The sequence below is a fragment of the Bombina bombina genome, chromosome 7, assembly GCF_027579735.1.
Source record: "Bombina bombina isolate aBomBom1 chromosome 7, aBomBom1.pri, whole genome shotgun sequence".
In the NCBI taxonomy this organism is placed as follows: domain Eukaryota; kingdom Metazoa; phylum Chordata; class Amphibia; order Anura; family Bombinatoridae; genus Bombina; species Bombina bombina.
The window spans coordinates 207,858,733-207,930,821 of NC_069505.1; the positions used below are offsets into that span (position 1 = coordinate 207,858,733).

The 72,089-nt window shown below is 37.1% G+C and overlaps 1 protein-coding gene across 2 annotated transcripts; it reads left to right on the forward strand.

Annotated features, from left to right (window-relative positions):
• Nucleotides 1-17,344: 17,344 nt before the first annotated feature.
• Nucleotides 17,345-56,617, forward strand: LYVE1 (lymphatic vessel endothelial hyaluronan receptor 1). Of its 2 annotated transcripts, XM_053688934.1 has the most exons (6): nt 17,345-17,592; nt 18,279-18,444; nt 19,831-19,970; nt 37,426-37,752; nt 48,666-48,744; nt 53,796-56,617. In XM_053688934.1, exons 1-6 carry the CDS (start codon nt 17,511-17,513, stop codon nt 53,965-53,967), a joined length of 966 nt encoding a protein of 321 aa, XP_053544909.1. In that variant the 5' UTR covers nt 17,345-17,510; the 3' UTR covers nt 53,968-56,617. The 2 variants fall into 2 exon arrangements, with proteins under 2 accessions (XP_053544909.1, XP_053544910.1); XM_053688935.1 differs by lacking the exon at nt 48,666-48,744 and having other exon boundaries at nt 53,796-53,869.
• Nucleotides 56,618-72,089: the final 15,472 nt, after the last annotated feature.

Here is a 72,089-nt window from a genome sequence, read left to right on the forward strand (position 1 = left end):
TTGGGGATCCCTCGACCTTGGCCCATACCTGGGTAGCTTGGTATTGAGACGGGACGCCATGAGATCTATCTCCGGCGTCCCTCACTTGCTGCATATCTCTGCAAACACCTCGTGATGAAGAGACTATTCCCCTGAATAGAAGCATTGCCTGCTGAGAAAATCCGCCTACCAGTTGTTCACACCCAGAATGTGGATTGCTGACAGCAAACATAATCTGAGATACTTCCTTCATTGCCAAGATACTTCTCATTCCCCCCCTGATGGTTGATGTAAACCACTGAGGTTATATTGTCTAATTGGAATCTGATAAACTGGGATGAACACAAAAGTGGCCAAGCCTTCAAGGCCTTGAAGATTGCCCATAGTTCCAAAATATTTATCGGGAGGGAGTCCACAACCCCTGTGCCTTCCTGTCACCCCAAAAAGCTCCCCATACAGATAGGCTTGCGTTCATAGTCACAATCTCCCAGAATGGTCTTAAGAAGCATGTCCCTTGGGACAGATGATCTTGACAGAGCCACCAAGAAAGTGATTCTCTTGACCGGCTGTCTGATATAATCTGTTGAGACAGATCTGAATGAGCGCCATTCCACTGCCTCAGCATGCACAGTTGTAAAGGTCTGAGACAGAACCTGGCAAAAGGAATGATATCCATGCAGGACACCATGAGACCAATCACCCCCATACACTGAGCCACAGAGGGACTCAAGGAGGTCCGGAGGGCAAGACATGCCGAAGTTAGCTTGCAACGTCTCTGGTCTGTTAGAAATATCCTCATGGATATAGAGTCTATTATAGTACCCAGGAATTTCACCCTGGTACTTGGAATAACAGAACTCTTTTCCAAGTTTATCTTCCATCCATGTGATCGAAGAAGACTGAGAAGGGACTCTGAGAATTCTTCTGCAAGATGAAAGGATAGTGCTACTGCAATACCCTGAGTTCTGACAACTGCTAGAAGAGCCCCCAGAACCTTTATAAAGATTCTTGGAGCAGTAGCTAGGCGAAACGGAAGGGCAATGAACTGGAAGTGCTGGTCCAGGAATGCAAACCTCAGGAACTGAAAGTGTTCCCTGTGGATTGGAACATGAAGGTAAGCGTCCTTCAGATCTATAGTGGTCAAAAACTGGCCTTCCTGAATTAAAGGAAGGATGGTCCTTATAGTCTCCATCTTGAAGGAAGGGACACTGAGAAATTTAAGTACTTTAGGTCCAGAATTGGGCAGAAAGTTCCCTCCTTCTTTGGGACCACGAAAAGGTTTGAATAAAACACCAAACCTCTTTCTTCGATAGGCAACGGGACAACAACTCCTAAGGAGGATAGATCCTGAACACACCCTAGAAAGGCATCCCTCTTTTCTGGTCTGGTAGAAGGAATCTGCCCCTTGGCAGATGAGATTTGAAGCCTATCCAGGATCCACGGAACCTGTACTTCCTTGAACCAGGCATGTGAAAAGAGACAGTTTATCCCCTATACGATCCGATCCCGGATCAGGGGCCGCCCCTTCATGCCGATTTGTTTTTGGCGGGCTTCTTATTCTGCTTGGAATTATTCCAGGACTCAGCTTCCAAGTACTCTTGGGTTGCTCGGGCTTGGAGGAAGATTGTTGTCGTTGAGATTTGTCAGAACGAAAGGAATGAAAATTAGAAGAGTGTCGTCCCTTAGACTTGTTCTCCTTATCTTGCGGTAGGAAGGCACCTTTGCCTCCGGTAACCATAGAAATAATGGTGTCCAGGCCTGGACCAAATAAAATCTTTCCCTTGAAGGGAAGAGAAAGGAGTCTGGACTTAAAAGTCATATCCGCAGACCAAGACTTCAACCAGAGCGCCTGGCGGGCTAGGACTGCAAAGCCAGAGGCCTTTGCATTTAGACAAATAATTTGCATGTTCCCATCACAGATAAAAGAATTAGCAATTCTCAGAGCTTTAATTCTGTCTTGAATATCCTCGAGGGGAGACTCCACCTCAATGAGTTGCGACAAAGAGTTGCACCAGTAAGAAGCCGCTCCGGCAACAGTGGAATTATGCAGCCGCCGGTTGAAACAAAAATCCTGTATGTTGAAACATCTTTCTCAGAAAGTTTTCCATTTTCTTATCTCTGGCTCTCTAAATGAAGAACTATCCTCAAGAGGTACAGTAATATGTTTAGCAAGCGTAGAGATAGCACAATCCACCTTAGAAATGGAGCCCCACAAATCTAGTTGAGAGTCAGAGACTGGGAATAACTTTTTAAAAGTAGACGAGTGGGAAAAGGAAGAACCAATTCTTTCCCATTCGTTCAAAGGAACTTTAGGTCCAGAATTGGGCAGAAAGTTCCCTCCTTCTTTGGGACCACGAAAAGGTTTGAATAAAACACCAAACCTCTTTCTTCGATAGGCAACGGGACAACAACTCCTAAGGAGGATAGATCCTGAACACACCCTAGAAAGGCATCCCTCTTTTCTGGTCTGGTAGAAGGAATCTGCCCCTTGGCAGATGAGATTTGAAGCCTATCCAGGATCCACGGAACCTGTACTTCCTTGAACCAGGCATGTGAAAAGAGACAGTTTATCCCCTATACGATCCGATCCCGGATCGGGGGCCGCCCCTTCATGCCGATTTGTTTTTGGCGGGCTTCTTATTCTGCTTGGAATTATTCCAGGACTCAGCTTCCAAGTACTCTTGGGTTGCTCGGGCTTGGAGGAAGATTGTTGTCGTTGAGATTTGTCAGAACGAAAGGAATGAAAATTAGAAGAGTGTCGTCCCTTAGACTTGTTCTCCTTATCTTGCGGTAGGAAGGCACCTTTGCCTCCGGTAACCATAGAAATAATGGTGTCCAGGCCTGGACCAAATAAAATCTTTCCCTTGAAGGGAAGAGAAAGGAGTCTGGACTTAAAAGTCATATCCGCAGACCAAGACTTCAACCAGAGCGCCTGGCGGGCTAGGACCGCAAAGCCAGAGGCCTTTGCATTTAGACAAATAATTTGCATGTTCCCATCACAGATAAAAGAATTAGCAATTCTCAGAGCTTTAATTCTGTCTTGAATATCCTCGAGGGGAGACTCCACCTCAATGAGTTGCGACAAAGAGTTGCACCAGTAAGAAGCCGCTCCGGCAACAGTGGAATTATGCAGCCGCCGGTTGAAACAAAAATCCTGTATGTTGAAACATCTTTCTCAGAAAGTTTTCCATTTTCTTATCTCTGGCTCTCTAAATGAAGAACTATCCTCAAGAGGTACAGTAATATGTTTAGCAAGCGTAGAGATAGCACAATCCACCATAGAAATGGAGCCCCACAAATCTAGTTGAGAGTCAGAGACTGGGAATAACTTTTTAAAAGTAGACGAGGGGGAAAAGGAAGAACCAATTCTTTCCCATTCGTTCAAAGGAACTTTCCTGTCTTCGTAAACTCTGTCTAATTTAGGTATCATAGGATCTTCAGGCAGCGTGGCCTCTGGAACCTCTAACGTAGACAGAACCTCCTTTAATAAAAAACTTAAGTGTTCAATTTTTTATCTAAAGGACGGTTCCACCACAGCAGGAGGCTTAGATGCTAAGGACTTTGACCCAGAAAGTTCACCCTCTGAAGCTACAGAGGTTAACTCATCATCGGATAACTGGGACATAATATCTAAATCCGATAAATATTTAGATGACTCCGGGTCAGGAGAGCTATGTTTAACCTTTCTCTTGCGTTTGTTAGAGCGAGGTAATGCACTGAGGGCTGCAGACACCACTGTTTGTAACTGCACAAAAAGTCCGCAGGAAGAAGGCCCCCTATGGAAGGAGGATTAGATGTGCTACGGGGAACTGCATGTAGAGCTAATAATGTAGCAGGGTAGTAATCTCACAGGACACCGAGTCCTGAGAGGTAGACGGCTCAGAGGGACTAAGAGCCTTAGCAGGCTTGTCTCCCTTAGACTTTATAACGGTGTTAAGGCATGTGGAACATAATTGAGTGGCCGAGAAAACCACAACCTACAAAGGGGCTATCCCAGGGATCTCATTCCAGATACCATCAAATCAGTGGCTGCCATTGAAAGAGATTCATTGTTAAAACCTAGACCCCAGCGAGAGAATAAGAAGAGGTTCATTTTTGTGTCTCAATTCTGCAGACAAAGTCATCAGCTAGGATTATACGCAAACATTGGGGTATTTTACAGAATTGCAACCTTAATATTGAGGAATTTGGTCAGTACCCGATGCCAGCATACAAGCGGAGCAAAAGCTTAAGAGATGTTCTAATTAAGGCTGACGTGGGTCCTGTAAGAGTTCCCCAACAGGGTTATATCACTAAAAAGAGTCATGGGTGCTTTCCATGTTTGGGGTGCATAAATTGTAGTTCTATAATAAAAAGCCCATATGTTGTACACCCTCAGACTGGTCACAAGTTCAAATACAGAGAATATTACACCTGCAATACCAGCTTTGTTGTCTATTTGATTAAATGCCCTTGTGGGCGGGCCTATGTTGGCGAGTCCACTAGAAGGATTGGGGACCGCATTACGGAGCACAAATGCAACATAAGATGCAAAGTAACTACTGCTCCCGTGGCCTATCATTTTTTTACAACAGTGCATCATATTAGTCAGCTTCGGTTCCAGGTTATAGACCACATTAAGATCCCGAGATGGGGTGGCAGTAGAGAACTGCTGTTGAAACAGCGTGAAAACTTTTGGATCTCTAAGTTGGATATCCTGGAGCCGAAGGATATGAATAGGGAGATTAATTGGTCGGTTTTCTACTGACTCATTGTTCCCCCTATTCATTAGTTAAGGTTTTCCCTTCCCCTCTTTGTAAGTCTCTTGCATTTATACTGTTGAGTTTAGGTAATGAGTTTTTCACTCTATATCTACACTATGTTTCTGCACTGACTAGATGGGAATGGGGAATTGCTATTTATATTTCTGCAATTTATCCTTTGGTATACTTTAAATTTTTCTATGTTTTCTCTTTTTTGGGATGATATAACTCTGTACATAAATCAATATGTGTGTGGCTGCCTTTTGTATCATTGAGGCTCTATATCTGTTTTTTATAAACATTGTTTTTTATAAACATTATTTTTAAGTGTTGTATCATTTCACAGTTGTCCAGAAGGGGGCGATATACATGTATGTGATTTTTGTCACTAATGAAAGTGTAAAGGGTTTATTACCTGGCTTAACAACCTATTTAAACAGGTGTGATATGATTGCATTTCATCACATGATTAAGGGGCACTGACCATGAAACGTTGTGGTTTTTATGTCTGATCCTGTATCACAATAAAGATGGGTTTTTTTACTTCAGAGGAGTTTTTCCATTTTCTACATATGATACATTTGTGGAGTGTGGCAGTCACTCTTGGAAATTACCCTCATTGTATTGCTGTGTGCTGGACACTCTCATAATATTGAAAACCACAGCTTCCTCACAATATAAACAGGTATGATTTAGAACAGAAGGAGTACCTTCTAAAATGTCAGTCCTCCATAGCTCAGGTTATACCCACAGAAGGACACAAATAAAAACATTTTTGTTTGTTTTTTAATTATAGAAAACTGCACCTTTATACTCACCACCTCCTAGACCCAGACAGTAGGAAATGAACATAGACCACACCCGGTCACATGGAGTGCAAGAGAGTACTTCCCTTGTTATTACAAGTACAGCAAGTAATAGGAGCTGTGCAACACTTTCAAAAACGAAAGTGAAACATAAAAGTGAAACCTGTTTGTTCCAGCCAAAAACACACAGTCTATCAGCCCAGGAAAAAACCACACAAAGCAGCATGTAAATAATTAATACACCGATTAATTAACCCCAACTGTTCAATAAACCCCCTTCAAAGGATATTAACCCTGGATCCTATCAAGGTATAAAGGAGCCACACTGTGACCCTGTTATAGCATTTTATGTGTAAAAATTTAAACAATCTTACCTCCAGGATCCATGCTGTGGACAGTGTGACAGTCTTATAGCAGAGCTCCTGACATGGACTTGAGTGAGAGAAAGCAGGCAGTGAAACTCATCAACACTGATTGCTTAGGAGCTGTTAGCAGTAGTCTGGATGGTTTCGCCGGAAAAACTTTCCCTTCATCTCCAGACTCTAACTTTCATCAATACTCTCACTGAGAGGTTGACATGACTACTTAAAACTCCAGTCCTATCTCGAAGGGCAGATACCCTTTTTTCAGGACTCTCCGAATCTTCTGACACTTCTCTGCCACCTCCTAATGTGACGAAAGGCAAAGAATGACTGGGGTAATGAGGAAGTGGGAGTGATATTTAAGCCTTTGGCTGGGGTGTCTTTGCCTCCTCCTGGTGGCCAGGTGTTGTATTTCCCAACAGTAAGGAATGAAGCCGTGGACTGTCCCTATCTTAGGAAGGAAATTGGGTTTTATGTCCCTTTAACCAACAATAGGCTAGATTACAAGTGGCCGCTATTGTTAGTGCAAGTTGCAATAAGCAAGACCGCGACTGCACTAACTTCTAGGTATTGCAAGTTGAATGTAAACGAGTTTGCTTGAGTGCAAACTAAATTAATGCAAATCAGGCTTGTGTAAAGGTTTAAAAAAAAAAAAATTGCACCAAACACAGCATAAATACATTAAAATAAAGTGTTACACCCATATATTTTTCATATAAATATTAAAGGGACAGTAAAGTTATAATTAGGCATTCGTGATTTAGACAGAGCATACATTTTTAAACAACTTTCCAATTTACTCCTATTATTTAATTTGCTTCCTTCTTTTGTTATCCTTTGCTGAAAGGTTTATCTAGGTAAGCTCAGGAGCCGCAAAGAACCTAAGTTCTTGCTGCTGATTGGTGGCTGCATATATATATACTGTATATACCGATTGTCATTGGCTCACCCATGTGTTCAGTTAGAAACCAGTAGTGCAATGCTACTCCTTCAACAAATGATACCAAGAGAATGAAGCAAATTAATGAATTAATAGAAGTAAACTGGAAAGTTGTTTAAAATTGTATGTTCTACCTAAATCATGAAAGAAAAATTTTGGGTTTCATGTCCCTTTAATAATATTTTTGACTGGAAAGGGCTATAATGTATAAATATTGCCCTCCACTCATATTGGTGCCCTTGGTAAATATGAGAAGACTGTGACAAATTGCTTTTATTGTTTAAACATTTGATCTTTTGTTCAAAATATACACAAAAATATTCTGCTCTCATGGATAGCAAACAATCGCAAATACAACACAGGTTTATCTAAAAGAAAACAATCTTTATTAAAAATATGTGTGCACAATTATTTACACCCTTATGAATTCATATGAGAAAAATAGATTTGAAGTATATTTCAGTTGATATTTTAAAAAATTTAGTACACCTGGGTGACTAGGAACAGGAAATTGTTCAACCTTGACTTCCTGTTTCACAGTAGTATAAATATAAGGTAACTCATAGGCCAAATTCCCTCATTCATCCCAACGGGTAAGACCAAGGAATATAGTTGTGATGTGAGGCAAAAGAATGCTGAGCTTCAATTGTAAAGTCCTCAAAAGAGATGTGTGTGCTATAAGCAAAAAAAACAAAGCCACTTTGTTTAAAGCATACAAAAGGCTATAATGCCAACGTCATGTATGTTTCACCCTTATCACATGTTCATAGGGGTGAAACGTACATGACGTTGGCATTATAGCCCTGTGTATGCGTTAAGCAAAGTGGCTTTATTTTTTCGCTTATAACACACGCTGTAGATATTTTTTCTTAAAAGCGCACTCCATTGAAGTCTATGGGAAGAAGAAGTTCTGAAGTTACCGCGCATCGAGTTTTGATTATGCACAAACAACTTACTTTCAACGTGTAATATGCAATCTAACCCACCCGCATTAAAAAGGTTACTTTTAGCAGTGTTTTGTGTGCTAGCGAACAAAATTATTTTGCACGCTTGTAATCCAGCCCAATATCATTTCATGATATCTATAATACATAATGTCCTGTCATTTTGTATAGTATATAATTAACATTTTGTACAAGTTTTATGGTTTAAATAGTCATTTAAAAATATATTTTACATAAAACACACAAAAACAGAAAGAAATTCGAAACAGTCATGCAATAAAGGTCGACATGATTATCAAACAATAAAGGCTATTGAAAAAAAAAACTGTTTACTATTTCCACTGTCAAGTCCATCTCAATGAAGAGTATCAGTGGAGTGTATGCTGTATGAAGCCACTAAGAACCGCGATCACTTGAAAACAAATAAAGGAGCTTTCTACATGAAGTATCTTATACTTCATGAATGAAAGTCCCCTTTGTTTCAATAGTCAATCCTAGCATTTCAAAAATACTAGGATTGACTTTCACTTTAATGCAGATGGTGAAACTCCGCCTCTTCATACTGGGTGCAGCCATCTTGGAGCACAGGTATTCTCACATCCTGTGACACAAGCAGTGTGCATATACAGATCAGGAGCTTTACATGTTTTGCAGTGGCTGCTGCTGAGTGTTTAGTTCTTATATTTTTTACGTTAATTTAAAACTACGTTAAAAAGTACAACCATGTAAAGATGACACAGTGAATCATGCCCAGTAACCCAATGCAAAGCATCACTGATCTGTGAGTGTGCACCATTTCTGTCACAAGGTGTTAGGGGGGGGCGGAGCTTCAGCATCTGGGACTTTTAAACTATTAAATTAGGAGAACTGTTTTCAAAATAGCTGCAGGCATATGAGGTAATACAATAACATGAAGGGTGGTAGCCTTTCTTTTGTAGTTGTGCTCAGCAGTTTATAGTCCCTGTGTTACATATCTACAGTATATGGAATAAAAACCTGAAGAGTTCTGTATTCAATGGATGAATAGACCTGAGAATGAATTTTAAAGTGTAAAATGATTATAAAACTAGGTTAATTATTATACTCATATTGTATGTTGTGTCTTATGGACCTTTCTTAAAGGAACAGTGTACTGGAGGTTATTACATTGTTTACAAATAGCTCCTTTCCCTTTATTTCTGCATTGGTGATTTTGCCTGTGGTATCCTTACCTATACTGAAACTATTTATACTTAAAGGGACATGAAACCCAAAAACTTTCTTTAATGATTCAGATAGAGAATAAACAATTTTCTAATTTACTTCTACTATCTAATTTGTTTTATTCTCTTGGTATCATTTGTTAAAGGAGCAGCGATGCACTACTGGTTTCTAACTGAACATATGGGTGAGCCAATCACTATATATATGCAGTCACCAATCAGCAGCTAGAATCTAGGTTATTTGCTGCTTCTGAGCTTACCTAGATAAACCTTTCAGCAAAGGATAACAAGAGAAGGAAGCAAATTAAATAATAGAAGTAAATGGGAAAGTTGTTTAATATTGAATTATTTTTCTGAATACTGAAAGAAAACATTTGGGTTTCATGTCCCTTTAACCCCTTAACGAACAACGGACGTACAGGGTACATCCTACAAAAATTGTCACTTAATGAACAAGGACCTACCCTGTACGTCCTCAGGGGTTTCAAGCGGTGGCAGCGATCCTGATCGCTTCCAGCCGCTTTCATGGTATTGCAGTGATGCCTCGATATTGAGGCATCCTGCAATACCATTTTTTCACCCACTGATGCAGAGAGAGCCACTCTGTGGCCCTCTCTGCATTGGCCAGCGATGCTGATCGTTGGTGGGAGCCATAGCAGGGAGGCGGGTGGGCGGCCCATCATTGGGTAAGATCCGGTTCCTGTCTCAGTAAAGTGCGTGGGAGGCGCGAGCATGTGCAACATTTACTATAATGCCTCACAAAATGTATGGGAAGGAGGGAGAGGGAGGAGGGGATACATTTTGGGCAAAGGATCTGGGAGGGGGGTAGGGTATTAAGGGGGCAGCTACACTACAGAAAAATTCAACAAAGAAAACCAAAATACTAATGGCACTGCACAAATTAACAAAATAGGGTAGCCTATTGTTCTCTGGACTGGTAAATGTACTTTATTTGTATAAATCTATCTGTGATCCAGGTTTATTCTCTTATAGAGTGGCTGAGGTGCTGTGTACTGGTTATTTGAGACAAAGAGTATCAATCCTAGGATTGATGGAATGTACACCTGTATAGCACTCTTTCCCTATTTAACAATGGCAAGAGTTGGACAAGGTATAGTAGTCTAGAATAGGAGGAGTGAGTGGGGATGAGTTAAAATATAACCTTTATTGGTAAATTTTAAAAAAAGGCAACAACAAACACAATCTACATACATACTAAGTTAAAAATTGCAGGATTGGGTCTGATTAAATTATATCTGTTTTTACAGAAAATTCAGGTGGTTGTGATATATATATAGAGAAAAACTTGGATTAATAGTCCAATTTCACGTTGTGGTATTCTCAGTACTTATATGCTGTTAGATATTGGTAACACTAAAGTGGTATCAGTAAAGCTATTGTGCTTCGATATTTACTCTGTTGTGAGTCTGATATTGATACTCAGCTATAAAAGGATAGCAATTGGTTAACTTGATTTTGTTATTGCACTTATTTAGATAGGTATAGTATTATTTCTAACACGTGATTCGTGTAATTAATGTTGTAACAAAGTGCTTGTAAAAAGTTTCAATTGTACCCCATTGTTTAGAAGTTTATTTATATATTAAATGTGTACAATATCTAATTCATAGTTAACTGTATAGAATAGTTATTTGTTACACTTTTGTCTAGTTTCTGCTATAGTTAGCACAGTATTTGTTGTTGGCTGCATGAGCAAGATTTTCTATCAATTGTGCACTTGTTTTGCTAACATTTAATGTTAGATGTAATAACTTTCTTGAATGACTTTTTTATTTTCGGTTTTTATTGCAATATTTCACCTAAGTGACTTGTAATTCTATTATCATCTTTATTCACCTCAGTATTTTTATTGAGATTGTATTGTGTTTATTTCATTTTTAGAGTCATAGCAGTTATATAAATTTGATATGGAGCTGCTGCAGAGTAGCTGCTGCTCGTGAATTTAGCTTGGCTTAGCTTATATTAAAGATAGGCTTGTTGGTATATATTACCGGACTAAATGTTAGACATTTAAAAGTCTAAGTGCTGATCTCAAACTAACAATTTGCGGTATTGTAAATATATTTTGATGCTTCAAATTTCTTAACCGCACGTTTGGATCAACACTGGGCTTCTAATATATGTGCCGGTTCTGTTTTGTAAAGTTAGCGTGGCTTAGCTTATGCTAAAAAATAGGATGCGTAATATTTATTGCTGAATTGCATAATATGCATTTTCCAAAGTTAGATATTACTCTTAAATAATTGATTTGCGGTATTATGTATATATTTATATTCTATATTTCTTAACCGCTTGTTTATAATAAATACTGGGCTCTTGCTGTAACTGCCAGTTCTGTTCCACTATATCAAGTTAACTTGGCTTAGCTTGTAAAAACAGATATAATTTAATCAGACCCAATCCTGCAATTTTTAACTTAGTATGTATGTAGATTGTGTTTGTTGTTGCCTTTTTTTTAAATTTACCAATAAAGGTTATATTTTAACTCATCCCCACTCACTCCTCCTATTCTAGACTACTATACCTTGTCCAACTCTTGCCATTGTTAAATAGGGAAAGAGTGCTATACAGGTGTACATTCCATCAATCCTAGGACTACAGAAAAATTGTTTATTTAATATAAAAAAATAAAAAACACATTTTGGGGGGGCAAAATGACCCAAGATGGTGGCAAATAGGTAGAGGGGGAGGGTTAGAGAGCTGTATGGGGGAGATCAGGGAGGTTGGGGGCTAAATAGGGATCCAACACTGCAGAATCAAGTAGGAGAGGGAAGAGAGCTGTTTGAGGGGGGTCAGGGAGGGATCAGGGAGTGGGATGTGTCAGGTGGGAGGCTGATCATTACACTAAAGCTAAAATTAACCCTACAAGCTACCTAATTAACCCCTTAACTGCTGGGCATAATACAAGTGTGGTGCGCAGTGGCATTTAGCGACCTTCTAATTACCAAAAAGCAACACCAAAGTCATATATATCTGCTATTTCTGAACAAAGAGGATCTCAGAGAAGCATTTACAACCATTTGTGCCATTATTGCACAAGCTGTTTGTAAATAATTTCAATGAGAAACCTAAAGTTTGTGAAAAAGTGAACATTTTTTTTATTTGATCACATTTGGCGGTGAAATGGTGGCATGAAATATACCAAAATGGGCCTAGATCAATAGTTTGGGTTGTGTCAGGTGGGAGGCTGATCTCTACACTAATGCTAAAATTAACCCTTCAAGCTACCTAATTAACCCCTTAACTGCTGGGCATAATACAAGTGTGGTGCGCAGTGGCATTTAGCGACCTTCTAATTACCAAAAAGCAACACCAAAGTCATATATGTCTGCTATTTCTGAACAAAGAGGATCTCAGAGAAGTATTTACAACCATTTGTGCCATAATTGCACAAGCTGTTTGTAAATAATTTCAGTGAGAAACCTAAAGTTTGTGAAAAAGTGAACAATTTTTTTTATTTGATAGCATTTGGCGGTGAAATGGTGGCAGGAAATATACCACAATGGGCCTATATCAATACTTTGGGTTGTTTACTACACTACACTAAAGCTACAATTAACCCTACAAGCTCCCTACACGCTACCTAATTAGCCCCTTCACTGCTGGGGATAATACAAGTGTGGTGCGCAGCGGCATTTAGCGGCCTTCTACTTACCAAAAAGTAATGCCAAAGCCATATATGTCTGCTATTTCTAAACAAAGGGGGTCCCAGAGAAGCATTTACAACCATTTGTGCCATAATTACACAAGCTGTTTGTAAATAATTTCAGTGAGAAACCTAAAGTTTGTGAAAAAGTTAGTAAAAAAGTTAACGATTTTTTTATTTGATCACATTTGGCGGTGAAATGGTGTCATGAAATATACCAAAATGGGCCTAGATCAATAGTTTGGGTTGTCTACTAATATATATATATATTTATATATATATATATATATATATATATATATATATATATATATATATATATATATATATATATATATATACACACATGTCAAGGGATATTCAGGGTGTTTTCTGACTAATATCAGTGTTATGTAACTATTGCTAATTTTGGAAAAAAATGGTTTGGAAATGGCAAAGTGCTACTTGTACTTATTGCCCTATAACCTGCAAAAAAGCAAAGAACATGTAAACATTGGGTATTTCTAAACTCAGGACAAAATTTAGAAACTATTTAGCATGGGTGTGTTTTGGTGGTTGTAGATGTGTAACAGATTTTGGGGGTCAAATTTAGAAAAAGTGTGTTTTTTTCAACTTTTATAGTAAATTATATGATATGATGAAAATAATAGTATCTTAAGAAAGTCCATTTAATGGCGAGAAAAACTGTATATAATATGCGTGGGTACAGTAAATAAGTAAGAGGAAAATTACAGCTAAACACAAACACCACAAAAATTTAAAAATAGCCCTGGTCCTTAAGAGTAAGAAAATTGAAAATGGTCTGGTCACTAAGGGGTTAAGTATTGACTATAAAAAAGGCTATGCAAACATAGCTAGTAGAAGAAATTAAACTTCCAGTAGGGAAAGTAGAGATAAGTGATAAAATGTTCATTTCTAATTGTTCTCTCTAGGGGCCTGATGATTAAAGTTTCTTCTGCTTGGAGATAAAATGTAGAGCAGACTTCACAGGGGCTAAACCCACTTAATGCTCAAAGAAAAAGGGCAGAAATCTCCAGCACTAGGAGATCTCTCACAAGATTCTAAACAGGCAATGTTTGCCATACTTGTCTAAGGGGGGATCTCTGCATTTCTGTATGTTAATGGAGAGACACCCCCAGTGCAATATAGCTCTGCATGGTATGAGAGTTTTGTTACACTTACACTTTGGGCTCCATTTATCATTGTTTGGAGAAATCCGACTTTCAGTTCTCCAAGAAGTTCTCCGCAGCTCGCCCTCTGTGAGGCGCACTTGTGCGCCAATATTTATAAAAAAACTGGTCGTATTATACCGCTGTTTTCCAAAGTCGAGATGCGGCGTGTTAATGATAAATCTCGACTATATTTACCATTCCATCATCGTAAAAAAAGCGCATATTTTTGGTATTTTCCTTTTTTATTACTGGATTCTAATAGCCATTATTTTTAATAATGTTATATAATTGGTTAAAACATTTATATTTGTAATATGAATTGAACAAATTTCTATATTATTATTCTTTTTGTGTTTTTTTTACAAACCACAACCTTTTACTACTATTCCACGTTATTTTTAACAGATGGCTTACATATTACAAAGTCATTTTTTTTGGTTTATCTACTTTACACACCGCATGCAGACGTTTTTCTACTATTCAACGTTATTTTTAACACGTCTTACTTATTACAAAGTCATGTGTTTTTGTTTCTCTACATTACACACCCCATACAGACCTTTTAGGCCTCCATTTATCATGATAAATGGAGCCCTTACTATTATTCCACGTTATTTTAACACGTTTCACATATTACAAAGTCCTTATTTTTTGGTTTATCTACTTTAGACACCCCATACAGACCTTTTACTATTATTCTACGTTATTTTAACACATGTCTTACAAAGTCTTGTTTTTTTGTTTTTTGTTTAGCTATTTTAGACACCCCATGCAGACCTTTAACTATTATTCCTTTTGATTTTCAACACGTCTTTTATCTTTACCAACTAATTTGTTTTTCTCTACCTACTTTACACAACCCCTCTAGACATTTCACTACTATTCTTTTCAAATTAACATCTTACATTGACCTAATCTTACCCTTTCATTGATAAGATGTTTCAATATATTACACATTAACGACAATTGTTTATATTTGTTAAATAATATATGCATTTATTCTGTATATAAAATAAAATAAAAAAAAATGTTGCTAGCACATTCATAAATTTTTTAATAACACATAAAAAACAGAAATAGCAGCCAACAGCAGAAAATATTCCATCTTCTCTCTCACAAAAAATGTAGTAAATGAAATGTTCTCCTCAGTGGATATGGAGAACTTTGGAGGGCGTAATTGTAGGAGAATATTAGGTTCTCCCATGGCGCAAAATAGTGATAAATATGAAATTTGGCGATCTGTTAGTCGATTTGATGAAAATACGACCGAAAAAGCGCTGTTTTAAGCTTCAATCGGCGCACATGTGCGCCTTGGCGAGATAGAATAGAGTGGTCGGATTTTTCGGTCGAAAATCAGTTTTTTTGGTCGGATTTTGTTTTAATACATAGGAGAGAATTTACGCCGGCGTATTTATAGGCGTAAATGTAGGAGAATTGCAATGATAAATGGAGCCCTTTGTGTTTTGTATTTTATATAACTTTTCACTTCCGATTGGGTCCTTTTAGTATTATTACATTTTAGCTTTGCATTTTCTATTTTAATACATTTAGATTTAGATGCAGCAGTGATTTTCCAATGTTATGTTTATATTATTAAAGTCTTTGTTACTTTAACACATTAGGATCATAGTTTTTATATAACTGTATATCTTTTAAAAATGATATTGCACTTTGTATTTGATTATCTGAACTGGAGCACAGGTGAAATAATCAGCTGATCAGTAAACATGGTAACTTTACCTGCTCTCATCCAAGGTAATCCTGAAAACCTGGCCTGTTGGTTAGGCCTGAGGACAGGTTTGAAAAACAGTGCTCTATTGTAAATTAAAACTGACAGCTTCAGAAAGCGGGAGGGACAGGAGAGTTCCCTGGGCTCAATAAGGGAGTTCTCAGGGTAGGTCTGAAGCTCTCTCACAAAACTTTTACAATGCTGTAAGCATTTTATACAAACTGGTCTCACTGAATTATCTTGCCAGCTGTATTGCTGTTGAAGCTTGCTCAATATTCACAAAGCACGTATTTAACTGACAAAAAAGTAATAGATACTAAACTACTGACAAAAAACATGTTAAATTGTAGTGAAAACATTTCAGTTTAATTTGTAATTTATGTAAACTGAGCCTTTATATCAGTCCCAGGTGTTCTCTTGTTAATGTCTCTCTCCCATGTAAATTCTGATATTTATTACTTTTTATGGAAGGCATCTCTCATCTCTCTGGGACTTCCAGGTTCCACGCTTTTCTTACAGAATTTGGTGAGTTCAGCCCCTGTGAAGTATGCACTAATATTTCCTTATAAATTAGAGAATATTTAATTATCTGGCCCCTAAAAAATGTAGCTCTCTGGGAAACTGAAGTTTTCAGATTTTCAGGTTGTTTTTTTTTAAATAGAAGAGATACAAAGTGCAATGTAATTTCTAAAATATATATATGCATATACAAAGTATGATCCTAATTTGTTAATGTTACACAGACACTGTGAAAACAAATACAATTTGTAAAATCACAATCCTAAATACACTGTTTTATACAAAATAAAATATAAAATAGAAAGTGCAAAGTTTAAATGTAATAAAACCTAATCTGATGTGTAACGTAATATAAAATACAAAGCATAAAGTGTAAATTCAGCAGAACTGTCATGTAATGCAGTGTTATATTGTACTGGCCTTGTCTTTCCTTCACATACAGAAATTCATGGAATGCCTCTAGGAGAATCTGAGAGCTTTAGATGATCAGACCCTAAGGGGCCGATTTATCATCTGTCTGTCTGACATGATATGCTCATTTATCAGATTGATGTCCGCAGCCTCAGAGCAGGCAGACCAGTTATGGAGCAGCGGTCTTAAGACTGCTGCTTCATAACTGTTACGCGGAAACAGGGGCATCAAGCTTTATTATTTAGTATTTACAGATAGATATAATATAAGGTTGTGATAAAATAAGATTTGATTTCCCTGCAAGCTCAACCGATTTTATACAAAATTAAACCTAAAGAACACATTTTCATACATTTTATGCTTTGCAGCTGATATTACAAGTCATTGGAAACACATTAAGGGAAAACAATTTTACAGTACACTGTCTCCTTAACCTAAGTATATAACATTTATTCAAAATGATCAAATCAACTAGCACTTGACTTCAGACAGGAAGCTGCAGTATTGTCCGTTAAAGATAAGGGGATTCCTCTTTGACCTTGCTGTAAAAAAACATCCAGATACTGAAAGGTAAAAGGTAAACTATTTAATATTCAGGAACAAACTGTCCACCATTATGTACAAAATACAAAAAAATAATAATGTAGAATTAACGAACTATCCAATCTAGAAAAGATTCAATGTAATTTTTGCAATCTGTTTACAAATTTTACTGTTACATACTGTTATCTCGTTTCCTCAGTTATGTGTTGTCAGCATTAGTTGCATTTTCCAGACAGGCATCTACCAAATAAAGTAAAGCAATCGTGGTTTGTACGTCATGGGTTTCCACCCATTGATCTTGAAGTTAAAGGACCAGAGGATGGTTTATGTATTGAAAAACACTATTCCACGGTTTCATTATAAAACTGGAGAGTGTCAGCGTTCTATTCTGCAAGGAAGACCCTGCAAGAGTCAGTAAGGGTGGATTACAGGGCTCAGACACATCAATTTAATCAACCTGAATTGCAGGACATTGTATAAGATTTGTACCCAAGATGAGGTCACAAATCCTTCCTTATGTGTTGCTGTCAATTTTACTCAGGATTTGGATAGTTCATGGATCTTTTGATATTAAAGGTATGTATTTAAATGGGAAACTAACACCTTAGACCAGGAGAGTTTACAAAAAAAATATATAGATAAATTCAAAGGTGACATTTATATGTTACTAAATAAGCTATAATAAATCTGATAAGAAATCAGACACGTCTGTGAGTCTGCATATTTATATATAAGGATTTTGTTTAACTATTTCAATATGTGACGAAATGCTAAAATGATTGTAATTCTTATGTAAATAGCAAACAAAAACTTTATTAAAATTGTTTTACTTGTTTGTGTAATAAAAACACTATGTAAAACAATAGTCAGTAAAAAACATGAACCTCCCACCTTTTTTTCAAACGTTTTCATTTTAGAAGGATTATCTTACCAATACCATTACTTAAATATAAAGTAAATTATTGCTAATAGTAATGTAGTCACTATAGAAGTAAAATGATGCTATGCAAATTTTGATTGAATTTAGTTGAGTTATACAGGTTAATATGTGGTAATATAATCATTTTCTGAAATACCAGAAATGATTCATTACATTTCTAGAACAGGAACTAGATTAGCAAGTAACTAAGCCTAAATGGTAAATTAATGTAAAAGTTTAAACATGCCCCATTCTACAATTATGGATTTGCATACAGTGCCAGAGTAAGATAGTTTGACACAAAGTAATACTGTTACAATAAAGCATATTATTTTCATTGCAGATGTTAAAGTGTTAAAGTGCAGAATCGCAGGTGTGGGTTTAGTACAAAACTCCACTTACATGTTTAACTTTACAACAGCAGAAATCGTTTGCCAACAGTTGGGCTTAGAGCTAGCTACCAAAGCACAGGTTGAGAAGGCTAATAGTCATGGATTTGAGACATGCAGGTATGTCATTGTACCCAATGTGTTTTATGTTATGCAATAACATGATAGCAGCAAATTGTACACCAGAAACAATTATTATTATTTACAAAATAAGGTGGTCGATCCTAATCCTTTAGAAAAGTTTTTCAAATGATGTATCTACCAAAAAAATCACAGAAAGGAAGATTTATCAAATGTTGAAAATGGTGAAATGCTTGTTCAATGCTTCCCCTGCTCACTGGTGGCCAATCGGTCCCGATCTGATCGGCATGATTTAAATCCGCCACCTAAAACAGGTGGAGAGGTTAATGAGTAGCGGTCTTATGATCTGTGCATATCCTAAAAGGGCTAATTAATTAAAAATAGTTAGCATAACAAAATTGTTTAAAAATTGCTGGCAAGTATTTTAAAGTAATTTTCAAAAATAAGCAAAATGAATTACATAGCTTAGCTGCCTGGAGCAGCCAACTCCACCCCTCTTATCAGTGTTTAGACACAGGAATTGAATTTTTACTGAGATCACAGCTTCTAGGCATGCTCCAGCACATAATCCCTATTCACTTTTGCATTCTACCAAAAGAATAATAAACATAGATACAACCATAAAAGGAATTGTATGTGGGGGGGAGTTAGAGCTTTACAATTCAGAAACTAAAAATAAAGGGTTAATAGCGAGGTGCTGCAGTATAAATTTTCAGGTAAAGTAATTAAAGTACATAATATTATATTTTGTCTCTATCCCAGCTTGTTTTATGTCCCTTTAACTTGTGTTTCAGGCGAGCCTGAAATGATGGGAATCGGAAGTAGCACTCCCTGCTTCATAGATGGAGCCCATAGACTTTAATGGTGAATTCTGTACAAAATCATAAGATAAACTTCTAAGAGGAGTTGTGATCAACCCCTGGCTTTGCTAAACAAATCTAAATTGAAACATGACTGAATATCATTTAAATGCATCCCTTACTTGAATACAGAAAGACAATATGCCAGATGCTCTCATCAACGGCTTTTTTTGTTTTCTTTCTATATTGTTATTTAGATTTTAGCACAAATTCATATGTACACATACAGAAAAATCATTAGATCTTACAGAGGATGGACAGATCTATACAATCATGCAGTATAAGGGTTTGCTTTGAAATGTTGTTAACACGACACAAATTACTAACAATTTAAGTGAATCATTTAATGTAAGGTAAATAGATCAGGTAATGTAAATTTGTTTAATTACTTTTACAATAAAAGACAACATGTAAACTATAACACAACACGTATGATTCAGCAACAGCATTATGTATCATCCTATAGCACAAAAGTTAAAAAGGATGAGAGTGTAAACTGTTGGATTTGATGAGCTAAGTAGTATTAACCTGCAATTAACCTGAATATTTTCATGGTTTTCTGCAGCTATGGTTGGGTAGCAGAACAGACAGTTGTTATTTCACGGATTCATCAGAACGAAAAATGTGGCCAGAACAAAACTGGTGTCCCTACTTGGAGCAATACTCCTAACAAGCCTTTTCACGCTTATTGTTTCAATTCATCAGGTAAGGAAATTAAATTATGTCAAAATTACATTTTCATGGTGCGGAAAGAGCATGCAGTTTTAAAAGACTTTTCATTTTCTTTGTATTATCAAATTTACTTTGCTCTCTTGGTATTCTTCATTGAAAAGCATACTGAGGTAGGCACAGTTGCAGCAATGCAGGTCAGCGACTACACACATGATGTGCCTCGCATTATTGGCTTGTCATGTGTGTTCAGCTAGCTCTCAATAGTGCATTACTGCTCTATAGCACAATTTATGTGCTTTTAATTAATTAATCATATTTATTTTTCCTTGATTTCACATTTGTATGTACATACGCACCATAGTCGTGCCTGTAAGATAATCAGTATAACCTACAGATCGCAGTATCAGTATAACCTACAGATCGCAGTATCAGTATAACCTACAGATCGCAGTATCAGTATAACCTACAGATCGCAGTATCAGTATAACCTACAGATCGCAGTATCAGTATAACCTACAGATCGCAGTATCAGTATAACCTACAGATCGCAGTATCAGAATAACCTACAGATCGCAGTATCAGTATAACCTACAGATCGCAGTATCAGTATAACCTACAGATCGCAGTATCAGTATAACCTACAGATCGCAGTATCAGTATAACCTACAGATCGCAGTATCAGTATAACCTACAGATCGCAGTATCAGTATAACCTACAGATCGCAGTATCAGTATAACCTACAGATCGCAGTATCAGTATAACCTACAGATCGCAGTATCAGTATAACCTACAGATCGCAGTATCAGTATAACCTACAGATCGCAGTATCAGTATAGCCTACAGATCGCAGTCTCTGACAGTTACTTAATCTTCCTGGAGACTGATCCAGATATGCTTGTCAAGGGATTCTATTCCCATATAATCACATTATTGTTTTCAGTTTATAATCAGTATACATCTAGTTATCAATACTTGCATTTGCATATGTAGGGACTGATTTATCAAAGTCTGGCAGACATGATACACTGTAGCGATCATGTCTGCCAGACATCGCTGAATGCCAACAGCATACGCTGTCTGCATTTAACATTGCACAAGCAGTTCTAGTGGACTGCTTGTGCAATGCCTCCCCCTGCAGATTCGCAGCCAATCGGCGCTAGCAGGGGGTGTCAATCAACCCGATCGTACACGATCGGGCGGATTGATGTCTGCAGCCTTAGAGGCAGCGGACCAGTTAAGGAGCAGCGGTCTTAAGACCGCTGCTTCATAACTGCTGTTTCCGGCGAGCCTGAAGGCTCACGCGGAAACAGGGGCATCAGGGGTCATGCGGCCCTTGCTAAATTGGCCCGTAGTATGAAGAGGGTTTTTTCTATTTGTAAATGGGCTACAATTTCTTCATAACACAAGTATCTGGATTCAAACCACCTGCTTTCTCACAAGATATGAAAGTCAGTGCTACTCATAATTCAGTATTGTAGAATGTGATTATTATGTCCACATAGAGGACCCAGTAGGCAGACGTTTGTTATGGGAACAATTCAGGAAGTTACTCATTTTGATATTGTTTTTACTAATTATGATATTTTATAAGGGCAATGTAGCACTACCCTCCGGTAAGAAAATAAAGGTTGTATACATGTGTGCCAATCATATGTATGTGAGGGAAGGATTTACCAGACTAAGAAAACAAAATTGTCATGTTTTTAATACTTCCATAATAAATGTTGATTTAAATTTTTATAAATTCCAGTGAGTGACTGATTATATTGATGAACAGAGCACCCTGGAATTTATTATAAATCGGATTAGGAGAGTGCATCTTACTAACAAGGAAAAAAAATCCACATCCAGAGTGCTTTAAAGGGACAGTCAACTCTTTATTACCTTATCCCCAGTTTTGCACAGCCAACGTGGTTATATGAGTACACTTTTAACCTCTGTGATTACCTTGTATCTAAGGGACATATTTATCAACGAATATGATCGGGTTGATTGACACCCCCTGCTAGCGGCCGATTGGCCGCAAATCAGCAAGGGGCGGTATTGCACCAGCAGTTCACCAGAACTGCTGGTGCAATGATAAATGTGAGAGCGCATGCTGTCGGCATTTATCAATGTGCAGCGGACATGATCGGATCATGTCCGCTCGCACATTAATAAATAGGCCCCTGAGCATCTTCCGACAGCCCCCTGATCACATGACATTTTATTTATTATCTATTGACTTGCATTTTAGCTGTGTTGTGCAGAACCCACGGGCATGAGCACAATGTTATCTATATGGCCCACATGAACTAGCAGTATTCTGTTGTGAAAAGCAAATAAAAAAATGTGATTAAGAGGCTGTCTGTAGTGGCTTAGAAACAGGCAGAAATTTAGAGGTTTAAATGTTATAAAGTTTATTAATATAACAATGTTGGTAAAGGCGTTATCTAACTTTTTAAACAATAATAATTTTAGTGTTGACTGTCCCTTTAAAATAAAACTTTCATGGTTCAGATAGAGCAGGCAATTTTAAGCAACTTTCTAATTTACTCCTATTATCAATTTTTCTTCATTCTCTTTTTCTACCACTGGTATCTTTGATTGAAAAATCAAAAAATGTAAGCTTAGAAGCCAGACCATTTTTGGTTCAGCACCTGGGTAGCGCTTGCTGACTGGTGTCTAAATGTAGCAACCAATCAGCAAGCGCTACCCAGGTGCTGAACCAAAAATGGGCTGACTCCTATTCAAATAAAGATACAAAGAAAACAAACAAACAGTTTAATTTTGACTAGACTATTCCTTTAAGTGTTTATCCTGAACTGCTGAGGTACCATTATACAATATCTGTTTTGTGAGATCATTATCATTGCCTGAGTACATCTTGACTAGAATATATTTTAAAGGAAAATTGTACTGTAGCTTTTTGTCTGTGTTCTCAATGATTTATCTTGTCCGTTGGAATGCATACAATTGTTTACAAATAGTTCCTTTAACATTGTTTGGTTATTTGAAATAGCTGCTTTTCTGCTCATTTAAACCACTAACAATACTGAGAATATGTATACGGCAGTATTATCTATAAAAGAGTTAAAGGGAAAAACAAGTGCCAGCAAACAGCAGAGATCAACCTCCCAGTGGGGTGCGGAAGAGATAGAGAGAGCCCAGCCAATTTGAAAGGATTTTCTGCAGCTGCTTGCTGAACACTTATCAGCTACTTGCCTGAGTATATTATTCCTTTAATGATTTCCGTTGTTACACCAGACACAGCATTAGATGTTTTAGAAATTTTGAGGTTGATTTTAGTATTGAAAATTAAAATTTTGAGAGCTGTTCACATTATCATTCTATGAAAACTTAGGACCAACTCAAGGACAATAGCAACTTTCAGCAATGGGTAGCCCTCTCCCTGTATTGCCTTGTAGAGATGGAAGTAATACATTGCTATATATGACAGATGCATAACTATAAACCTGTGGGCCCCATGAATCTGAAGTAGAGTCCCACTGGGATCCAATCATACAGAATGGGTGACTGTTGGTTACCCAGCTATGTAGAGGTCTTGATACAGTAAAAATCTGCATTATATTCATTTAACCTAGCTGTGTGCATGTAAATGAGGGCTAGATATTGTGTGTGCATAGTTGCCAACATTTAAAAAAAAATTCCAGGGACACTTTGCAGCAGAGCAAGCAAGCGGGTTACTGGAGTATTGACGACCTACTGTTCAACTGCTCCGCCCACTCAGTTCTGCAATCAAAACACACCCATTTGAAAGTAATAGTATAATTTAGATTTATCCATAGTTTATTATACAGATTACAGCACCAAGCTCTTACACCTACCCAGTCTCTGGAACACATTCTGGGCATATGGTTATTTTTACAACACAGCATCAAAATTAGAAAGACAAATAATATGTGAACCCATTCAATAATAATAACAGTATTCCATTAGGAATGAATTATATTTAAATAATACACTAAATCTATTTATCGTCTATCTATCTATCTGTATATATGTATGTGTGTGTATATATATATATATATATATATATATATATATATATATATATATATATATGCTTACCATAATTTTTATGATAATGTATTCTTTATTAATTTTGTAATAAAAGGCACAATTACAAGTGAAATAATTAGAGTAGAAAGAAAAAGGAAAAACATAATATAGAAAATAAGCAAATCCAAAGAACAAAAATCTTGGTAATCACAACTTATATCGTAATTGGAACAATATAATATACATAGCTTTGGGTCATTCAGTTACTACAGCTAAACTAGTAGGGCAACCCCTACATGAGATATTCGTATAGTGGCATCCAATATGGAACAATATTCCTATAACAGAGAGTCTCCAGCTTGAGCTGGAGAAATACTTATATTGAGTACTTTTGGAACCTACAGGCCCATATCTATTGCCAGTTACCAAAATTACTGAAGTAAAGAATTAGAAAGTGGGGAAAAAGTAGGGTGAAGTAGGGGGAGAGAAAGAGGTAGGGTGAGGGTATGGGGACATCTCTTGACCATTCCGTTCTACTGTGTGCAGAGAAAGATAAAAGAACCTTGATGTTTAGTGGGGTTATTTTGTCTCCCGGTGGACCTTATAGTGTCTATCTTAAGTGGAGTCCTCCTTTACCTAGAGAGCATCTCCATCTGCGCGGAGAGGCTAATCATATTGGGTTAGTGCATTAGGACACATTGTGTAATAACCAGTAGTACCATACTTTCTGGAAAGTGTCTTGGGTGTTTAGGAGAAAAGCTGCCATCTCAGACATGTTGTAATAGAATTTAATTTTGAGTTGGATTTCTTCCCAGGAAGGAGCACATTCCCTCCAATGTCGGGCTATACAGATCCTGGCGGCTGTACAAGTGATTCTGATAAACAGATTAATATATTTGTTAAATTCTTTAAGTCTGACATGAAGCAAGGCTTGCTCCATGGTTAATCTGATGGGGCTGTCTAGGAGTGAGCTTAAGAACCTAGATAAACGGTTCCATATCCTATGTGAGTAAGTGCAGTCCCACCACATATGTTTATAGTCTCCCACCTCCCCGCAGCCTCTGTAACAGAGTCTAGATTTGTCTTTGTTAGAGTGTGAGGTTATCAGCGGTGTGAGATACCATCGAAAGTTGGTTTTGATACAATTTTCCCACATGTCTGCACTCAACAAACCTCTTCCTGCACTCGAAAGAGTTATATACCATTCCTGCAACTCAAATTCTATGTTAGTATCTTTTTCCCATTTAATTTGTATAGCGGTTTTGGAGTTATCTGATGCTAACTGTATCGCTTGGTAGAGTTTGGAGATAGTGCTCTTGGGTCTGGATGGGGCACTGCAGATGTTTTCTAGTGTGGAAGGCAGGTTCTTAGTAATAAGGGGTAATAGAGGATGAACTGTGGAGCTTAGTTGTAGATATAAAAACCATTCTAATTTGAGTGGTTGTAGTTTTTCTTGCAATTGGGTGTAACTCAACAATTTGCCTCCCTCTATAATATCAGCTATTCTGTAGAGGCCCCTGTTTTCCCATTTTTTGATGGCGGGGACCAGTTCTTGTCTGACTTGGCTTGTAAGTGTGGCTTTAACGGAGTGTGTGGGGAGTAGATTCAGGGAAGTGGTCAGCCTAGACCATTGCCTGGTCATGAAATCTATTATTGGGTGTTCGTGTTGTTTCTTTTTGAAGCATTGTTTGGGGTCCCAGAGAATCCTGTCGCGTGGGAAAAGTCCTGCAATGTCTGTTTCTAATTGTGTCCAGACAATATCTTTTTCTGGATCGTTAAGGAGAGCTGTTTGGGCGAGTCTAGCTGCTTGGTAGTAGTGTTTGAAATTTGGTGCTCCCACCCCCCCTATATGTCTATTTCTAGATAGGACTGTCGAGGGGATCCTAGCTTTTTTGTTTCCCCTAATGAAGCCAATGATTTGCCTTTGGAGATCCTCTAAGTCCGGTGTCGGAACTTTAATTGGTAGGGTGCGAAATAGGTATAGGATTCTTGGTAATACCATCATTTTGACTGCCGACAGTCTACCAAACCAAGAGAATCGTAATTTACTCCATTTGTGTAAATCTTGTTTGATAGATTTATATATAGGGGGGTAATTAGCCTTATACAGTGTTTTTGAGCTTGTAGTCAAATTGATCCCCAAATATCTGAGAAGATGTGTGGCCCATTTGAATTCAAAATTAGCCTCTATGAGCTTTTTGGTGTGATCCGGGAGATGAATAGGTAATGCCACACACTTTTCTAGGTTGATTTTATAGCCCGATATAGAGGAAAAGATGTTAAGGGTTTGGTAGAGGTTCGGTAAAGTTATCATTGGTCTCGATAGGGAGAGCAGGATATCATCCGCAAACAATGTAAGCTTGTACTCCTTCTGCTTTATTTTATTCCCAGTGATGTCAGGGGAGCGTCTAATCTGTTGGGCCAGAGGTTCTATGCATATAGCGAATAGCAATGGAGACAGAGGACATCCCTGACGGGTCCCATTGAGGACAGGAAAGCTGTCGGATTGGTGGCCCATGGCTCTTACACTTGCTGAGGGGGTGGAATAGATATTTTGTATAGCACTCATAAATTCTCCCGAAATGCCCACTTTGGTTAGCACTGCCTGCATGTATGTCCAATCGACCCTGTCAAACGCCTTCTCTGCGTCCAGGGATAGGAGCAGAGAAGGCGTTTTTGTTTCTTGTATATAGTCAATCAGGGAAATCATTCTCCTGACATTGTCTGGCGCTTCCCTGTTTTGGATAAAGCCCACCTGATCTGGGTGGATCAGTCTGGGAAGTAAAGGTTTGAGTCTATTGGCTAGGATTTTGGTGAAAATTTTAAGGTCTTGATTTATGAGGGAAATATGGCCTGTAATTTTGACACACCGTCTTATCTTTGCCTGGCTTCGGGAGTACAATCATTTTAGCATTTAACATATCAGTTGGGATCTTTTGGCCTTTTAAGATAGAGTTACAAAATTGTACAATATGTTTGGTGAGGGTAGGTTTGAACTGTTTATAATATTCCCCTGGGAACCCGTCAGGGCCTGCCGCCTTGCCTGGTTTTAAATCTCTAAGTACCCCTAACACCTCTCTTTCTGTTATGGTAGCATTCAAGGAGTCCAAGTCTTGCTTGCTCATTTTGGGTAGGGATGCCTCCTCTAAGAATGTGTCTAAAGAGTTCTGTGTGAGTTCTGACTTGGGTACCTTCCTACCATCATACAGGGAGCTATAGTAGGCTGCAAAAGAGGCCACTATATCTTTGGGGTTTGACGTTAGGACCCCCTGAGTGCTGTATAGGGATGGGATTGACATGTCTCTAGTTCTATTTCTGAGCTTGTAAGCCATGAATTTGTCGGGCTTATTTGCGTATAGAAAATATTTAGATTGGAGCCTCAACCCCGCCCTGGATGATTGGTCAGACAGTATCTTGTCAATTGCTTGTCGTTTGTCGGATAATGTTTTATAGAGGGTGGGTGAGCCAGAGATTTTATGACGTTTTTCAAGGTTGGCTATGTCACGCTGAAGTGAGTCAAAGAGAGTTTTCGTTTTACGTCTAGCAAGTGACTTCATTTGGATCAATAGTCCCCTCATAACTGCTTTATGGGCTGCCCACACCTGTAAAGGGTTATCTACTGTATTTATGTTTAGGTTCCAGTATTCCTCCATGTGCCTGAGGACCGTTTCTTTGTGATTCGGGTATTTTAAAGATAATAGGTCAAAAGACCAGCTTTTGGTAGTGTTTTGTGGGAGGATCCCTGAGAGTCTTAGTGAGACTATTGAATGGTCGGACCATACACATGGCTGGATGGAGGAAGATATAATGTTTGCTGTCAGGATCTGGCTGGAGAATATATAGTCTAAGCGGAAATATTTGTGATGGGCTGTGGAGTAAAATGTGTGGTCAGTTGTGACGCCATACATTGCCTTCCATGTGTCTAGTAAGTTATGTCCTGCCATCGTATTGAGGATTGATAGCACCTTTTTATTCATTCTATGTTGGGTAGTCGTGAGGGAGGTGTTTGAGGCTTGGGATTGTGTGTATAAGGACACGTTAAAGTCACCCGCCAACAGAATTCTGGTAGCGTTCCAGCTCGTCAGAAGATAAGACAAATTAGTGAAGAACTGCTCTTGGTGTTCGTTAGGGGCATATACATTGCAAAAGATTATTTCTGTTTCATTAATGGTGCCCTTAATGATAAGGAATCTACCCTCTTTGTCTATGATGGAGTCAGTGTATTGGAAGTTTAGGGAAGAGTGGAGTAGTATAGACACCCCTCTTTTTTTCTGGTTAACCGTCGAGTGATAGTGTAAGGGGAATTGTCTCTCCCAGTATTTCGGTATTTGGGAAGTCATGAAGTGGGTTTCTTGTAAGAAAATGACATTAGCCCCTAGAAGTTTATATTGGGACATAGCCTTCCTTCTTTTGGTATCTGAGTTGAGGCCTCTCACATTATGTGAGATTAGCGTAATGTTAGTACTAGCCATCTATATATCTGGGTGATATCTTAGAATCAGTTTGTATTAGTGCATTTTTGATTACCTGACCCCATGTGTGAGACTTATCTGGAGTTGAAGAATCCGGGATTCCTAGATGAGCAACAGCCCTGTTTCTGCGTTTGCGGAGTATCTGTGGCCTTTTTGGGAGTGGGGAAGAGGGGTGGAGAGGAAAGAAGAAGAGGGAAAGGTACTGAGAGAGAAAGAGGAAAAAGAAAAAGAAAAAATACAACAGGTTAGTCATATTCAACATTACATTCTTGACCCATGAATTAAAACCTGGAATAAATAACAAAAAAATTGAATCTAAACGAAACATTAAGAAAAATAAACTATTACTAGGGGGACCTAGAGTCCGAGGGAGCGTCACCTATCTGCCCTCTGGTTATCTAAAGTAAGCTTGTTAAGAGAGGTCAACTAAAAAACATAGTACTAACAGTGTAAACATGAGTACTAGCCTCCCCGTAACTTTTCCTTTAACCCTGAGAAGCCTAAACTAGGGTTAGACTCTGTCAGCTATACTAGACAACATCTGAACAACAAACATAACTGGTTTCTGGTATCATGATCTAACTTCTGTGGAACAGCTGCTAATTATAAATAAGAAGCCAGGAAAGTTAACCAATATGACTGTCTAATATGAGAGTCTCTGGTAAGACTGCCAGTTCATTAGTGCAAGTAGATTTTGATAAGGTCATCATGTGGTTTTTGGTTTCTTTGGAGGAATTCTTGCCCACTGAGATCTCTGTGACCTCATGGGTATCCTCTGTGGCTTTGGTATGTCCGTGGATGAAGTTGAACCTTGGTTTGGGGGTGGTTCTAGGTCCAAGGCTTCGCAGATATCTGGAATCCCCTCTGCATCTTTGACTGTCAGTAGTTTGTTGTCTTTTGAAATGTGGAGTGCGAAGGGATAACCCCATCTGTATGGGATCTGGTTTTTCCGTAATAGGGTAGTTAGGGGTCTCAGGGCTCCTCTTCTTTGTAATGTTCTGTTGCTAAGATCCTGGAAAAAGTATACCACATTACCTCTGAATTTAAAGGTAGGTTGTTTTGCTGCTTCTCTAAGGATCTTGTCTTTTTCTGGGAATCTTAAAAAGGCCACAATGACATCTCTGGGTGGGAGGTCAGCTTTGGGCTTGGGCTTGAGTGCTCTGTGGGCTCTTTCAATTTCAATTTCTGTAGAAGTGTCCATTCTTGTGATCGCACAGAACAGTTGGTGTAGGTATGCAGGAAGGTCTGTGGGTGTTACAGACTCTGGAATGCCCTTAAGACGGATGTTGCATCGCCTGCTCCGATTCTCCATATCTTCCAACTTATCCAATAGTTCAGTAACGATCTGTTGTTGTTGGGATGTCTGCTGGACTACCATCTCAACATCTTCTATAATGTTGTCGTTGTTTTCCTCTAAAGAGTCAACCCTTCCACCCAGGTCTGACATATCTTTCTTGATATCATTAAGGCTCTCATTCATAGAAGTGTGCATGGCGTCCATCTTGGCCCACAATTTGTCGAAGCTGTTCGTGATATCTTGTTTAGAGACTAATAGATGAAGGTCAGCTCTTGTTAATGGTGTGTGGTCCTCTATAGTGTTAGGCTCAGATGTAGCCCCTTCCTCTGATGCCCTAGACTCAGAAGATAGTTCAGCTGTATTATCATTCTGTGTTTGTTTGAAGTAAGAGGTCACTGGAGTGTTTTTTCCTCCTCCCATTTTCTCTGACTTGTTCAATCTTTTGGACGTCATTTTGAAAATCTTGAATGGATTATCCTGTATGAGGTCAAAATTTTGGAAGATGTAGAAGTGTTATATTGCAGATTACTTCTAATTACTTAATTTACTTGGATTTAAATGATGTATTAAAAACAGATCAGTGTGATAATAGCCATATCCACTAGGTGTCAGTCTTGTATCAGAAATGAGAAGTTGCTGAGAAATCTGATTTCCATTATGTGAATAAACACCTGTAGACCCCTAAATGGTAGGCTTGTATGAGATTTGAAGAGGTGCTGATATGGGTGAATTTTCTGAATGTTGTCTCACTTATGACCGCTAGATGGCGGGTTGGAGCTAAATGTAAACCACCATGTTGAAAAAAAAACAGAAAGATTTCCTCAAAGTTTACTCTGTTCTGGAGCCAATTCAGGATCTAATAAAGTGATGGTGACCGTTCTGGGAATGGGATAATGAAAAATAAAGAATGTCCAGTTGTTGGAGGAGTTAGTGAGCTGGGCTATATCCCAATAATATGAGCATAAGTTGTAGCTGCCATGTGGAGAGTTTCTGTTTTTCAGGCCACTAAACCCCTCTATAGCGGATTTACAGCTTTGTTATGTAGGCTTAATAAAGGGATTACATCTTAGCCATTTTCCTTATGTGACCCTTTGTGGCTTAGTGGTTTTATAGTGCTTAAGGGCCGAGTCAAGGCCAGAGGTATGAGGGCCGTTTTTATAAACTTTGCGGTCTGCTGTGTGACATGCGGTTAATCCCTCTGATGTTTGTTAGGGCAATCTGTTTAGGCTGTGAGAGAAGCCGCCACCTGACACATACTCACGCTCCGGAGGTAAGAGAGCTGTAATACTTGGTCCGATGCTGCACTGTGTTGGCTTGACTGGGCTAGAGTTCAGTTACGCTGGTGCAGTTACATAGCTCCGTCGTTGAAAAAAAATGGCGGCTGCTACCGGACTTTTGCGCTCCGCGTCAGGAGCGAAGTTTAGGAGTATGGGGCGTAAGGGTGGTATCGTTCGGTGCACCGTATCTTCATGGTGGCGGCTATCACTTTTGTTGTCCTCTTTGGAGTAAATTCAGAGGGTGATGGCGATACTCCCCGGACTGAAGTGTCGAGCTCTAGGGAAGCACGTCCATCTTGGCTGCTGGCAAACTCCGCCCCCCTTACCATAATTTTTAGAGGTGAAACTGGGACCACCTGGTGCGGTGCCAGTGGGGGTGTGGTCAGGAGCGTGGTCAAGGGGGAGTGGCAATTACCGGTCCTTTTAAAGTAGTAGCTTTTATGTGTGTAATGTTTCGTGGATACTCTACCCTTCCTCAGTCAAACAAGTGAATCACACAGTTTAAATAGACCATAACATCACCCCCTAGTAAAAAAGGCACCATTACGTTGTCATGGCAAATAAATCATTAATCTAAATCTCAGATTCTACATAATGCTAAACATCAAGCATAATTATCAATTTCACAATTTAATATCTGCAGTGTAATATGTGTTTTATGTGTCTAATTAAGGAACAGAGCCAAATACTGATAAGGCATAAATACAACATTGCATGAAAGTAAAAAAGAAACACGTACCTGCTAAAGCTGTTTAAGAGGCTACGCTATACCATAATGCAGGAAGATTATAGCCAAAATGCTATCCTGCATGAAGTAAAGCAAGATCCAGGCCAAACATCCTGCCTGTCTGTACTTCCGAGTCATACCCATATGATTCCCCTAAAGGTGCATTACCGACAATGTCACCAGGGGCCGGGGGGGGGGGGAGAAGGTGTTAAATTCTTAGAAAAATAAACCAAGTAGTACTACAAAATTAAAAAAAACCTATGCTGCTCACTCAGCCTGTATTACTAAATGTAAACTTTGAAGGACACAAATGTTAAGTTAAGCAGGGCTGTATGTAACAAAGTACCAGCATCCAACTATGCTGGAGAGTCACAGTCCAGTCATTTTGAATAATGTGTCTGGGTTTCAGGTGGGCTGAAACCCGAACACATGATTTGAAACCTGGAGGTGGCAACCCTACTGGGACAGAATGAACAACTGGGTGGGACACTGGGACAGCGCCTCCAAACCGGGACAATCCCAGTAAAAGTGGGACTTCTGGTAAGCATATATATATATATATATATATATATATATATATATATATATATATATATATATATATACAAACAACAAATGTTGTGCAAAAGAGATTTTCAGGGACATTTCCAGGGACAAAAAAAATCCAGGGACATACAACAAAATCCAGGGACTGTCCCTGGAAATCAGGGACTGTTGGCAACTATGTTTGTGTTGTGTGTTTATTTATGATGTTTGCCTGTTGGACTTGCACCCAGGCTTGCCAGTGGTCACTGTCAGTGAGTGCTGGTGAGCACACAGAACTATGGCATGAGATATGCATGCACATAATGAATATAATGAATAAAAGAGAAGCAATTTAAGATGTTATAGGGGTACTAAACTCAAATGTTTTCTTTCATGATTCGAATAGAGCATGTAATTTTAAACAATTTTCTAATTTACTCCTATTATTCATTTTTCTTCGTTCTCTTGGTATCTTTATTTGAAAAAGCAGGAATGAAAGCTTTGGAGACGGCCCATTTTAGGTTCAGCACCTGGGTTGCACTGGCTGATTAGATGGCTAAATGTAGCCACCAATCAGCAAGCACTACCAAAAATGGGCCGTCTCCCAAGCTTTTATTCCTGCTTTTTCATATAAAGATACCAAAACAACAAAGAAAAATTGATAATAGGAGTAAATTAGAAAGTTGTTTACAAGTGCATGTTCTATCTGAATAATCAATGAAAGAAAAAAATGGGTTTATTATCCCTTAAAGAATATTTTTTTGCATATAAAAGGTTCAGTTAAATCTGCTTAAAACTGACATTAGCAGGCGGCAAAACCCTAAAGCTTTAACATAAGAATTTTCAATATTAAAAAAAAACACCTGTCTCCTGAAGTGGCAATTTTTGTGATTGAGTTATACAAAAAAAATGAAAAATACTTTAGTGCTGAGCAGTGATGTGCGGTGACTTCAGAGGCTGGTGAGGCAGTGGCTAGGAATCGGATACGCCTTCATTCTTTAGATATCCTTTGTTGAAGAAATAGCAATGTACATGGGCGAGCCAATCGCATGAGGTATCTATATGCAGCCACCAATCAGTATCTACTGAGCATATTTAGATATGATTTTCAACAAAGGATATCTGATTTTCTTCATTCTTTTGATATCCTTTGTTGAAAATCATATCTAAATATGCTCACTAGCTACTGAACATATTTAGATATGATGTTCAACAAAGGATATCTGATTTTCTTCATTCTTTTGATATCCTTTGTTGAAAATCATATCTAAATATGCTCAGTAGCTACTGAGCATATTTAGATACGATTTTCAACAAAGGATATCAAAAGAATGAAGAAAACCAGATATTAGATGTAAATTGGAAAGTTATTTAAAATTGCATGCTCTTTCTAAATCATGAAAGAAAACATAGAAAGAAAACATATGGGTTAATAAATTAAGAATAATCCTACATGCCAGCTTCGTCTAGAGTGGGTCTATCTACATCTTGTAAGCATCCAGTAAGGATGATCCTCCCAGAACTTTCAAGGAAGTGAGCATGTGGTATCATCGGTATGTGCACAAGTGACCGCAACACTGATGATGCAGATTTCACTCACAGCCTAAACTTGCAGACATGGAGAAAAATAATGTAGGTATCTTCCTCACAGCTAGAATCTCACTCAGCAAGATAGACAGCTCTCTAGCTAAAATTCTAGAAATATAGAATTCTTTAGAGACCCTCAGAATACTAACAAGACGTTTTAGATAAACTCGCCACATCAAAAAACTTTATTGTTTTTATTAGGCATGTGCAATTTGGCACTCAAAAAAGACTGCGGTCTGCAGCATTTGGCACTGTATATATCCTAGATTATACAAATATATCCAGAGCCAAAAAGAGACAAATGACACAGGGACATGAAGCACAAACATTTGCTTTAAAGGGACACTGAACCCAATTTTTTTCTTTCATGATTCAGATAGAGCATGCAATTTTAAACCACTTTCTAATTTATTCCTATTATCAATTTTTTTTCGTTCTCTTGCTATCTTTATTTTAAAAAGAAGACATCTAAGCTTTTTTTTTATTCAGAACTCTGGACAGCAATTTTTTATTGGAGGATGAGTTTATCCACCAATCAGCAAGAACAACCCAGGTTGTTCACCAAAAATGGGCCGGCATCTAAACTTACTTTCTTGCATTTCAAATAAAGATACCAAGAGAATGAAGAAAATTTGATAATAGGAGTAAATTAGAAAGTTGCTTAAAATGTCATGCTCTATCTGAATCACGAAAGAATTTTTTTGGGTACAGTGTCTCTTTAATGATTCAGATAGAACATACAATTTGAAAGAAATATCCATTTTACTTATATTATCAAATTGACTTCAATCACTTATTATCCTTTGATGAAGGAGCAGCAAAGACTACTGGGAGTTATCTTAAAGCCAAAGAAAAGATGCATATGAGTACAGCCACCAATCAGCAGTTTCTGAGCCTACATAGGTTTACTTTTCAACAAATATTCAAAGAGAACCAGATTAAATAACTGTAATAAACAGATTAGATAACTGTAATAAACAGATTAAATAACTGTGATACATTGGAAAGTAATTTAAATGACATGCTCTTATCTAAATCATAAGAAAATAAAAAATGGGTTTCATGTCCCTTTATGTGTTGAAGCATGAAACCAGTAACATACAAGGGAGCATTATCATCTTGCACACATAGGTGCTGTATCAGACACCATCAGGCCCATTTATCAAGCTCCGTACAGAGCTTGAAGGGCCGTGTTTCTGGCGAGTCTTCAGACTCGCCAGAAACACAACTTATGAAGCAGCGGTCACAAAGACCGCTGCTCCATAACCCTGTCCGCCTGCTCTGAGCAGGCGGACAGGAATCACCGGAAATCAACCCGATCGAATACGATCGGGTTGATTGACACCTCCCTGCTGGCGGCCGATTGGCCGCGAGTCAGCAGGGGGCGGCGTTGCACCAGCAGCTCTTGTGAGCTGCTGGTGCAATGTTAAATGCGGAGAGCGTATTGCTCTCCGCATTTAGCGAGGTCTTGCGGACCTGATCCGCAGTGTCGGATCAGGTCCGCAAGCCCTTTGATAAATGGGCCTGCATCAGTCAATTGTGCAAACCATGATGCAGTGAAACAAAGTTAATTGAATTGTAAAACTGAGTAAATTGTCACCAATGGCTTCCAATTAGTAGCACTAAATCACACACATGTAAATGAGTGACTGTATCTGACTAATGTCATTAATGAGACACCTAATGACCCCACTGCAGCCACATACATGACAGATCACCTACTCAGCTACTGCCTGTCATACATACACACGATTACATAGTGTGTGGTTAGACACAATAATGATCCACACTGCATACATGTCTCGATGACATTAACTACACCCATTTCAGCGATCTGATCTACAGAACAGAATTTATATATCATGCCCACGTCCTCTTTGTGAGGTTTGCCTGAGGGAGAAGTTTCCTCTTTCCTGTCTGACCTCTCCCTTATCACATGCCGTGAATCAAGCAATACCAAAGATTCCGAGTATTGAATGTAAACACAAGCAACAATATAGACATATTTCTATATTGCACACAATACATCATTGACAGTCACACGGAACCACCGCTAGGAGTGTAATTGTGGACAGTATATTTAACAACTAAGAAGTGAATATTTTGTTTTTCATGTATCTATTAAAATCATAATTACAATTTCCAACCAATGCTGCTGTATGTACTGAGTTTAGGGTTGCCACCTGTCCCTTAAAATACAGAACACTTATAAGTTACACATGCTGCAGGGTGTGCAGGGAGGAATATGAATAGTGCTGTCCAGAAACACAATACATGTTACACCCTGCACACCCGCAGCATGTGTAACTCATAAGGGCCCAGGAAAACATGTCTGAGGTTGCAACCCTAACTGAGTTCCAAATAAGGAAATATAAAAAAGTAACACATTTTAAAATACCATCATTTTGCTGCAACTAAGAAATACAATGTAATGCAGTTTATAGGTATAATACATCACATTGTCTTAAAGGGATATGAAACCCAATCTTTTTCTTTCATGATTGAGAGAGCAGCACTATTAACCTCTTAAGGACATATGACAGATTTTTTCCGTCATAAAACAATTGAGCAAACTGAAAGCTGTGTCCTTAAAGGGTTAAGCAACTTTCCAATTTACTCCTATTATGTTTTCTTCATTCTCTTGGTATCTTTATTTGAAAAGGCAGGAATGTAAGCTTAGGAGCCAGTCCATTTTTGGTTCAGAACCTGGGTAGCACTTGCTGATTGGTGGCTAACTGTAGCAAGCGCTACCAGATGTCTGGAGCACTATATGGCAGCAGTTTTGTTATCCATTTGCAAGAGCACTAGAGGGCAGCACTATTTCCTGCCCTTCGGTGCTGCAGACACCTACCTACGTATCTCTTGAACAAAGAATACCATAGGAACAAAGCAAATTTGATAACAGAAGTGAATTGGAAACGGGTTTTTTTAACATTCTATGTTGTGTCTGAATCACAAAAGAACATTTTTGGATTTCCTATGTCCTTTAACTTCAGAAGAGTGAAAAGGTGAGTTGGCACTGCCAGATAAATCATTCCATATGCATGAAACCACAGACTAGAAGTTTTAAAGGGACATTAAACACTTTGAGATGGTAAAATAAAATGATAAATTGTATATAATAAAACAACTCTGCAATATACTTTATTTATTTATTTTGTCCTCTTTGCCTGTAATTCCATTCTGAAATTGTGAGCTTTTCAGTTCCTGTTAGAAATGGAAGTGCAGAACACTGTTAAATCCAGCACAACCATTGGCTGCACACTCTAATGACCTATGTATAACTGTCTCTAATTGGCCACAGCAGAGAAGGTAACACAAGTTACAACATGGCAGCTCCCAGTGTTTTATAAACACTAAAACTTTACACTTATTTGTCACTTTTTAAACAACTAATGAATCTTTATATAATACATCTACATGTTAGTCATGGACTAATCTTTTCTTTGAATGCATCATTCTATCTAGCATTTATTTAGTGTTTAATGTTCCTTTAATAAAGGATTTTACATGACAATGTGTAAAAATAGCAAGAGCACTGTAAAACAATGATATTTTTTTATTACTTATTCTTTGATCCCCTTGTTTATTTCCTCATAGACACTTGGATTAACTCATGCGTACCTGAGATAAAGACGACTGTTCCTCCCATTAAAGAGGAGCAAACATTTTCCTCTGCGCCATCCTTATCCTCTGTATCAATACAATCCTACAACAAGACACAACAAACAGAATCACAAACCTCATCTGCAGCGCTGCGGGCTTCACAGACAACGTCTAAAAATAAGGAATCTGCAACGTTTCTCTCCCGACTGATAACAATAACTACTTTGAGCACGGAAATGACCACAGTTGTATTTACAAATGAACCCCCAGAAATAACAGGAAACCAAGCAAAACTAAAGAATAATCCAGTTACATTTGGAGGTAAATCAAATATTGTAATAGTTGAAACGCGTAATAGCTGTGCAACAGAGAATCTACTGATGCATCAATACCAGGTTTAACAAACTATATACGGACAGATTGCTAATATGCAGGTAATATGGAGCATTAAAGGGACACTAAACACAATATTTTTTTATTTCATGATTCAGATAGAGCATGCGATTTTAAGCAACTTTCTAATTTACTCCTATTATCAATTTTTCTTCATTGTCTTGGTATCTTTTTTTGAAAAAGCACAAATCTAAGCTTAGTAGCCGGACCATTTTTGGTTCAGAACCCTGCATAGCACTTGCTAATTGGTGGATACATTTAGCCACCAATCAGCAAGCCCAGGTGCTGAACCAAAAATGGTCCGGCTGATAGCAAGAGAAAAAAGAAAAATGGAAAATAGGAATAAATTAGATAGTTGCTTAAAATTGCTGCTCTATCTGAATCATTAAAGAAAACAAATTGGGTTTAGTGTCCCTTTAACATTGTTAGGGTGCATATTGCTTGTGTTTTTTTACTGGTATTACAAGTGCATGGTTAATATATATATTGAGTGTGGTAAAATAATGCATGCTACAATATTTATGTTAGATAGCCCATGTGACTTCTTTCCCTATGATGATCAATTTCTGTGATGGCTCACACTAAAATATATGTTCTGATAGCGCTCAAGCAAGTTAATAGAGCGCAACAATTTCACTCAATACGTGGATTTATAGCTTAACCCCTTAGTGACCAGGCCATTTTCCTCTTACTCATTTACTGTACCCACACATATTATATACCGTTTTTCTTGCCATTAAATGGACTTTCTAAAGATACCATTATTTTCATCATATCTTATAATTTACTATAAAAAAAAAAAAAATATGATGAAAAAATTACACAACTACAACCACCAAAAAAACTCCCATGCTAAATAGTTTGTAAATGTTGTCCTGACTTTAGAAATACCCAATGTTTACATGTTCTTTGCTTTTTTTGCAAGTTATAGGGCAATAAATACAAGTTTCACTTTGCTATTTCCAAACCAATTTTTTTTTTCAAAATTAGCAATAGTTACATTGTAACACTGATATCTGTCAGGAATCCCTTAATATCCCTTGACAAGTATAGATATTTTTTAGTAGACAACCCAAAGTATTGATCTAGGCCCATTTTGGTATATTTAAAGGGACACTGAGCCCAAATTTTTTTCTTTTGTGATTCAGATAGAGCATGCAATTTTAAGCAACTTTCTAATTTACTCCTATTATCAATTTTTCTCCGTTCTCTTGCTATTTTTATTTGAAAAAGAAGGCATCTAAGCTAAGGAGCCAGCCAATTTTTGGTTCAGTACCACGGACAGCACTTGTTTATTGGTGCTGTCCAATCAGCAAGGACAACTCAGGTTGTTCACCAAAAAATGGGCCAGCATTTAAACATACATTCTTGCTTTTTAAATAAAGATACCAAGAGAATGAAGAAAATTTGTTAATAGGAGTAAATTAGAAAGTTGTTTAAAATTGCATGCTCTATCTGAATAAAAAAAGAAAAAAATTGGGTTCAGTGTCCCTTTAATGCCACCATTTCACCGCCAAATGCGATGAAATAAAAAAAAAAATCGTTAACTTTTTCCCAAACTTTAGGTTTCTCACTGAAATTAATTACAAAGAGCTTGTGCAATTATGGCACAAATTGTTATAAATGCTTCTCTGGGATCCCCTTTGCTCAGAAATAGCAGACATATATGACTTTGGCATTATTATTTTTTTGGCCATTAGAAGGCTGCTAAATGCCGCTGTGCACCACACTTGTATTATGCCCAGCAGTGAAGGGGTTAATAAGGTAACTTGTAGGGTTAATTTCAGCTTTAGTGTAGAGATCAGCATCCCACTCCCTGATCCCTCCCTGACCCCTCTCAAACAGCTCTCTTCCCTCCACCACCTCACAATTGTCACTGCCATCTTAAGTACTGACAGAAAGTCTGCCAGTACTAAAATAAAAGGCTTTTTTATATATTTTTTTATATATATATATATATATATATATATATACTATGCGGTGTTGGATCCCCCCTTAGCCCCCAAACGCCCTGATACCCCCCAAACAGTTCTCTAACCCTCCTCCCTCTACCTAGTTGCCACCATCTTGGGTACCCAGTTTGCTAAAAAAAAAAAAAATCTAAAAAAAAATGAATAAAAAAACTATTTTTCTGTAGTGTAGCTGCCCCCCCTCAATACCCTCCCCCCTCCCCCTCCCAGATCCCTTTCCTAACATTTATTCCCCCCTCCCTCCTTCCCATACATAGGACTTAATGTAGCGCACGTGCGTACTCCCGCCAACTTGCGTGCACTGCAGGAACAGGGTCCAGAACTTCACCAGCGATGGGCCGCCCACCCGCCTCCCTCGTCACCCTACCACAGCACCAATGATCGGCACCATCGCTGGCCGATGCAGAGAGGGCCACAGAGTGGCTCTCTCTGCATCGGTTTGCTTAAAAAAGGGGATTGCAGGATGCCTCAATATCGAGGCATCACTGCAATACTCTGAAAGCGGCTGGAAGAGATCACGATCACTACCAGCGCTTGAAAACCCTGAGGACGTGCAGGGTACGTCCTTGGGCATTAATGACGGTTTTTGTAGGACGTACCCTGCACATCCTTGGTCGTTAAGGGGTTAAAGGTACACAAAACCCAAATTTTTTCTTTCATGATTCAGACAGAGCACAGAAATTTAAACAGCTTTCCAATGTACTTCTTTTATCTCATTTGCTTTGATCTCTTGGTATCCTTTGTTGAAAAGCATATCAAGATAGGTTCAGAAGCTGGGAGCTAGCTGCTGATTGGTGGATGAACATATATGCCTTTTGTGATTGGCTTACCAATGTGCTAAGCTAGTTCTTCTAGTTCTGCTGCTTTTTCAAGAAAGGATTTCAAAAGAATGAAGTAAAATTGATAATAGAAGTAAATTGGAAAATTGTTTACACATGTATGCTCAATCTGAGTCATAAAACCCTAAATTTTTCTTTTTTGATTCGGATAGAGCATGTGATTTTTAGCAACTTTTCAATTTACTTCTGTTATCAAATTTACATCATTTTCTTGGTATCCTTTGTTGAAGGAGCAGCTCTGCACTACTGGGAGCTAGCTAAAAACATCAGTTATCCAATGACAAGAGTCATATATGTGCTGCCACCAATCAGTAGCAAGCTCTCAGCTTCTAAGCCTACCTAGGTATGATTTTCAACAAAGGATACCAAGAGAATGAAGCAAATTAAAAATAGAAGTAAATTGGAAAGAAAGAAAAAAAAATGTGGTTTCATGTCCCTTTAACTACATGCATCATGAGCAGAACTCGTATTTGCTTTTTGCTGAAGCATATTGCCAACATACACTCAGCAATGTCTTAAATGATTTCTAAGTCTAGATCAGTGGTTTTCAAACCTGTCCCCAGGCCTCCCTAGCAGGCCAAATTTTAAGGATATCTGAACTGGATCACAGATGAAATAATCAGCTGATTTGTAAACATGGTTATTTTACCATGGTACCAAGGTAAGCCTGAAAACCTGGCCTGTTGGGGGGGGCCTGAGTACAGGTTTAAAAACAAGTGATCTAGACAGACAGCTTGCATCTGAGGAGACATTGTCATATTACCTCACCTGCCAACCAGACTAATGACCAGACTTTACCAAGACCAGCGTTTGCACTCATGGAGCAATGGTTTTGTGATGCAGCTGTGATATCAAATACCCAGGGGTCAAGTCCTACAAAAAAAACTCAACAAGACTTCCACCCTCGCTCACAATTAATACATATATATATATATATATATATATATATATATATATATATATATATATATATATATATATATATATGGTGGCCCTCGGTTTACAACAGTTCAATTTACACCGTTTCAGAATAACAACCTTTTTTTCCAGTCATGTGACTGCTATTGAAAAGCATTGAGAAGCAGTGCATTTATTAAAATAGCCAGCAGGTGGAGCTGTCCACGTGTGTTGCAGCAAAGCCAAGCAAGTTGAAATGAATCAGTTTAACCAGATCTGAGCTATCGAGCAGATTTCAAAGGAACAACATCTTCCTGTCTATAAATCAGTCCAGATTGGAATGCATAGAAAGAACTGTTTGCAGAAAAATGCAAGTGAAGTCTGTGTTGTGTGAATATTTTATTAGGTTTATAATGCTGTTTAGCAAATGTTTCTGTTCATTTAACTTAGTTTAATTATATATTCTGTGTTGTGTGATTATTTTATTAGGTTTATAATGCTGTTTAGCATTTAAAGTCTTCATTTCAAAGCTTTAAAAATAATGTATTAGGTGTTACTTACGACAATTTTGAGAGGGGCCTGGAACCCATCTCCCTCACTTCCCATTGACACATTATAAACTGTGTTTCAATTTACAACGGTTTCGATTTACAACCATTCCTTCTGGAACCTAACCCCGGTGTAAACTGAGGGCTACCTGTGTGTGTATATATATATATATATATATATATATATATATATATATATATATATATATATATATACATACATACAGTTGTGCTCATAAGTTTACATGCCCTGGCAGCATTTATGATTTCTTGGCCATTTTTCAGAGAATATGAATGATAACACAAAAACTTTTCTTTCACTCATGGTCAGTGTTTGGCTGAAGCCATTTAATATCAATTAATACGCCAAACAGCACAGAGACAAGCCTCAAACCTTCTGGCACAAAGTCATTTGGAGTGATGAAAGGTACACCATTCCTACTGTGAAACACGAAGGCGGATCGCTGATGTTTTGGGGATGTGTGAGCTACAAAGGCTCAGGAAATTTGGCTAGAATTGATGGCGAGATGAATGCAGTATGTTATCAAACAAAAACCCTCAGTTTCCACTCCTTGATTAGAGTTTGAACACTGCTGATTTGTATTCTCAATTCCTTTGTATATATTTTTTTATATCCCTTTCCTCTTTTATACAGTTCAACTACCTTTTCCCGCAGATCCTTTGACAATTCTTTTGCTTTCCCCATGACTCAGAATCCAGAAACGTCAGTTCAGCACTGGATGAAAGATACAAGGGTCTGTCAGGAGTCCAGAAACTCATTGACCTTTTATACACACACACTAATTACAAGCAAACAGATCACAGGTGAGGATGGTTACCTTTAATAGCCATTCAAACCCCTTTGTGTCAACTTGTGTGCAGGTTATCAGGCCAAAATCACCAGGGTATGTAAACTTTTGATCAGGGTCATGTGGGTAGTTTCTGTTGTCATTATGATTTAAAAAGAGTAAACACAGTTGATTGATAATAAATTACTTCAGCCAAACACTAACCATGAGTGAAAGAAAAGTTTTTGTGCTATCATTCATATTCTCTGAAAAATGGCCAAGAAATCATAAATTCTGCCAGGGTATGTAAACTTATGAGCACAACTGTATATATATATATATATATATATATATATATATATATATATATATATATATATATATATATATATATATATATATACACACACTTTATTTATATGTATATAATCTGTACACTTTGGTTAATGAAAGCAAATTAAATCCAATGAAGGGTTAAATGGTTGCCTTTGGGCCTGATAATCCTCCTCTGTCACAGAGTCTCACCCATTTAAGGTGCAATAGTCCTATTTCTGCTGAGGGGATCTATATAACCCAAGAGCAAGCCACACAGAAATGTAAGAACCAGGTGTAATTAAAGATAATATTCATAACAGGGGTGATAACACAGCAGGACCACAGACAGTCTTACATTTAGTGTATTGTAGGAAGTATTACTGCCCATTACTAGAGGATCTCACTATCCCTCTAACCAGACTGCACTCCAGCTCCTCCCACCACCAGCAGCAGCAGTCTTTATTGAAATGTTTCTGTTCTCTGTCCTTAGGGAACTTAATTCCTCCTGCAAAATAGTGTAGGAACTCCGTTCCCACGCGTTCCCGCTTGACTTGACCCCTGCAAATACCTGTCGCATTCAAACAAGTTCAGGAATTAACAACAGGCACAAATAATCAATTTTTATAAAACATTTATTTTCTGGCTAAGCTGGCAACTCCATCTTTACTTGCTAAACCTTCTGCAATACATTTCCCTCTGGGAGAGAACCATGACAGCACACTTGGCAGACAAAAAGATTTCCATTTGTTTTGGAAATATCAACATCAATACTAATCTGTGCTAACATACTTCCTTAATTGATCTTGATTTCTAGAAGCGTTTTAAAGACATAATAGTGATCTTTAATCTTAAAGAGACAGTAAAGTCAAAATTAAACTTTCATGACTCAGAGCAGAAATTTTAAACAACTTTCCAATTTACTTCTATTATCTTGTTTGTGTCTTTCTCTTGGTATCCTTTTTTGAAAAGCATACCTAGGTAGGCTCAGGAGCAGCAAAGTAGAACAGAGAAATAGGTGCTGATTGGTGGATGAATATATACTGTATGTCTCTTGTCATTGGTTTACCCAGTGTGTTCAGCTAACTTCCAGTAGTGCATTGCTGCATCTTCTGTGCTTTACTTCAATTTTCCGGCCCCTGTATCATGTGACAGCCATCAGCCATTCACAGACTTAGAGGCATATACACTATAAACTCTTGCACATGCTCAGTAGTAGCTGGTGACTCAGAAAGTGTGCATAGAAAAAGACTATGCTGGAGCAGACCTTGTTCAGAGCATTGGTTTATGACTGGTTATCTCTTCAATAAATCCCTTTTTAAAGAAATATTACATTTGATTAATTTCCATGATATTTTTTTTAACAATATTTCATAGAGCTTTATATTCTCCCCCCAAAATTATAACAGGCTGCACTTTATTTTTCAGATAAAGATTTAAAGGGATATAATGATCCATTTTAAATGCAAAGTAGTGAACTTGAAAGATTTTTGCAATGCACTTTTATGTGCAGAAAAATATTCTGAGAAAGTGTATCACACTGACTGTGCATGTGGCTTCCAGTGATGTGCAGTCACTAGAGGCAGGTGAGGCAGAGCTTCACCTCTCATATGGGCAAAAATATATATTTTTTATTTCACAGCTACATGTTGTGCAATGGAGAGGCACAAGCAGGTCTGCCCACCTTTACACAACATGCTGCGCCACCTACTGGATGAAAGTGGTTAAGATCATTGCTTGGCCCATAACTGCTTATTTGAGGCAGTCCTATTTGGGCTGACCCAATCCAGTGAGAGGCATTAGTAAGTGGAGCTTAGGGTTGGGGCTGGATGTTAAATGATATAAAACAAAACAAAAACGGAAAAAAACAACTTTCATTTATTTTGTTGCTGTCCTGTGAAGCTGCCAGCTTTGCTAAAGTGAAAAAGATAGTTCTGTACTACCTCTCCAAGTGCAGTGGAATGTGCCACTGTCACTTCCTTACAGAGCAGCCAGGAAGAGATGCAGTGAGCAGTGTTTTAGCCACATTTTATTAAAGTAAGTTCTGCAACCCTACGCCTAGATTTAGAGTTCTGCGTTAGCCGTCAAAACCAGCGTATAGGGCTTCTAACGCTGGTTTTTACCGCCCGCTGGTGTTTAGAGTTCACTTACCGACACTCAAAATTTTCCGAACGACAGCTCAGACCCAGGAGTTAACATCTACCGACAAAATAAACATCCACGAATCACAAAACAAATATTCCACAAAGTACACTTACACTCATACAAACACTACACTATATTTATTTTTCATATGTTTTTTTTTTTCATCAAAATAGAAAGGATCAAATTTGCGAGAAAAACAACACAAATCCATTTTGCCATTGACTTACATTGACAGACAGGAAAAGATACTCATATAGCTACATCTAACTAATAATTTTATCACACACATACACTCATTGATGCATACAAACAATATACACCACATTACATACACAAAGAAGTTATTTATTACGAAATGAACACGATTTAGCTACTTTTTCACACAAGACCATGACGTCACTCACTTTACGCTCAAAACCAGTCTTGGATTTTATTTACACACACATTTTGAGCCTCCATTGACTTTTATGGGGAAGACGTGCTCGTGCACGCGACAGACAGATTTCCCTAACGCACGCAAAGAGCGTAGACAAAAAAACTCTTAATACCAGTGTAAAAAACTCTGTGCGTTAGAAATAAACCACGCGTAGCTAACGCACCCCCTCTAACACAAAACTCTAAATCTAGGCGTTAGATTTTGCTGAAAAGGATTCTGTTAGTGAAAATTATAATTTAATGAATGTGGTTTAGTGTTTTTTGTTTTTTTACTCTTTACAGCAGTTTAAGGATCGTTTTTGTATTTTGTTTTGTGTCAAAGTTTACACCCACCCACTACCTTAGCAACTTGCCTCTGTACTTCACACTAATTTATAGTCTCACTTTCTGAACTCTCTGTAGCTCTGCTGTTTTATTACTTAAAAATGGAGTGGTCCCTCTCTTCCCCCGCCCCCTTGTGTGTGTGTGTCTCTCTCTATCTATCCATCTCTCTCCTTATGTGTCGTTCACCCCCATGTTCTCTTTCTCTCTCTGTCTCTCTTCCTCCCCCTCATACTCTCTCATCCCTTATGTGTCTCTCTAATACTCTGTGTGTGATTGTGTCTCTCTCTCTTTCTCTAACCCTCTGTGTGTGATTATTTCTCTCTCTTTTTCTCTAACCCTCTGTGTGTGATTGTGTCTCTCTCTCTTTCTCTAACCCTCTGTGGTGTGATTGTCTCTCTCTCTCTCTTTCTCTCTCTCTCTAACCATCTGTGTGTGATTGTGTCTCTCTCTCTCTCTTACTCTCTCTCTCTAACCCTCTGTGTGTGATTGTGTCTCTCTCTTTCTCTCTCTCTCTAACCTTCTGTGTGTCATTGTGTCTCTCTTTCTCTCTCTCTCTCGCTCTCTCTAACCCTCTGTGTGTGATTGTGTCTCTCTCTCTTTCTCTCTATCTCTCTAACCCTCTGTGTGTGATTGTCTCTCTCTCTCTTTCTCTCTCTCTGTCTCTAACCCTCTGTATGTGATTGTCTCTCTCTCTTTCTCTCTCTCTAACCCTCTGTGTATGATTGTCTCTCTCTCTTTCTCTCTCTCTAACCCTCTGTGTGTGATTGTGTCTCTCTCTCTCTTTCTCTCTCTCTCTCTAACCCTCTGTGTATGATTGTGTGTCTCTCTATTTCTCTCTCTCTAACCCTCTGTGTCTGATTGTGTCTCTCTTTCTCTCTCTCTCTCTCTCTCTAACCATCTGTGTGTGATTGTGTCTCTCTTTCTCTCTCTCTCTCTCTAACCCTCTGTGTGTGATTGTGTCTCTCTCTCTCTTTCTCTCTCTCTCTCTCTCTCTCTAACCCTATGTGTGTGATTGTGTCTCTCTCTCTTTCTCTCTAACCCTCTGTGTCTCTCTCCCCCGTCTCTCTCTCTCTCTCTCTCTCTCTGGTAGTGCCATCTGATGGTGTGGCTTTATTTAAAGGGGTGGGGTCAAGCGCCCACCATCTTTAAATTTCACCAGCCGCCACTGGATCAAGACATTTTTATATTTACTGAATAATGAAAGAATCTATAAGCATAATTTGCAGCATTAAATTAAAAAGTATATTTTAAACATATTTTAATGGGCCTGGATTTCTAGATCTCATAATCAAAGCAAGCATTTTGTTATCTGGCAAGAGTTTCTGTTACAATCCTTTAGACTAAAATCAGATGTTTACAAAGTTGACCAGTATTCCAAGACACCATTTAAAGGGACATGAAAGCCACATGTTTTCTTCCATGATTTAGAAAGGAGCATGCAATTTTAAATAACTTTCCAATTTACATCTAATATCTAATTTTCTTCATTCTTTTGATATCCTTTGTTGAAAATCATATCTAAATATGCTCAGTAGCTGCTGATTGGTGGCTGCACATAGATACCTCATGTGATTGGCTCACCCATGTGCATTGCTATTTCTTCAACAAAGAATGAAGGCATATCCTAGCCACTGCCTCACCAGCCTCTGATGTCACTGCACGTCACTGGTGGCTTCTCTAACATATTTAGATAAGTTATGTTCATGCACATCTGACAAGTGTGTACCTCAACTACAAGTATCCCAAGCACTGCACTAGTATCAAAAGCAAGTGCACATGACTTACCTGAGTATAGATAGATCAGTACAGGAACTCATTTTCATCTGCCCTCTGCAGCGGCAGTTCAAGCAAACATTTAATGTGTGTATGGGGGGGGGCAGGGCACTAACATATGGGCACAGTCAGCATGTGTGTGGGATATTTTGTCCTCCTCAACAGGGGTGCAACCTTTAGGGTGGTTTTGCTCCCATGTAGAACTACCACTGGTCCTCTAACTGGATGCACCAAAGGAGACCAGGTATACATGCTCAGTTGGGTTTTCAAAGGGTGAATCCATGGAGTGCTCAAAAACAGTAAAACCCTGAAAAATAGTTAAAAAAGATAGCTTTAAAATGTATTGTATTGCAGATCATTTGCTGCTAAGTGCTTAATGGACAATATATAGTATGAAATGAATATATGAGAACTAATTTAATGTCCTGTTTGGCAAAGGCAGTTTTATCTACAGAATATTAAAGTTTGAAGGTTATAATACTAAAATGTGGTTACATACAAGCAGATGTGGAGTCATCACAATTTACCAGAATTGTTTCAAATATGAATTATTATTTTTTTTACTCTCAACAATTAATTAAAATAAAAATAACAAAATAGTTTTAGAACAGTGACTTTTCTCTCATTTGCTAAAATAAATTAATTAAACATATTAGTGTTTTAAATGAACGATTATGAGGTTATGATCTAATAAAATTATTTTTACTAGTAATTGTATATGCATGACCCTAGATTTATTTTGTTCAGCTTGCTTTGTTAATTTCTATTTATCAAGTTTAGCACTAAATAATCAGACCTTTCTATTTGTAGGTTTGCCAGCGGCCCTGCTGGCATTAGCGCTGATATTTTTTGTAGCTTCTGTCGTCCTGGCAATTTGCTACGTAAAAAAGTAAGTTTATTTTTTTGCATGCAAGTCTCTCCTTTCTGTTATATCTTGGAAGAACTTAAAGAGTGGCTGATAGCTCATAACTGATTTATCTGGAAGCAGTACTGCTTGTGACGGGGACCTACATATCCCTGCTTATGGTGAACTCCTGATTTGAGTGAATTAAAGGAATAATTTAGTCAAAATTAAACTTTCATGATTTGGATAGAGCAGGCAATTTTAAGCAAGAATGTAAGCATAGGAGGCAACCCATTTTTGGCTCCGCACCTGGGTAGCGCTTGCTGATTGGTGTATAAATGTAGCAACCAATCAGCAAGTGTTACCCAGGTTCTGAACCAAAAATGGGCCAACTCCTAACCTTACAATCAAATCAAGATAGCAAGAGAACAGAGAAAAAATTGATATTAGGAGTAAATTATAAAGTTGCTTAAAATTGCATACTCAATCTGAATCATGAAAGTTTAATTTTGACTAGACTATCTCTTTAACGTTTCACACAAAGAAAAATGAAAGTCAAATTTATATATAAAGATTATAGTCATACAATAAAAAATATCTCCAAATAAAATAATTATATAAAAAAATTCTTGCACTATTAAAAGCCAGACACTGCATAATTCCTCAGAGGTGTGGCTATGAAACACGTAGTACTGTATGTGCAGTATCTGGTCAGACTGCTTTGCACTTTCAAAAACACTGCTGCAGATTGCTTTTTAATAGTATATTTGTTATAAAATTTTGTGTTTGTCAATTCTAGGCTCATTGTATGTGTGTATGAATCTTCATAAAGTGGACTTTAATATATTTATAATGTGTGAGTGTTATTCAATTTATTTGTGAGTTTTGGTAGTGATTTTTAGAAATGTCAATTTTAATTTATATATACATTTTGTTTTTATTAACTTTCAGCTAGATTACGAGTTTTGTGTTAGGCTGAAAAAGCAGCGTTAACAGGTCCTTATGCTGCTTTTTCACTACCGCTGCTATTACGAGTCTTGCAGGTTTAGGGGCACCGCACACTTCTTTGGCCTTAACGCAAAAGACTTACATAAACTTCGTAAACCCTTTTTTCTATGGGACTTCCATAGCGCTGGTATTACTAGTCTGTCCTGGGAGGCCAAAAAGGGAGCGGTACACCCTCTACCTCCAAGATCCGTAACGCATTTTAAAGTCAGTAGTTAAGAGTTTTATCGTACAACGCTGTAGCATAAAACTCATAACTAAAGTGCTAAAAAGTACACTAACACCCATAAACTACCTATTAACCCCTAAACCGAGGCCCTCCCGCATTGCAAACACTAAAATAAAATTTTTAACCCTTAATCTGCCGCTTCGGACATCGCCGTCACTATAATAAACACTTTAACCCCTAAACCACCGCACTCCAGTCTCGCAAACACTAGTTAAATATTATTAACCCCTAATCTGCCACCCCTAACACCGCTGCCACCTACATTATAATTATTAACCCCTAATCTGCTACCCCCAACATCGCCGACACCTACATTATTTATATTAACCCCTAATCTTCCGCCCCAACATCATCGCCACCTACATTTATACTTATTAACCCCTAATCTACCGCTTCGGACATCGTCGCCACTATAATAAACATATTAACCCCTAAACCGCCGCACTCCCGCCTCGCAAACATTAGTTAAATATTATTAACCCCTAATCTGCCATCCCAAACATCGCCGCCACCTACCTACATTTATTAACCCCTAATCTCCCGCCCCCAACGTCACCGCCACTATACTAAATGTATTAACCCCTAAACCTAAGTCTAACCCTAACCTTAACACCCCCTAACTTAAATATAATTACAATAAATCTAAATAAAAATTAATATTATTACCTAAATAATTCCTATTTAAAACTAAATACTTACCTATAAAATAAACCCTAAACTAGCTACAATATAACTAATAGTACCATTGTATCTACCTTAGTTTTTTTTTTATTTTACAGGCAAGTTTGTATTTATTTTAACTAGGTAGAATAGTTACTAAATAGTTATCAACTATTTAATAACTAAGTAGCTAAAATAAATACAAATGTACCTGTAAAATAAAACCTAACCTAAGTTACACTAACACCTAACACTACACTACAATTAAATAAATGACCTAAATTAAATGCAATTAAATAAATTAAATACAATTAGCTAAAGTACAAAAACCCCCACTAAATTACAGAAAATAATAAACAAATTACAAGATATTTAAACTAATTACACCTAATCTAATAGCCCTATCAAAATAAAAAAAAGCCCCCCCAAAATAAAAAAAACTCTAGCCTAAATTAAACTGCCAATAACCTTTAAAAGGGCCTTTTGCGGGGCATTGCCCCAAAGAAATCAGGTCTTTTACCTGTAAAATAAAAATACAAACACCCCCCAACAGTAAAACCCACCACCCACACAACCAACCCCCCAAATAAAAACTATTGAGGATTGAGCTTGCATTCTTTTGCCTGATTGGAAAAGCCAATAGAATGCAAGCTCAATCCTATTGGGTGATTGGATCAGCCAATGGGATTGAACTTCAATCCTATTGGCTGATTGCATCAGCCAATAGGATTTGTTCTACCTTAATTCCGATTGGCTGATAGAATTCTATCAGCCAATCGGAATCTAAGGGATGCCATCTTGGATGACGTCATTTAAAGGAACCGTCATTCAGTAAGAAGACTCCGGATGAAGAGGATGCTCCGTGTCGGATGTCTTGAAGATGGAGCCGCTCTGCGTCGGATGGATGAAGATAGAAGATGCCGTCTGGATGAAGACTTCTGCCCGTCCGGAGGACCACTTCACCCGGCTTGTATGAAGACTTCTCCCTGCTTCGTTGAGGACTTCGGCCCGGTTGGATGAAGACTTCTGCTGCTTCCTTGAGGATGGATGTCCGCTCTTCAGCACAGTAAGTCGATCTTCAGAAGGATAGTGTTAGGTTTTTTAAGGGTGTATTGGGTGGGTTTTATTTTTAGGTTAGGGTTTTGGGTCGCAAAATAGCTAACTGCCCTTTTAAGGGCAATGCCCATCCAAATGCCCTTTTCAGGGCAATGGGGAGCTTAGGTTTTTTTAGTTAGGTTTTTATTTGGGGGGTTGGTTGTGTGGGTGGTGGGTTTTACTGTTGGGGGGTGTTTGTATTTCTTTTTTTTTTTTTACAGGTAAAAGAGCTGATTTCTTTGGGGCAATGCCCCGCAAAAGGCCCTTTTAAGGGCTATTGGTAGTTTAGTTTAGGCTAGGGTTTTTTTTATTTTGGGGGGGCTATTAGATTAGGTGTAATTAGTTTAAATATCTTGTAATTTGTTTATTATTTTCTGTAATTTAATGGGGGGGTTTTGGACTTTAACTAATTGTATTTAATTTATTTAATTGTATTTCATTTAGGTCATTTATTTAATTGTAGTGTAGTGTTAGGTGTTAGTGTAACTTAGGTTAGGTTTTATTTTACAGGTACATTTGTATTTATTTTAGCTAAGTAGTTATTAAATAGTTAATAACTATTTAGTAACTATTCTACCTAGTTAAAATAAATACAAACTTGCCTGTAAAATAAAAAAAAAAACTAAGCTAGATACAATTAAACTATTAGTTATATTGTAGCTAGTTTAGGGTTTATTTTATAGGTAAGTATTTAGTTTTAAATAGGAATTATTTAGGTAATAATTTTTATTTAGATTTATTGTAATTATATTTAAGTTAGGGGGTGTTAGGGTTAGGGTTAGACTTAGGTTTAGGGGTTAATACATTTAGTATAGTGGCAGCGACGTTGGGGGTGGCAGATTGGGGTTAATAAATGTAGGTAGGTGGTGGCGATGTTTGGGACGGCAGATTAGGGGTTAATAATATTTAACTAATGTTTGCGAGGCGGGAGTGCAGCGGTTTAGGGGTTAATATGTTTATTATAGTGGCGGCGATGTCCGGAGCAGTAGATTATTGGTTAATAAGTATAATTTAGGTGGCAACGATGTCAGGGGCGGCAGATTAGGGGTTAATAAAAAATAATGTAGTTGTTGGCGATGTTGGGGGCAGCAGATTAGGGGTTAATAAGTAAAATGTAGGTGGCGGCGTTGTCCGGAGTGGCATATTAGTGGTTAATAAGTATAATGTAGGTGTCGGCGATGTTGGGGCGGCAGATTAGGGGTTAATAAGTGTAAGATTAGGGGTGTTTAGACTCGGGGTTCATGTTAGGGTGTTAGGTGTAGACATAAATTTTATTTCCACATAGGAATCAATTGGGCTGCGTTACTGAGTTTTACGCTGCTTTTTGGCAGGTGTTAGACTTTTTCTCAGCCGGCTCTCCCCGTTGATTCCTATGGGGAAATCGTTCACGAGCAGGTATGACCAGCTTACCGCTGATTTAAGCAGCGCTGGTATTGGAGTGCGGTATGGAGCTCAATTTTGCTCAACGCTCACTTCTTGCCTTTTAACGCCGGGTTTGTAAAAACCCATAATACCAGCACTGTAGGTAAGTGAGCGGTGAGACAAAACAGAAGCTGTGCGGTGCTAGCGAGCAAACGCAAAACTCGTCATCTGGCCGATAGTTTATTATTTTCTGGGTGCAATATTTTACTCTCCACCATGAATTAACATTTAACAACTTTATCAACAAACAAAAGTCAGTTTTATACCCACACAAAATAATTGTAGTAAGAGTGTGAGTGAATATTTCCCTCCCAAATCACTTGTATATGGCAGGGATGACCAACTGGGGTCCCTCTACCCTAGGTTTTTGTAGCCCCAGGAAAAAGCGGAGCTAAAAATTTGGATAGTTTTAAGAAACATATTTTTATTTGTGTTTTTCCAGATGTGATCTTTTTCAAATAAAGATACCAAGAGAACGAGCAAAGATTGATAATAGGAGTAAATTAGAAATTTGCTTAAAATTGCATGCTCTATCTGAATCATGAAAGAAACAATTTGGGTTTAGTATTTCTTTAAGCCCTGAAAAACACATAGCAATATTTCATTTACTTTACCGCCCCCTTTAATAAGTTACAAAAAAAAATCAAAATTGTACTAAAAAATGTTTTTTTTATATTTATTTTAGGTACAAAAAAAATCTGATAATCACAACAAAGAAACAGCAAAAAGAAGCTGTAGAAACTAAACTATTTAAAGATGTCACCACAGAAACAGAACAAAAAATAAATGGAATAGACACTGTGAATTCAAAAGAAAGTTCTGTTTCTACAGGAAATTGCATGGAAGCAGAAGTTTAAGGACCCCCCATGTCAAGTTCAACACAGGATTCAGAAATAAGACAGTTCATTGAAATGGATGCATGACTTGGTGTCCTGACTACTGAGGGCAGGTGACGTTTATTTGCAATTCGCCTGTCAATACATTTTAATGCCAGAGGATTCATATAATCGGATACCAGCTATTGTCATTTAGAGCGTGGAAAATACCAGCGGAACTATACAGAGCTCTGCCACGCTGAATTAGCCTTTTAGTGTCCTCATTTTTTTCCATATTGTGTAAGTTGCAATATTTTCAAATTGGACATTCTATGTTTGCTGTTCATGATATATATATTTTTTTGTACGATAACAAAAATGCCTTCGCTAATAGTGTTAGAAACATATATGAGCCATATAATAAAATGTCTCAGATCATGCAAAACGAGGGATGTATATTAAGGGGACAATAAAGTCATAATTAGACATTCATGATTTAGACATAGGGCTCGAATTATCATTGTGCACACGCTGTTGGCATTTATCATTGCACAAGCATTTCTAGTCAATTGGTCGCTAGCAGGGGGTGTCAATCAACCCGATTGTATCAGATCCGGCTGATTGCTGTCTGCCCCCTCAGAGGTGGCGGACGAGTTAAGGAGCAGCAGTCTTAAAGGGACAGTATACACCAATTTTCATATAACTGCATGTAATAGACACTTCTATAAAGAATAAGATGCACAGATACTGATATAAAAATCCAGTATAAAACCATTTAAAAACTTACTTAGAAGCTCCCAGTTTAGCTCTGTTGAAAAGGTAGCTGGAACACCCACTGCAAGTGGTAAATAACAGACCCTCCCCCCCTCTGCATATGGAAAGACCCTTTACACACACAGAAGCCAGCTGGAGTAGGTATCTGTCGGTATTCTCCTAAAACTTTGGGGCTTGGTTAGGAGTTTGAAAATCAGAGCAATGTTATTTAAAAATAAGCAAAGCTATAAAAAAATTTTTTAAACAACCTTTATGGGTTATATTAATGGATTATCTACAAAACATTTATGCAAAGAAAAATCTAGTGTATAATGTCCCCTTAAGACCGCTGCTTCTTATCTTATGTTTTAGCGGAAACTGAGACTACAGGGGTAGATTGCATCATCCGCTGCTTGTTTAATCTACCCCAGAGTATACAATTTTAAACAACTTTCCAATTGACTTATATTATTTATTTTGCTTCCTTCTATTGTTATCCTTTGTTGAAGGGTTTATCTAGGTAAGCTCAGGAACAGCAAAGCACCTAGGTTCTTTTTTTTTTTTTTTTTTTTATAATTATTTATTAACCAATTCAACATTCCATTCCATTGACAAAAAAAAAACAATAATGCAATACAAAAAAAAAAAAAACATCTGAAGTCCCTAATACAAACGATAGACTTATTCTTAGTGTCACAACACATTTTTTGTCATCACATTATTATACATAAATTTAAATAAAACACACTGCACCGGGCATTTGTAGATATGAATCTAATTACATTAACGAGAGAAAGAAGATACTTCTATGAAATCAATAATTGTTACTAAAACCCTATTTGCATGTTGAAATTGGAAATTTTCTATATATCATAAAAAGAAAAACAATAAAACAAAACAATACAAAAAAAAAAAAGGGAATAATTCTCTCCCACCCCCTCCGTCCCCCATCCCCACACCGACCCCCAGTGGCTAACTACGCAGGATATTCATTATTCGCTATAGCTTGTTCCATATATATTGTAAAAGGTGCAATTATCTGTTTCTGCATATTTTCTGGTATACTAATAATTACACTTTTCCATTTGCAAAAAAATTTTTTGACTTGAGCTTCTGAGTTTACTGATGTATCAATTTGTTCCAAAATAATTTGATTTTGAAGCTTTTGCTTAAATTCTTTCAAGCTTGGGGCTTTTTTAGATTTCCAATATTTCAGGATTAAAAGCCTTCCTGTAATAATTATAGTATTCAATTGACAAATGTTTTTAAGAACTGTCTCTTCTTGATTAATGAAAAAGAAAACATTCTTATCCCTTATTTGAAAATTACATTGATTAATTTTACTAACCTAGGTTCTAGTTGCTGATTGGTGGCTGCATATATACGTCTATGGTCATTGGCTCACTCATGTATTCAGTTAGAAACCAGTAGGGCATTGCTGCTCCTTCAGCAAATGATACCAAGAGAATGAAGCAAATTTGATAACAGAAATAAACTGGAAAGTTGTTTAAAATGTTATGTTCTACCTAAATCATGAAAGAAGAATTTTGGATTTCATGTCCCTTTAACTGTAAATTCCCATATACAGCAATAGTTGCATGTTATTTTGCGTTTATGTTACTGTATGTTGCCTTCATTTTTTAATTTTTTGTTGTCTTTCGAGAACATTTGATTTATGTCCAAATTAATCATCTCACCTATTGGGGCAATTACTGTCTATTATGATTCAATTGTGTTACCTTGGCAGTGCCAGGGATTGTATTTATAACGGCCTCCTTTTGCTATGTGAAAGTGTTGTATTCAGAGTTGGCATTTTAAGCCATTAGAATCCTGGCAGTTTAAATTAATTATGGTGTGCAAATTACAAATCCAGCATAACAGGACAATCTGGTTCATTCTTATAAAAATAAAATTAAAAAAATTTGCTATTTTTTTCAAAGGGACGGTGAAATCTATGGGCCTGATGATCATAACTTGATAGCATGGAGTGGAATCCATTAGCCAATCTCTGAGCTAGGTTACAAGAGCCAGGAGATCTTGTTTTACTTTCTAGCTTACCATCTTTACTTAAAGGGACACTGAACCCAGATTTTTTCTTTCGTGATTCAGATAGAGCAGGCAATTTTAAGCAACTTTCTAATTTACTCCTATTATCAAATCTTCTTCATTCTCTTGGTATCTTTATTTGAAAAGCAAGAATGTAAGTTTAGATGCCGGCCCATTTTTGGTGAACAAACTGGGTTGTCCTTGCTGATTGTACAGCACCAATAAACAAGTGTTGTCCATGGTGCTGAACCAAAAAAAGTGATGGCTCCTTAGCTTAGATTCCTTCTTTTTCAAATAAAGATAGCAAGAGAACAAAGAAAAATTGATAATAGGAGTAAATTAGAAAGTTGCTTAAAATTGCATGCTCTATCTGAATCATTAAAGAAAAATTTTGGGTTCAGTGTCCCTTTAAGATTCCTGCTACTAAATTATAATATGAAGTGAGAGGTCATTCACTCAAGCTGTATTTAGCAAATCATATATTTTACTGTGTTCAGAGACCACTGGATGTGTCCCCTTTTCATGCAATTTAGCTCTGAAAACTGAGTAATTTCAAATTCTCAGAATTGTAAATGTGTCCTGCTGACTTATCAAGGCTAACTCTGCTGCATATATTTCCTTAATTAGCTTTATCAGATAACAACTGCAAAACAATGCACTTTATATTAACATTATAACCGGGTCTAGCCTTGTTGTCTGCAGACTAAAGTCCAGATTGGCTCCTCCAAATAAGGCAAACAGTGGGTGGAGTTTGGCTGTTGAAAAATAATTGCAGTAAAAAGGATGTTAATATGTTTAAAAAACATTAAAGGGACACTAAACCCAAAACAAAAATGTTCTTTCATGATTCAGGTAGAGAATACAATTTTAAATAACATTCCATTTGACTTATATTATCTAATTTGCTTCATTCTTTAGATATCCTTTGTTGAAGAAATAGCTATGCACATGTGTGAGCCAATCACACAAGGCATCTATGTGCATCTACCAATCAGCAGCTGCTGAGCATATCTAGATATGCTTTTCAGCAAAGAATATCAAGATAATGAAGAAAATTAGATAATAGAAGTAAATTAGAAAGCTGTTTAAAGTTGCATGTTCTATCTAAATCATGAAAGAAAAAAATTTCGGTTTCATGTCTCTTTAAGACTTGGCTGATATGTTATTTTATAGCAGCGCAACAGTAAATACAGGGTGTTTACTGTCTCCTTAAGGACATTATTTATAGTTATTAAACAGTTCAGCAATCGTGGCCTGAAAATTGTGGCAATAGAGCCTCTTACAAGTTACATATATAATTTTGAACATAATTATTATGATTACATAGGAAGTGAAAGACATATAACTGGGTTAATGACAAGTAACTAAGCTGAAACCATTATTTTTATGTCTGACGTATTTGCAAAAACAGAGACAATAAGTGTTGGGTTTGTTTACAAAGCTTTTCTATTAATCTATTATACACTATTTAACATAATACAAGCTCCCTCGTGTCTGTCTTTTTCATTCCTCTGTGGTTGTTATGGTTCTTTTTCTCTTTTTCATTTTAATAAGTTATTACTGAATAAAAAAATACCAATGTACCAAGTTCTAAACACTTGGTGACCAAAAAAAATAATTAGAATGAGTAAACAAAATACCATAACAGCGTATACTTTTTTTTTGTGCTATTGAACTTTTATTTATAATAGTCAGAATGGTATATTGTGTTGCTGCGCTACACTGGTCTCAAGAAAAATATAAATAAAACTATAATGAAAAATAAATATAGTTAAAGGGAGATTGCAGTAAAAAAAAATGATGCTATAATTCATTAGGGCATTTCATTTTGCTGTTACTTGCAGTAGAATATGTTAGTAACCCTCGCAACGAGGTTAAACACATAGGTAAAGCCCCACTGGGAGCCTCAAATATTGCAGCTCTCAAGCAGAACACAGCTGGTGATTTGTAGAGTCATGTGACTACCACTGCTGCTTGGATTACCGGCTGTATCCTGCCCAGAACCAGCAATCCTCTGTGGCTTGAAAGTGAAACTTTATCTATGTATTTAACCCATTTGTATTCCAAAGCAAGTAGTGGAAAAACTGCATGCATCAACAAATTAGAGCATGTCGCTTATCCACTGCAATATTCCTTTAATTTCAAAAGAATATTTAAAGTTAGGCAGCATGTTGCTTTTTGTTATTTCAAAGGCAGAAACAATGGATTACCTTAATTTAAAAAATAATAAAAATACTCTATTCTATATTATTTATATTGTATGTAAAATATTTGGTTAATTTCCTGTGCACTTTGCTCTGAAATAAATCCAGTATAAGTCAATTAGGAGTCAGAGATAATGGGGTAGATGTATTAATAGTCGAGTGGACATGATTTACTGTAGTGAATGATGTCTGCTCAACCTCACTAAATGCCGGCAGAATACACTGTCAGCATTTAGCATTGCACAAGCATTTCTAGTGAAATTCTTGTGCAATGCCGCCCTCTGCTCACTGGCGGTCAATCGGCCGCCAGCATGGGGTGTCAATCAGCCCAATCGTATAGGATTGAGCGGATTGCAGACCGCAGCCTCAGAGCAAGTTATGGAGCAATGGTCTTTAGACCGCTGCTTCATAACTGCTGTTTCCGGCGAGCCTGAACGCTCGTGCGGAAACAAGGGGAACAAGGGTCATTCGGCCCTTGTTAAATCTACCCCAAGGACTGTGTAACTATAAATATGTAAAACTCTAGTTGGTTGTCCTTCCCTGTATCAGTGGTAAAATTATCTATATAAAATGCTTGATCCTTTCTTAATATGCAGCAGGTTTTTGTTTGTGTTTAATATCCCATACAGAAAAAAACAGCTTTAAATATGAATTGTGCATAACCAGTTAGAAAAAACGAGTTAGTACTATTTATTATGTGTATACTATATATATATATATCCATTTTTACTGTACATGTAAGTGTTTCTGCACATGCACCTGGAACTATATGATAATATACAGAAAGGTTTATAAAATACATTTTTGATGCAACTGTTTGGAACTGATGCTTTTACAAGATTAAACTTCATAATCTATCCCTCTGCTTCATACATTGGGTTGGATGATCATGGACAGAAATCACACAAAGGGCCAGATTATAAGTGGAGAGCAAAATATTGTTTTCGTTAAAGCAATATTGGCGCTCCACTTTGTAAGTGCATACAAATGTGGGCTGGTATTACAGGCAAGGTGCAATGCGAATGCAACCTCGCGTTCGCATGGCACAGAAGCATTGCACTCATGAGAGCGCACTTCCATGGGCTCCAAAGGGAGTCTCATCTGATGTCGTGAGACACGGCATGAGAATTAGCGCAGTAAAGAGGGTAAGTTGCGCAGCGATGGCAGCAAATATAAATATAGATGTACAGTATATGCTTTATATACATATATATTTATGTGTTAATATATACACACATATATATATATATATATATATATATATATATAAACATATACATATATATTTACAGGGAACACACAGTTCCCATAGACCAGAATGTAAAGGCATTTTTCAATGCCGTTTTCTTCTAACATCCCACGGCCGCCGACTTTAGCCCCCAAAAACTGGTAAGTGCATTTTTTTTTTAAATGCTATTTTATTTATTTTTTTGAAACAAAACTAACACTTAGGCTTAGGTGCAATTGGGGGACATTTAGAAAATGTTCTGAGCACTAATTGCTACTGCAAGCTCGCGGTAGCAATAACAAGACACTTGTAATGGCTGGTTATTTATCACACGCCCGCAAAACGGGCAAAATCTAGCCCTCTATCATGTAATATTGAGCAACAGGAATACATTAAAGGGGAGAAACATTTGCAGCACAATGCCCTTAAATTTGCTTGTTTGCTGGCGTGCAATAATTTAGCGATCTACTTGTAATTTAGCCTAAAATCTTTAGGATTTTTTAGATCTAATAGCACATAGAGAGGGACCGCCTACTCCCAGATAATAATGTTCTTTTTTTTTTTTTATTTCTATTTTATTATTATTGAACCATTTGGGATACAGAAGAAAAAAAAGGATATTTATATATCAGTAACATATTTGGGGTATCAATACAAGATGTACACCATTATCTATGGTTAGGGAATAAACGAACAGAAAATAAAAAAAGATACATAGCCTAAATCCCTTTTACCTTATTATTTCAATTAACATAACTTTCTGTCTTTTCCAAATGGTTACTTTTCCTACCTATATTGAAACATAAAAAAAAGAGAAAAAAGAAGGAAAAAACCTAAATAGTCAGAGGTAATTCATTCCTCAATATAGCGTTTAGGACATATTCCGTAGGTCTAAATGGATAGATAATTTTCTTCTGTACTTCTATTGGTTTTTCTTTGTCTTTATCGTGGTCTATCAGACATTGCTCCATCGTCATTTGCTGAAATATCTGCTTATTAAGTTCAGCTATAGATGGTGATTTTTTCGAGATCCATGTTTTTAACAAGAGAAACCTGGCTACCCCTATTACCGTTTCAATAAATAGCTTATTTTTAACTCTCTCTGCTGCAGAGAATAGAAAAAATACTAGGTCACGATGTACAGTTGTCTCTACTTTTAATATTTTGGAGAGCCAATAGCTTATTTTGATCCAGTATTGATTTACTATTGTACAGCCCCAAAAATAGTGGAGGATATCAGTACTACTACTACCACATTTTACACACTTATCTTTCATTTTACTATTCCATCTTGACATCAATGAGGGTGTCAGGTATGTCTGATTTAATATATTGATATGTGCTTCTCTGTAATTGGTAGATATAACAATTTTATTTATTCTAGTAATACTGTACTGAATGATTTCCTCATTACATTCTGTTAGCCCTTTCATGTGCCATTTTTTAACAATCAGTTGCAAATTCGATTGTCCCTCCTGTAATGCTAAGTCCTTATACCATTTTTTAATAGATACATCTCCTATCTTACATAATTCAAGCTTCACTGAGATTATAGGCCAACTCCATTCTTCCTTTTGAATTATTAACAATTTGTTGACTAGATTCCTTATTTGAAGATATGCGAAAAAATCCTTGCTAGGTAAATTAAATTCACATCTAATTGTTTCAAATGTTTTTATCTGCGGTATAGCCATATTAAAATTAATCAATTGATTAATATTTCTCAGTCCCTTCCTTTTTCATCTATGGAACACAGCTGATTTTAATGCTTCAGGGAATGGGGGGTAGGTAGCCTATTATTGGTAAATGATTAGATACTGCATATTCCACCTTGAGATTTTTACAATACTGCTGCCATGCTTTAATAACTCCCATGACTGACCTGTAATTTTTAATCTCCTTTGGAATGTCTTTTCCTTGTGTATGTAAAAGCGCTATTAACGAAAATGGTTTGACTATCCCCTTTTCTAAGGCTTTAGCTGTGTAATATTCTTCGTCTATCATCCATTCAGCTGCTATTTTAGTCAAACACGCTATATTGTATTTGTCTAAATCTGGGAGAGCCAAACCTCTGCATTCTTTTGGATATGATAATATTTTAAGTGATAGTCTCTTCCTTTTACCACCCCATAAAAATTCTGTCATCTTTTTATTAAATGTTTTAATATCCACTTTCTTTATGAGAAGCGGGAGATTCTGTAGTTTATATAAAATTTTTGGAAAAGCAATCATCTTTATTAAACCAATTTTCCCTGATAGTGCTAGCGGTAAGTGTTTCCAAACAGTAAGCTGCTCGTATATCTTTTGGAGAATTGGCTTAAAGTTCAGATCATACCACAGACCCGGATTCCTATTTAATATAATACCCAGATATGTGATCTGATCTACAACTCTAAATGGACTCTCCCCCGTCGATTTCCCTTTCCCATCTAGCCATAATAGCTCTGTTTTATTAATATTTATCTTATATCCCGAGAATGAACTATATCCTTCTATGATTCCCATTAGTTTAGGAATATTCTGCTTGGTATTTCTTAGGAATATTAATACGTCATCTGCATATAATAGTATTTTTTCCTCGATACCTTTACATAATACTCCTTGCAAGTCCTGTCGTATTTTAATAGCCAATGGTTCGATAGATAGATTAAATAAAAGGGGCGAGAGTGGGCAGCCTTGCCTGGTACCTCTTTCCAGTCTGATTTCTGCGGATTCTATTCCATTTATGAAAATCAGTGATAAAGGGTTTTTGTATATTGCTTTGATATAGTTCAGGAGGGGTCCCGAGAAACCAAATTTGATTAGAGATGTAAATAAATGGTCCCATTGAACAGCATCAAACGCTTTTTCAGCATCTATTGATATGAATGCTGCATCTTGATTTAAATCATTAAATCTTTCAGTTTGATTCCTAAAATATTCTATAATAATGAATACTTTACATATATTTACAACTGAACTTCGACCATTCATAAAACCTACCTGATTGGGGTGAATAATTTTAGTTAACATGTTTTTGAGTCTCTCCCCTACTATTGATGCTAGAATTTTATAGTCTGCATTTAGCAGAGATATAGGTCTATATGATTCTGGTTACTCGGGATCCCTACCTTTCTTATAGATCATAATTGTAACTGCTTTAGAGAAGTTACTTGACATTGCCCCGTTCTCTATATAATAAAAATTAAATAGCTTTGTCAGGCATGGGACAATTTCTTTACTTAATATTTTATAAAACTCCGCTGGAAGTTGATCTGGCCCCGGGGCTTTATCTAATTTGATCTTATTAATGGTCGCCTCCACTTCCTCTTCTGTGATTGGTTGATTAATATACTCTATTTCATCTGATGATAAACTTGGAGTGACTATACTATCCCAGAAAAGCGCCTTATTAGATCTATCTATCACGCATGTGCTATAAAATTCTCGGAAAATTTGGTGAAAAGTCTTATTAATATCTACAGGGTGATATATATGCTTATCTTCTATTTTTATTGAATGAATAACATTTGATTTTTTCTCTGACTTTGCGATTTTAGCTAGATAGCTACCTGTTTTCTTTCCAAATTTTGAATATCTTGCCTTATGTTTTAAATCTTCTCTCATAGATTCTTGGAGAAAGAATGTATCCTTATCTTGTTTCGCCTGTATATACCTACCCCAGTTGTTTTTAGAGGTATTTTGGAGATATCTATTGTACGCATTTGTTAATTGCGCGGTTAATTGTTCCTCCCTCCTCTTCCTCTTTTTTTTAAATCGCACCATATAGCTGACTATTTCACCCCTTAATACCGCTTTTGCTGTTTCCCATAGAATTTCTACGCGATTCTCATACTCTTTATTTAAATTCAGGAATAGATTCCATCTTTCTTTCAGCATTGCTATAAAAGAGGCATTTTTCAGCATATATTTAGGGAAGTAGAAAGAGTTTCGCTTGGGGGATTTAGTATTCAGCTTGTCCATACAGATTTCTAATGTTATAGGTGCATGGTCTGAAAATGTAAATTCTTTAATATCGGCTTTAAGGTTTTCTTTTAATATAGTCTCTGCAACTAAAAAATAATCTATCCTAGATAATGAGGAAAAGGTTTTAGATAGACATGTATATTTATTAGAATCAGGATATAAGGTCCTCCATATGTCATATATTTTAAGTCTTTTTTTAAATGTATGTAATATTTTCATTTCTTTCATTATTCTATAGTCCTTCTCTCTTCCCTTTGAACTTTTTCTATCTATTGGAAACCTGGGCGTCAGATTAAAGTCCCCAGCAATTATTAGGTTGTCATCAACATAATTTAACAACAGAGCCTGCAGCCTGCACCAGAATTCCAGATCCACCGTATTTGGCCCATATATATTACATAGCGTGAATATCTTTTTTATTATTTCAATTTTAACAATTAAATATCGTGTGTTTTCATCTACATTAACTTCCAATATATTATATTCAAGTTTATTATTTAATAAGATGGCCACTCCCTTTTTCCTTTCGTTGCATGGCGTGGCCACTACTTCTTTTACCCAATTGGTTTTCAGTTTAATTAATTCTGATGACAATAATCTGACTTCTTGGAGGAAGGCAATATCTGTTTTGAATTTTTTAAAATACTCAAGAATTGTCTTTTTTTTAATTGGTGAGAGAATTCCCCCAACATTCCATGACATGTATTATATTCTTTAAACCAGAAGCCATATTAAAATTCTAAAATTACTACCTCTGTCTTAGTGAACAGAGAATATTCTTACTATATATCATAAATACTTTGTATGTCCTGTTAAAGTATAAAAATACCGAAAAAAACACACAAAAAAAAAGAAAAAAAAAAAGAGAAAGAAAAAAACAACAGAGAAATAAAACCTTAGCACCCTCTTCAGACCAGTTATTCATTACCACATTATTTCTGTAGAAATTGTTTCGCTTCATCACTATCTTGAAAAGATTTAAAGCCTGTTTTCCCTGCTACCTTAAGTATTGCCGGGTATATCACAAAAGCCTGTAAGCCTTTCTGAATAAATTGAGAGCATAATTGTGACATTATTTTCCTTTTGTTCAACGTTTCTATAGAAAAATCCTGAAATATTAGTACTTTTCTTTCATCCACTGTTAGTGGTTCAGAAAGTTTTTTATAGTGCTTCAAAATTTCTATTTTGTCCTTATAGTTCAGGAGTTTTACTATAACTGGTCTTGGAGGATGTCTGTTTAGAGGCAATTCTTCCAAATTCTGTCTGCTGGCGCCTATTCTGTGTACTCGCTCGGCTATTATTTCCAAACCTTCTTTTTGGATACCTAAGCGCCTTGGTATTTCTTTAGTAATTAGTATCTCTAGGTCTTGTTTTACATATTTTTCAGGTATACCAATAAATCTTAAGTTATTTCTTCTAGCTCTGTCTTCTGCCATATCAGCTCTATCTTGCAGTTTTGTGATTTTATCATTAAGTGTATCAATCAAATTACTTTTAGCATACATCTGGTCTTCAAGCTCAGAGATACGGCTTTCTGCCTCTCCTACTCTCATGTTAAATTGTTTAGCTCATTTGTCACCACTGATAAATCCAACCTTATTTTATCAAATTGCGGCATTAATAAAGCTGATATCTGTGTTATTAATATTTGCGTGTCTATATTTGCATGTGGGAGACTTATGTTTTCCGAGTTCTCTGGCACTTGTTCAGTTATATTTTTATTCCTGTTTCTCTCTCTGTTTTTAGTAGCCATTGTTACTGGTGATTTATCTTTTAAATTGTGAACAAATTTTTCCATTAGTATAGTGAATTCTCAGAGAGAGAGAAAAAAAAATAAAAAAAAAAATATATATATATATATATAAATTCAGGGGGAAACCCCTTAGGAAGACTGAACTAAGTTCAGCTCAGATTGTGTTAATAAAAAATGTGTTCAGATTAAGTGGGACAAAATCGTGTTCTAATTGAGTGCAGTGTGAAAAAAAAAAAAAGTCAAGTACTAGTATAAAATCTCTTGTGTAGTGTTTTGTGCTCAAAACAGGTGAAAAATAACTGTGTTTTAATTAAGTGTTATATATCCAGGGGGAAAAATAAAAAACCCCGATAACAGGATTCCTATTACCTAGTATAGTCAATCTCTACCTAGTAGGTAGAGATTGACCAATACTATAAATTAGTCTACTTTACCCTTTAAACCTTCCTCTTACAATTAAACTAGGCTTATCTATTTAGCCGTTAATACTTAATATCAGACAACCCTTTGGTCCATACAGATATAGAATGTGATTTCATTAATACTTGTTCTTCTTCTATGTCTTATTCAATAATAGAAATATTTCCTATCCCTCACTTAAGACCTTTACTTAACCTATGAAAATTTTATATGCCCCTTAATATATGGAACAATCACTAATTTAACCCTAATACCTTCAGTTCTATAATCTGGTTTTAGAATGCCTATTTCAGACTTATTTATGTGTGTCCAGGTTTCTTTCTGGCAACAATTCAACCAGGATAAACAACAGTGCGATTGGTATTGAATAGTAAACTGAGACTATCGACTCCAACCTATATAAGTGTCTGATACTTAACTGTGGTCGTAGTTTATTAAATACACATCTGGCACTAAAGCTTGTCTTCAATTTTTTCTCTCATAGGGGTCTTTTTCTGGTTTACACTCATAACATTACTCTAATTTCACTCAGACTGGGTTGAGAAATGTTACCCCTGAGATCCTAGGGATCAGATTTCACTTTCTGGTAGACAATACTGTGATCCTTCGGATCTTTGCATCTGTAAATATCACATCATTTATGACATATATATATAACAATTCTGACAATGCATTTACTTATACTGTAGGACTGAGACTTAGAAGTTCTCAGAATACTAGCCTAAAAAAAAACATTTTCTTTACTGAGCTATTTAACTCTTAGCGAATAATACAGTCCCAGGCTAGTAGGCCACAAGTTTTATGTAGCTGTTGTCTACTTCACAATTGTCATTTAACAATATCATAGAAAAATACTCTTATATCATCAGAAATGCTGTTATCTGAGTCCATGCACACTTTAGTGTTTGATTCCTTCCTGTATATATTATTAGACAGTCTTCTGAACAATAATTGTATGCTTCTTCACTGGGGCTTAATATAAAATATAAAATAACCTTTTATGTTGTATTACTTCTGCTTTTTACAGCTTTATATAACTTTACACATGGAGACTAGAGCAGACAGCAACTAGGCGTGTTGGATCTCTCACTTGAAGATAACTCTTTGGAGTGTCAGTATCTTCACTGGGCTATTGCTTTGTATTCCTAGCTAACCCCCAGACTTATTTAACGCAACACTCTAGCTGGATCCCCTTATCATGTCTCTCTCCACTCTGTTGCAGGGATAAGTTAACACAGCCGGATCAACATCCTCTCTGTTCTATGCTTATCTCAAGTTCTTATCCGCATAGACAGAGATAGCTTACTTCAGACTTATTCCCCTGTAACTACTGCTGCTCCTGTGTTACACTAAGCACACCAGTCTTATAGCAATACAATTTTATATGACCAATGCCAGTTACCATCTACTATTTTCCTCTTCACTAGAAGTGGCCCCAAGGAACAGCAAGATTGTCTTTGCTGCATAACAGACTTCCTTTATTTTACTATATACACTTCTGTGGGTTCAAGGTTTGTTTCCCCTACAGGCACATGTCTCCCCTTGATTCCTTTCTCAGTGCGGGAAATATATTAGCAACAATACAGCGATATTCCTTACATAACATCCGTGCTCTTTTCAGTAATTAAGTCCAGGTCTTAATACACCTTTTATAGCGTCAGTGCCTCCCAAATCCTTTACTTTTCTTTTCACATTCTAAATCACTATTAGGAAGCCTCCCTTATTCCAGGCTGGGCCACCCAACAATGAGCAGGGAAAGTAACAGGGAACTTATCTGTAACGTCGACTTCTGTGCGTTACATGCATCTTTTTCCTCAGCGTGGTGCCAGCGGCTTGAGAGGGTGCTGCTCCTGCCAGGGAGCTCTAGTGGCTTGTCAGGCTTCGGTGTGGTACAGCTGATTACCCTTTGTCACGGTCCATCACAAGCTTGAGCTACTAACACCCGACTGGAGATAGTTTTGTGTCGAGCGTGGTGTGGTACTCTTGCCCGGCTTTGTTTTGGCCTGGGGCCTGTGACTCGCGGCTGGAACTCCTTGGATCGTGCACTGGGTTTGCGCACTCCAACGTTACCACCCACCGGAAGCCCCCCCCCTCCAGATAATAATGTTCTAATTAGATTATAAAGAATACTAATGGCACAGAGAGGGGAACGTCTAGGCTTAAATGTAGACAAGAATTGTAATAGACCAAAAAGATAGAGTGACAATGTAAAGCAATGTAATGCAATCAGATACAACAAAATATAATATCCATATATTCACATATAAAAGACATGTAATATAAGCCCTAATAAATAATATATGCACATATTACAGTCTATTACAATTCTTGGCACATTTAAGCCTAAATATTCCCTCTCTGTGCTATTAGTATTCTTTATAATCTAATTAGAACATTATTTTCTGGGATCTTATGTGTTTCCTATTTGGTGCTCCAATATTTGGTCTGTTCTCATACTGTACTTTAATAATCCTAATTTTTTTAGATCTAATATTATAATGTAGGAGTCTCTACTTCACATAAGTGCCCATTATGCTTGCTCATCATCCCAACATACAAATGCCATTCAGATGGTTAACAGTGGTGATGGATTACAATAGGTTAACCTCACACGTGTAAATTAGTATTTCCCTTAAGCAGAAAACAAAGGGGTTAATTGAACAGAGCACTACTGTAACTGTGAAAGGTGTGAATGAGCTATTGTATATTTAAGTTTCAGCTGACCTCCTGGTTTTTATCTCAAAAACAGGTACTTAACAAACAAAAAAGCCATTTCAGGAACTTTTCTGTTGAAAAGGCATTTGCAATTTTTGGCTTTTAACAAACAAATCCATTTTGCTTTATGATCAAATCAAGAAACTAGACAACCAATTTGGACAGAAAGCAAAAATCAATTTTAGGAGCAAATCACAGATAGCTTGTGATTGATCCCATAGTGTTTAAGAACAGGTAAAAAAGTACAATCTTCTATAAAGATCTGATGTATTTCTATCCATGTGTACGTTATTATAGTGTGTGTACATTTATTCTGCTATCTGATATTTTCTTGTCAATGTTACTATGTACTTCACTAATAAAAACAGTAATATACAGAGTACACAACCCTGTGTTGATCTCTGTACAGACAAGGGTGTTCCTTACCCAGTATGCTTTGCGCATTGGGAATTGTGCATGTGATTCTGATAAAATGTTAAAATGGCTAAAGAAGCTTTTTTTTTACAGACTTTGCTTGGCCAAATCTTTTCGGTCTGCTCTGTGGCATATTTAGGTTTTGTGCCACAATTATGCTGCCTCTTCCACACTCAAGGTTTTAGGCCTTTTTTGGTGTGACATTTTTTTTTTATTGCACTTCCAAACTAAATGTTCATGTTCAAGTGTAAGTGTGTATATGTGCGTATATGATGAGTGTGTGTTGTGAGTGTGTGTATGTGTTTGTTTAGTGAGTGTGTGCAATGAGACTCAATAAGTGCTGCCCCCTCCAAAATCTCCCGTCCTATGCAAAAATGCGCCCCTGGGTCTGCTAAATACCATGGCTCATTCCATTCCATCAGAATTCCTGTATGATTACATTGTAAGTAGCCCAGCAGACTTTTCGTTTGGGTTTCTAAGCCTTCCATCTATTAGAAAAGATACAGACTGCATTAGTAAACAGGCTCAAATTAAGAAACAATATATCAGCAAAATCAAGTTAAACAAAAAATAAATCTAAAAACGATCAGGAACAGGGATTGTAAAGTCTTTTCAAAGGTTTTTTTTCAAGGATTATCACAGATCTTCAGAGAATCAAAAGGTACTCAGTACCAAAAAATGTTCTTTTAGGTGTAGTGGAGTGTTATTCCAATTTAATACATTATAGAAGATGACTACCTAATGTGTTTGAGTCCATTTGTTTTACTTAAAGAGACAGTGTACTTAAGCAAGCAGCAGATAAGAGGTCACTGTATATAAAGATGGTACAACTGGGAAGTTGATTTCTTAGATGCATTTTGTTTGCATAGCTTTTCTGTAGCCATTACTGCCCTACTATAGCTTTTTCAAATGATAAAATTAAGGTATAGGAACTACTTCTGAGCAACGGGAACACATTAAAGGTAAGAAACATTTACAGTACAATGTCCCTTTAACCCCTTAATGATATAATCATAAAAGGGACATACACGTGAAAACTAGCTTTTAGTAAATCAGATAGAACAGGTTATTTGGAGAAACTTTCCAATTAACTTGTATCTTAAAATGTCCTTGTTATCTTGGTTTCCTTTGTTGAAAAATCAGCTCCTAGCTTAACACAATGAAAAGAGGCATATGTGAGAAGCCATCAATCACCAGCTTCCTCCCAGTAGTGCATTGCTGCTCCTGTGCCCACCTAAGTATGCTTTTCAACAAAGGATATCAAAAGAACAAAGCACATTTGGTAGCAGAAGTAAATTGTGAAGTTGTTCAACTTCAGAAAAAAAGACTGTGTGTACTTCCAATAAATGAAACTTGAAACAAGCAAATTTTGTTTTTCAACAATTTTAAGGCATAGATATTGAACAATTTAAAAAAATGCACTGTAAATGTTGTTCTGATGGGTGGGAATACAGGTGTCCCTGTGCAAAGTATAGGAGGCATTACTGAGCCATGAATGTATTTGAAAAGCTTGGGATAAGTGTGTTATAAGGGAGTCCTATAGATTGGAATGTGTTCTCTTGTTATCCTTTGTTGATGAGCAGGCTCAGAAGCAAATTTGTAGTAAAGTGGAAAGTTGTTTAAAATGTCATGTTCTAGCCAAATTGTTAAAGTTTAATTTTGACTTTCCTGTCCCTTTAACCCTTTACCTTAGCCCTAATGCTATTTCTAACCCTAGCTAATGCTTAATTTATTCTAAAACTAAGCATAGCCCTGACTCTAGCATTCATTTTAACCCTAGCCCTTACTGAATCCATAACCTAGCCCTAGCACAAGGAAACAACATAGGGCTAGTTCCCATTGAGTGCTAAAGTATAGAAACTAGTGGCAACTTAAAAAATCTCCATAGAAGAAATGGAGATAAATGATTTTATCACCGGTTTCCACCTTTTACCACCTCAATGGAAACGAGCCCTTAGATGGTGAGTGCCTTGTGAAAGGGAGAAGTCTAGTTATTTGGAGATAACTCTAATTTGGGTATGATCTGAAAAGTGCTGAAAATGAACGGCTCAGAATTTAAACCACAAAAAACTTGTGTGATACAACTGGCAAAATTAGATTTTTTTCCTTCAATTTCCTTGCCCCCTGTATCATGTGACAGCTATCAGTCAATCACAGACACATATATACGTGTTTACTGTGAACTATTGCACATACTCAGTAGGAGCTGGTGCCTCAGAAAGTGTGCATATAAAAAGCCTGTGCATAGTCCGATAATGAAAGTAAACTGGAAACTGTATTTAAAATGTTGTGCTCTATCTTAATCACGAAAGTTTAATTTTAACTTTAGTGTCCCTTTAAGATCTTTAAGGGACATGAAACACAATTGTTTTCTTTCATGATTCAGATGGAGCATACAATTTTAAACAATTTTCCAATTTAATATTCTATTATAAATGTAGCTTCATTCTCTTTGTATCCTTTATTAAAGCAGTAAAACACTACTGGGAGCTAAATGTACTCATTGGTAAGCCAATGACAACAGGCATATATCTGCAGCCACCAATCAGCAGCTAGCTCACAGCTCCTGAGCCTACCTAGGTATGCTTTTTAACAAAGGATACCAAAAGATCAAAGTAAATTAGATAATAGACGTAAATTAGAAAGTTGTTTAAATTGTATGCTC

Excerpts from the sequence above, each read along its gene's own strand:
- LYVE1 (XM_053688934.1), top strand. The coding sequence starts at position 17,511 with ATGAGGTCACAAATCCTTCCTTATGTGTTGCTGTCAATTTTACTCAGG. Across the intron at positions 18,445-19,830 it reads CATGGATTTGAGACATGCAG|CTATGGTTGGGTAGCAGAAC; the intron begins GTATGTCATTGT and ends GGTTTTCTGCAG. Across the intron at positions 48,745-53,795 it reads GCAATTTGCTACGTAAAAAA|GTACAAAAAAAATCTGATAA; the intron begins GTAAGTTTATTT and ends TATTTATTTTAG.